Below are 69,245 nucleotides of genomic sequence, written 5' to 3' on the forward strand. Positions count from 1 at the left end.
TTCTTAAATGGGTTAACGATTTTCAAAACCCCTTTACTTTTCGCGGCGTTCCCTCCGGCCCCCTCCTTGAGAGCTGGGACCCCAGGCAGGCTGTCCAGCTGGGCTCCGCCTGCCGCTGCAGTCCCTCTGGTCAGAGAAGAGTTCCTTGGAAGGGAAGTTGTGGGGGGCGCTGGGAGGCCCCCTGACTTTCTCAGACACAAACAGCTCCCACAAATGCTTCTTGCGGGTTCAAATGAATTGTCCCACCTGCAAGGCCGCGCGGTGGCTCTCAAATGGGGCAGCTGTGGCTGTGTGCCCAGCACCACCCAGGCTTAGAGGTGGCGCTGGCAGGACCCAGGGTCCTCCACGGCGCAGGGACACGGGGCTTCTGACCGGCACTGTGGGGGGAGCTGGGACGGACCGCCGGCCTTTCCTCTGGCCTCTGTCTCCCGCTGGCTGGCTGTACTAAACCTTTGGACTCCAACAGGGGCACCCCTGGGACTTCAGCCTGCTCCTGGGGGTGGCTCGAGACAGCCCCCTCATTCTATGGGGAGGAAAGCCGAGGTCCAAGTGAAATGATTCTCTAAAAGGCCTCCCTTGTAGAGAACGAATTTCTAGGCTTTCGTCCGTGAGCAGGATGGGCTCAGAACTGGAAACATTATGAAAACATGAATTTCCTCCTCTGGGGCAGGAGGGCGGCAGTGAGCGCTGAGTGAGCTCCTGGTGGAGAAACGGAGTCGCCAGCAGAGCTGAGGCCCCTTTCTGTCCAGTGCCCCGTGCCCTGCGCCCCGCGCCCCGCGCCCCAGCGGGTTCTGGGCTGATGCTGATTAACTTCAGCCGCGCTCGCGCTGTCCCCACAGCTCCCGACCCGACGGAGTCAGTGCTAGCCACGTGACCTCTGCAGAGAGGCAGCGCTGTGTCCCCTCGGAGGTCCCCGAAATCGTAAATCACTCGAGGGCCCGAGAGAGCTGAGGCCACGCGGGGAGGCAGACAAAGGACAAAGAAGACACGATAGATCTAACTTCCAGAGGCCTGGCGTTCTGTTCTTTCTTGCACTGATTTTTTTGGTAATGTAATTATGATCCAATAATACAAATATCAACATCTGGAATTCTGCAGTTTAAATCCCTGCCTGCTCTGCTTCGCAATGGAATGCTAATCAGGCACATTGCTTTCCTGTTCTCAGGCAGATAGCGGGGCCTCCGGGGAGGCTGCTGGAGGAGGCCGCGGGTAGTTGCGCCGTCTGTGAGAGCGCTGAGAGGAAAGGGCCGGCGGTCAGGCCCCTGCCCCTGCCCCTGCGCCCCACGGCCCAAGGACACAGCATTCAAAACCCCAACCAACGCGGGCCTGGAAAATACTCTCAAACCAACCTGGCTTGGAAAATACCAAGGAAGCAGCCAGACTTGGTCAAATATTTGTGCTTGGCCTTTGCACGGACGTCCTCAGCTGTGAGTAGGGAGTCTAGGCCAGGAGCTGGCGATTTGCTCCCTCCTCTGACATGGAAGTCCAGGAAGAAGACACTCAGCCCACAGGAGGCGGAGACGCCTGTGACGGGCCAGGTGTCTGTCCTAGAGCCTCCCCCCAACCCTCTTTTCTGGGGGTTGAGGGCCTTTTTCATTCTGAACTTTTAAAACCCTTTCCAGGCCATCGAAGAGGAGGGGGTAAAAACCTAACCCCCTTTTCCTACACCCAAGTCCCAGCTCCGGAAAAATCCAAAGTCTGTTGTTTTCTTTAGTTGATGAACAAAGAAAAATTGAACTCGAAAAAGACCAAAGTGGAAAGTCTAAAAATACCTCGCAATAACCTTCTTGAACACTTTAGGGGAAATGACTGGGGCATCTTCTTCCAGCGCTATCAGAAAGCCAAGCCCCTCTCCCGGGAGAAAGAAAACGGCTTTCGAGCCCTCCACGAGGTGATTCAGCCCTGGTAGTTATTAATTTTTAACTTTTCATAGTTTTTATTACCCAAACATGTCCTTTCTACCTCCCAGGCCCCACGATGGGAAAGGTGGGTCACAGCCTGCCGTTACTTGAAAAGCGCAATGAGTCGTAGGCCCCGGGTTCTGGCTGTGCTCGTCTCGTCCCCACACACAGGGTAACGAAAAAGCGCCAGGTGGCCGAAAAGTGCTGACAAACCACAAGTATCAGGACTGACTGGAGACCGAGGACCATGTTGTCTTAATGGCCAGATGTCTCTCCAGTCAGCATTCCCCTAGACGTGCATTTTACACGACGCTGGTCAGAACATAAATGTCGTTAAAACCCTAACCCATCACGGAGATGAGCCATCAGGCAGTTTGTAAATCCGCAGGACTTTAGGCCCCGGGATAGCGCAGCTTTATGTTTCTGGGGCTATCATAAATTGGATGGCATCATAAATAGTGGAAAACAAAATGGCTGGGATTTCTCGTCGCCCTCCCCAATGCAGGGGGTCTTGGGCTGTCGATCTAGAACCCAGCTTGCCAGGTGGCAGTGGCGGGAGCAGGGGGCATCCCCGAGGGTCCCCACAGGCCAGGTGGGGGGCATGTCTGCTCTGGGCAGGCATCTTTTCTTTCCTGCCTGCTTCTCGGCTGACGCCTCTAAGGAGGCCCCGACCACCCCAAACCCAGCGACTGTTTTTGGGGCTCTTGCATTTGCGCAGGAGCTACTACATTTTCCGTTTTCTAGCTGGGAATGGAATGTTGATACTGTGTGATTGTTTTATTTATTTTATACGTTTTCCTTGGAATGTCTACGGTGGCCGCTGCCCTGGCTTCTTGGCGGCCTCTTGATTTACGGTAGTTATAAACATTCCAAAGTAGACATGTCAGTTACATGATACAATAACATTATACAGTTACAATTCTGCTATAAATGTGTCCACCACGGCTCCCCCAATCCATTCTGGCACCCCCACCCTCATTCCTTCCTGCTACCTATGCAGTGATGACTTTGGAAGCCACCGATTCCATGGAAAGAGGGCAGCAGATCTAAGGTTTAGTCACAAAGAGGCCTCACCAGCCCCCAGTCCTGTCTTCTGGAAAATATTTCTAAGAAACCTCAGTATCTGTGTCCAGAAGCAACATGGTCATCTGAAGAACACATTTGAATGTTCTTTCCACTGCAGATCACATGCATTCACGGAGCCAGCGTGTCCCCAGGAGAGACGGCGCTCCAAGATGGCGGCCAGAGCAGGCGGAGGGGGTGGCTGGTCTCTCCCTGCTCCGGCCCCTGTCCCAATCCCTGCCAGAAGGAGCAGTCGGTTCTTCCTGAAAAATGATAAAAGAAGGAAGGAAGAAAACCTCCTCATGGACACGGCAGTTTGAAGGCTTAATGTTGACTCAGCAGACCCTCTGGTCTCCCTCCCCAGGGGCCATCACATTTTTTCTGTCGTATAATCTTCTCACAGAAAACCCTGGAAACAACACACCGACGGCTCCGACTGCCCATTTCCTGATGGCTTTGATGTGTACAAATCTGACACCTGGTAATGGAGGTAAAATGTGCACCTAAAGAATTTTCATTCCCCGTCCTAGACCAGAGGTCGACAAATGGTAGCCCACAGGCCCAGCCCGCCCAGGCCTGGTTCGAGAAGTTCTGTTTCTTTTTAAAGATTTTTATTTATTTATGCATATAAGAGCTGGGACACAGGCCAGAGATGCGGAGGGCGAGAAGATTCACCAGAGACAGAGAGGGGAACAGAACAGGCAGACTGACCGAAGTACACTGCTCAGGGAAGCGGTGGGCGAGCCAGGAGAGGTCTGCTGCGCCATGTGGGCTGCTCCCCGGCCGGCCAGGAATTGAACCCACACTACAGAGATTGTGGACTGCCCCACAGTGCGATGCTCAACCCCTTGCGCCACCAGGGACACCCTGGTTTGAGAAGTTTTATTGGACACCGCCATGCCCATCTGTCTGTGTCTGACCCACGGCTGCTTCCACGACACAACGGCAGAGTCGCCTCCATGCAACAGGTCCCTGAAAATATCTGCTACCTGGCCCTCTGCAGGAAGGTACCACTCCTGTCCCAGGACAACCCAGAAGGCAGGATCGCTCAGCATGATTCCTCACAGGACAGAGGGGCCCTGTGCCCACAGACCCACGTCCCCACGCTCACCAGCACGTGGCAGGCGAAGCTCAAGCTTCCTCCCCAGCAGAGACCCGTCTGGAGTGACTAAGAGGAGGAGGATGGGATACAGATCACAAGCTGCCAGCCAGGGGCTGCAGGGCCTCAGAGAGCCGTGTCTCTGGGTCTCTCCATCCCACCCGGGAGGCAGGGCGGTGTGAACCCCTTGTTGCCCGCAAGGTCGCCGTGGCGCCGGGAGGCCCCTGCCCGCTCAGGACCCTGCCCGCCGTGGACGTGCCAGGCTCTCCAGGCTCTTCCATCCCACGTCCGGGATGCACTGTGGGCCTGGCCTCCCACCCGCCCGGGCTTCGGGAGTCCTTGCAAACCGCCGCAGTGCTTGCTCCTGCGGGAAGAAGGACCTGGCGCTGCCCGCGAGGGCTCCCTGTCCCCGCCCAGAGCGTGCGTCCTGGGGCTGGCCGGCCGGCCTCGCCTGCTCCCGTCATGAACCTGTTTTCATGACCATGGACTTCTATTTTAAGAAACAAGCACTCGGTCTGTCCGGGCGGGCACGAGGGGCGTGAGAACTCGGCCAGAGGCCCAAACGGAAAACAGGCTCATCTGTCTCCCCTGCCCGTCATAGCCAGTCCCTCGGAGTCGCCCTTGAAACAATTCTCAAGGTGGGCTGGCCCCCCACCTCCCTGAGGCCGGCCGGGCTGGCCCCTCCGAATTCATGGTCTTGTGACCCTTCATCCCGCTAACTCTGTGGCTGGGCAGGGCCCTGCTGTCTGGAGCCCGTTAATTCTGTGAACCTGAGGTCACACACACACACCGTGAACTTGCTGTGCCCATGTGGCAAGCTTAGGGGTGCAGCTCATGGGTGGAGGGCAAAGCTGGGGCACCCAACAGACTCACCCTGCTCTGGAGCAAGCCCCCCAGGCACCCACAGGGCAGGGAAGGGTGCCCGGTCTCTATTCTGTCCTCAGAGGTGCAGGAAATCCCTCAGGCAGACAAGGGAGCTGGGGTCGCTGGCCTCAGCTTGTCACTCACCCCGGCCATCCTTGGACCACACCTGGCCTGTAGTGGGGAGGCCCCTGGACAGCTGTGCTGGCTCCCGGAGAGCAGGCCTGAGCTGGGCCCATGTCCCGACATGATTTAAAACCCTGCTTGTTTGTGCCCTGGACTTGCTTTGGAAATGGCCCAGTGGGTTCTGGGAAAGGGATGTAGTGTGATTTCTGGGAGCCCAGGTGATGGGTGGGGGGGGGTTCCCTGGGACAGCTCCCCTGTGGAGCACCCAGTCTTGGGGAGAATCCCAGACCACATATGACTTGCTCAATACCTCTGCGCCGAGCATCCTCTATGGGTCAGGCCGCACAAGGGGTCCAGGCAGGAAGGGGAATGCTGAGGCTTGATGAGGCAACACTTTAAAAGCTGGGTGGTGTCGTCAGAGTTGGGGACAAGCAACAGGAACTGGTAATAACGGGGCACTTTCTCACACTGGGCCTGACATGGAGGGGGTAGGGCTGGGACCGCAACCTAGAGAGGCGGCCCGTGGGGGCCGCGTGGCAGGAGCTGTGGCCTGTAGCAAAAGGACCGAGAGCCTGGCTACCTGACCTCCCTCAGGAGCTTCAGGGACCAGCTCTCATAGCATCATGGTGCCTGGCTAGGGACCCAAAGGGGCCAGGGAGGTCCAGCCAACAAGGGGAGCCACAGAGGTGTGGAGATAAGGGAAGAGTGGAGACCGTGGCCTCTTGATGGCTCATGCCAGGGGGAAAGTGGCCGAGGTGGCCAGATCTTCCAGTTTGGAGTAGAAACTGGAAATTGGAGTTTTTAATGAGCCATTTCTTGATTTTAAATTTTATCAGTGGAGTAAAATTTTTTAAAAGAAAGTATTTCGCTGGCAGTGCGTGAACTCTGGACGGGCTGCCTCTCCCCAGTTGCTGGGCAGAGACCTCTGGGCGGTGGGGGATGGGGGAGTGGGGGAGAGGTTGCTGCTGGGCTAGGGACTGGGCATTTGTGCTTCCCACCTGCCCCCCCATTCTCCATCTCTGCCCTTCATCCGCTGAGGAAGCCACTCACCCCCCAAGTCACAGCAAGTGCATGAAAAATAACTTTTTGCTTCAATTCCATCCAGATTAATTCAATGAGAGTTTATTACACATCTTTCATCATGGTGAGACGGGGCCTATAAAACCCGCTCCTGCCCTCAGGGGGCTTCAGCACACCTAATCTTATAAACCACCCAGATGGAAAGCTGGCGTGAGGATTCGGAGGCCTGGGCCCCTGTCCTGTCCCCGCGGAGCCCCCCGAGGTCTGCCACGGAGATATTTTCCAGGCAGAATTAATCACGGCTTCGTCGCGCTCCGAGCCAGGCCCTCCTTAATGCCTTCTATAAAAAGCCTTATTACACGGGAACGTTGTATATTATATTCTTCGCTGCACACTGGTCTGCGTAGGCTCTCCCTACGTCCCTGGGCCAATAAATTAGATTTAGATTACAAGAGAGGAAAGCAGCCAGTGCGTGAACTCCTGACGGCGCTGCAGACTGAGATGTCTTGATTTAGACAGCTAAATGGCCCAGCGAGAGGCCGGAGGGCGCAGCTTGGCACATAACAGCCTCGTAACCTTCGTAAGCAGACCACCTCCTTGAGCAAGCAGGCCTGCCGGCAGCGGCCAGGGCTACGGGCTAATTGACAGCTCTGATCCAAAGTCACGCTCATTTCCCGAACCCAAATCATTCCCAGCTACAGGTTATCGATCCCTGCTGGGCAACGTGGTCTGGCTGGAGGCCAGGGCCCCTCGTCTGGCTCAAAAGTTTTCCAACTTGGGGCATTAATTTTTTTTAAGTACCTCTGTGGGCCCAGCAGCCAGGAACGCCGACGTGAGCCTGTGTCTCCGGGGCCCGTGTGGTGGAGGAGCAGGCCTGGGGTCTTGTTTGGAGCCTGGCAATGGGAGACAGGACCTCAGAAGTGGCAGGTGCCTCAGGGAGGAGCCTGGGGACTGTGGTGCTGACGGCAGTGCCCCCCAAACCCTCCAGAGTAGAGGACACTCCTCTCGAGCACCCCACCAGGGAGATGCTGACTCAGCAGATCTGGGCCAGGCCCTGGACTGGGGGCCTTTAACCAGCCTTCCAAGTAATTGTGGGTGTCCACAACTTGGGTCTCCCCAGGCTTTTCTAGAATCTTCTCCCCAGAGGATAGAATGGTAGATATCCCCACCACAGCACATCAGCCTCAGCAAGAAATGGCCTGTTTGGGGGTGCGGGCTGGTATCCCCCTAGACTGGGAGTTCTTGGGGGCTAGGTTTGAGCACTTTGGCCTGGGAGCCCCCGGAGTAAGCCTCAGCGAGGGTGGGGTGGTGACGGTGGGGCCGTGGCTCAGCTGTTGACCATGTCCTAAAGGGAGGGTAAAAGGGAAGGCTGGAAGAGTTCCCGAGAAAGAACCCTAAAGGCACCCAGGCATGTCCAGGACCTCAGAAGCGGCAGGTGCCGCGGGGTGGGGTGGGGTGGGGGTGGTCCTTTCCATCCAGGCGGTGCTTTCCCTGCGTGCTTCCAGGTTTCGCGCGCTCCCCCGCGGGCCGTCTGCGCGGCTCAGCGCTGGGCTGACAGCTGTCCATCGCCCGCTCTTCCTGCGGGCACTACGCCGAGGACACAGAGCAGCCAGGTGACACAGGCGCCTACTCAGGGGTTTACAAGCGTCACACGTTTGTCCCCATCAAGGTAATGGCGTGTGTGGTCCCGGTGACAGGCAGAGACAGGGTTTTCCCTCATCCGTGTCCTCATCAGGTGGTACCAAAACTCATAGTCTCTGTCAGTCTCATGGCTGCAAAGGGCTATACCTTGTCATTTTAATTGGTATTTTCATAGATCGAAAGCACTATGTGTCAGCCAGGGAAGAAGGAAGCAATGAACCTTCCAGAACAGCCGCTGCAGCAAGGGCATGAGCGTGAGTAGCTGGTGCTCCCTGTCTCACATGTGCTGTGCACCGGAGAGGCTGGGGCTGTGGAGAGCCGCGCATCTGTCTGGGGTCAGAGCAGGCCCAGCTCACTTTCCTAGGTGTGTCCAGCCCTCCAGTGTTGAAGAAGGAAAGGCTCACGGGCGCTGGGGGAGGACAAGGGTGCAAGGTACAAGGTCAGCTTGGGAGCTAGACGCTGGCGTCACCTGCCCAGCTGTGTGGCCTGGGGTTCTGGCCTCACTCTGAGCCTCAGGCCTCACCTGTAAAGGAGGCAAAGAAGACTCTCCTGCAGGCTTGTTATGAGGATCGCGCAAGGTGAGCTCTGTCACAGCTGGGCAGGAGGCTGGCACAGGTGTGAGTTGTCCTGTGCTTCCTGTGGTCTCCAGTTGGGCCTGGGAGAAGCTGGGATTGGGAGAAAGTGTGGAAGTCAGGAGTCAGGGGGCTCCAAAGGTCACGGGGCTTGCTTAGTGGAAGTGGGGGAAGGAGATGAGCTTGGTAGACGAGGAGGCTGTGGAGAGACAGAGGGAGAGACAGAGAGGAAGCTCAGTTGGCCACAGGTGGAGAAACCCAGGGTCCAGTGAGCAGACACGGGAGCAAGAGGTGGGAGAGAGAGAAGAGGAGGCTCACTGGCCAAAGACCAAGGAGTCAACAGGCCTGGGCTTGGAATCAGGGACCCACAGGGCCACTTAGGTAAAACCAATTGACAGTGGGACCAGGATGGTGAAGCTTCCAAACTGTAGATGCAGCAGGTGTGTTTAGCCAGGTGGATTTTATGTACAAGGAGATGGAGCCCAACTCAAATAGGTGCAAGGTAGAAAAAGGGACATTGTTAGCTGCTTTACCAGAAAAGTGCAGGAGTAGTCAGCTGCAGGAGTGGCTGGATCCAGGTGCTCAAATGATGTCACTAGGATCCTTTCTCACCATGTCTCTGTCCTGCTTTCCTCCAGAGGCTGCAAAGCAGCTCCATGCCCACATTCCCCCAGTTCAGCAGTCACAGTGGAAGAGAGGATCTCTTTCCCTTGGAAAGTTCCAGGGTTGACTCTGATGGGCCATCTTGGGTCACATCTAGAGTCAGAGGTCAGGAGATGAGTCTATTTCAATAGGTGTTCTGGAAGGGGGTGAAGGTGGTAAACTGAGGTGTTTTGAAGAAGGGGGCCTGTTTTGGGCACAATGGCACCTCCACGGGGCAGCCCAGGGGCCCGTAGGTAATACCAACGAGGCGGTGGGGGCCGGGGGGAGGCTTGTGCCAGAGGCCCTGTGGCCCTGTGTGGAGTCAGGCAGCTGGGAGGACAGAGGAGCAGGCTAGAAAGGGTTGAGAAGGTGCAGCCAGTCAACCTAGTTGCTCTGAAGATCAGCAAGTTTCCCGGAGTCACTGAGAGAGAGGTGGGACCATGCAACTGTTTTCCTTTTTGCCTCAGCTGCCAGGACGCAGGGAGCCTGGCTGGAACATCGAGTCTGTCACCATTTCCCTTGGCCTGCGTCTGTGGGAGATTTTCTGCTCCCTCCTCCTGCGAGGTGTTCTTGATTTTTCTCTTTCTTTCCATTTTACGTGTCGTTTATCGTAAACCACCTCAAATCCTTTTTGGAAGCAGGCAGGGTATAAATTATAAATAGATTTAATTTAAAAAACTCAATAGGGCAGTTTCTCTGTAGGGCTCCCAGCAATTGCTTCTGCTGACATTTCCCTCATTACCCCGTGGAGGGGGAGGGGCAGGTGACAGCTGCTGGGAAGGGACTTAACCCTTAGGGTGCTGGGGCTCTGGGCTTTGTGCAGGTAGACACTCTTGGGTTGGGGGGTCGAGCTGCTGCAGAAAGTGGGAGTGACCATGTGTGTCTGAACCCCTCTCCCCTCCTGGGAGCTGTTCTTTCCTGCAGCTGCACCCCCACCCGTATGTGCCGGGCTGGCTCCCCCCCCACACCCCCCGTTTTTCTCTTCCCTCAGGCCTCACACCTCCGCTGAGCAACAGATGCCGTCCGCAAGCCAGGTCATAAAATCCTGAGAAATAGCGCTGGAGCGGTGGCCCGGCGTGTTGGGGAGCTCTAGGGGCTGCTTGCCTTTCACGGGTCCCCAGAGCCCCGTGAAGTATCTTACTCCTGGTCCCTGAGCCCCCGATGTGGGCCTCGAGCAGCTGAGCCAGGATCACAGGGGGGCAAGGCCAAGGTGCCCGCAGCGGGTGCGGGTGGGCCCATCCTGGGAGGCGAGCCAAGGAGTGGCATCCACACCGTGTGCCCTCCAGCGAGCACCCACCCTCGCTGAGCCCCGGCTTCCTTACCTGTCATGTCCGGGTAGGAGCGTATTTCGGAGGTTGTGCGTGAGACTGGGGTTACCGAACCATCTACAGTGTTCGGGGCGGCGCCTAGGACAGCGTGAGAACGGAACTCAGTCTTGGCTGTGGTTCTGGGCTCTGGATTTTGGGGAGCACACACATGTATGCACACATGCCTGTGCTTGCATGCACGTTGATCTCGATCATTTTTATGATTTTTATTCCCCTGTCCTTGGTCATCCCCAAGAATCCTACAACCGTTGATGGCGGTGAGGTCACATGGAACCCGAGGTGGTATGCCCCTCCCCCCTCCCTCCCCCTCTCCCGCGCTCTTCTCCCCTCCCTGCCTCCCTCCCTCCCTCCATCATCTCAAGTGTTTGCTGAGCTCTTACTCTGTTCTTGGCATGGAGGGGTGCAGGAGGGGTGCAGCGGGGACCAAAGACAGAGGCAGCCTTTTCCTCCTGGAGGCCACCTCTCAGGTGGTACTTGAAACAACCAGACAGAAAGAATTTCAAAAAATGAAAATGCTCTGAAGAAAATAAAAGCGCGTAGGGGTCTAGGTTGTGAGAGGCGGTATTGCTGGGCAGGACCCCTGAAAGGAGGGCCTGGGTGACAAGGAGCCAGAAACAAAACCCACGGCAGGGCTTTCAGGCAGAAGGGGTGGCAGGTGCAAAGGCCCTGGGACCAGAAGGGCTTGGCTGGCGGGCAGGAGAGAAGGCAGGGGCTGTGGGGCATCGAAGGGTGGGGGAGGGCTGGGGAGACACGCAGGCAAGGTTACATCCTGCAGGGCCTGGGGGCTGGGGTCTTAGTCTCGAGGTCAGAGCAGAGCAAGAAGACCCCAGGGGCTTCTCTGGTTCCCCAGGCCCTAGCCCCCCAGGCCAGCGGCATAGCGATGGACGTCTGGTGGTCAGGCCCTCAGCGGCCTCACCTCCACAACCTGAGGCTGATCTTGGCCGTGCTGGGCCGTGGGCCGGAGCCTCCGCGCGCAGAGCTGACGAATGGCCGGCGGATCTGTTTGCGTCATTGGTTTGTGCTCTATCCCCAGAAAGTTTGTTCTGTATTAAATATGCATACGCGCTCGGTTTCCGATGGGAGAACCTCATTTCCCACCCGCCCCAAGCCAGCCACAGAGCTCTGCGGCTTAGAGAAACTCTGAATTGATTCACTTGCTTCTCAGTTAGATTTGTTTTGTTTCTGCTCCTTGGGGAAGCAGGCCTGGAGGGCAGGGGAAGAGGGAAGAGGTCATCAGCTCCCCCCAAAGGAGCCGGGGGAGCGAGTGGTGCGGTTAGCATAAGCAGAGGCACTGAGCTAACGGAGGCGTGAAGCGTGGGCTGGCGGCTGTGTGTCCGTGGGCCATAATATTCCTTCTGGAAATGGCTGAGGCGCGGGTAGGAGACAGGCATCTGTTCTGAGCCTGGATCCAGCGCGGTCAGACGTCACCTGCAGGGTCTGCGCGGCCTGAACATGCCCGCCCCCTCTCAGAGCCTCTCCCCGCCGCCCCAGGCTCCTGCAGGCCTGCTCTCTGCCCTGGGGCTCCCAGAGCCCACTTCCCCCAGTGCTGACCCTCCCCACCCTGGGGCGACCCTTGACCAGCCACTGGAGATAGGGTGTGGGTGTCAATCCGGCCTCCCTGGCTCTGCGGGGCCCACGCTGTCTCCAGGACCCGCGGCAGCACCGTCAGCCTGTGTGGGACGGCGCCCTCGCTGGCCCTCCCCTCCTTCCCAGGCTCCCTGCCTCTCTGCCCTTCCAGAAGGGCAAGGAACAAGGAGAGGTGGTGTTCAGCTCCCCACAAAGCAGGGGGACACTCTCCCCCTCTCCCCTGTCTGTTCCCATGTCTCATTCAGAAGGTCGAGAAACATACATGAGAGAGGGACTCACCTATCGAGCCTCCCTTTGCCGGCCCCGGCTGGGACAGCCGCCAGCGCCCCCGCCTCGGCCCTTCTCCCCTGCACGTGCGTGTGCTCATGCTGAGGGAGCCGCAGGGCTGGGTGAGGTCCGGGTGGCTGCCCCAGTGGCATCAGCAGCACTGGAAGCTCCACGGAGCAGGGATCCGTCTGCCTGGAACAAGGGTATCTGTGGGACAAATGGACGGAGGACACATGGGCAGAGGCCCTGGGACAAACCCCTCTCTGCCACGTCTCCTTGGAGGGCACCGCATGGAGGCAGGGACCTCTCTGCCAGTAACCCTGGGAGAGAAATAAAGCAAGAAGGGTGCAAGCTTGGGACAGAAAAGGGTGATCCTTTTCGCAAAGAGATGCCAGGTGAGGCTATGAGGCCGGAGAGTAGGTTTCTGGGGCAGCCGGCAGCGGGGAATCTGTTCTGCCCGGGTTGCTAGACTGAGGGCTGTGGGCAGAATCGATTGGCCTTTGGGGCCTGCGGCATTCATGCGGCTGGAGGTGGCAGAAGGGGCCTGCTGAGCTGCCCTCAGCGTCTGTGGGACTCAGGGCCCAGCTGGGGTGGAGGGGAGACTCAGAGCAGGCCTGGGGTGGCATCGGGGGTGCCACTGGGCTGGCAACGTCCTGGGGGCCTCAGTGCCCCAGCGGCTATAGTTGCTATGACCGGAAGGATGCTGGTCTCCCTGGGCGGGGATGCCCGGATGCCCACGTTCAGAGGCCCTTTGGAGACTGTAGATGCCACAGCCTCTTCCCCCGTCCCTCCAGTAGCTGCTGCCTAAAGTGTCGACCCATCATCTGCCCAGCGCTGGCACACAGTCGGCTTGCGCGGACTATGGAGGGGATGAAAGAGCAAAGGGTGGATGAATGAAATAGGGTGGTGCCCTTTCGCAAGGCCTCTGGCACCCGCTTCCAGCAAGGTGCCTGGGAACGAGCCGCCACCCTGTCAGGCCACGGCGCTGATTTTCTGATGAACCTGCTTGTGGGTTAAACTTGTCCCTTTGGCCCTGGTTTCACAGAGAGACCAGGGGCCTGGGGGTCGAGGGCCCCGCTCCATCTTTTCACAGCCTTTTGACTTTGAGGACAAAGTCACCCACTGCCATACACCCCCCACCCCCGTGCGGGTTTTGGGGGTGAGTCTGGCCCCCCAGCTCATCAGGAGGTCAGTTTCGCCTTGTTTCCCAGCCCCGGCTCATGGGCAGCACCTTCCCAACGTCTGCAACAGACAAGGCGCAGGTGTACTGGCAGCTTAGCTTGGTGCCCCCGAGCAGGCTCTTGGCAGCCCAGGCCTGACCGCGCAGAGACCACCCAGGCTCCCCTTTCCACAGAGACTTTCCCCTCCCTCCTCCCAGTTCTCTCCCCGAGCTGCATCATGGCTGCCTCGATGGTTACACTTCCTGGTAGACTTTTAAGCGATCTGCCCCTTCATTATTTTCAAAACGCATCTTTGGCAGCTGGGCCTCGGGCGTGGGGGAGCTGCTGTCTTCCCCGGTCCCCGCCAAGCCTGGTGGGAGCAGGCGGCGCTCGGCTTCACCTGTGCCCCAGAGGCACCTGGCCCAGACCCCTGTGTGGCTGGACGTGTGATGGGGGGGGGCCGAGGAGGACGGTGGGGGCAGGGGCTCAGGCGTGGCAAGGGACTGGGCGCATGGAGGGCGCCGAGCACTGGCCCTTTGTGCAGCTCAGGTTCTCGTGGGGGGGGCTCTCCAGGGCCTGGCCTGGTTTCTAAGCGAGGCCAGGGATTTCTCCGCGGCAGAACTTGGTGTCTTCGTGGCGCCCCCTGCTCTCTGCTCCCAAAGGAGTGTGGGTGAGGAGGGTTTCTCCAACATGTCAAGCTTGGGGCCCGTGCTTCAGGATGGGGTTCAGGGAGCAGTGGGGGAGCTCTTCCCGTGGGAGCACACTGAGGAGGAAGGGCCCCCTCTGGCCCGCAGGAGGAGCTGCAGCTGGCTCAGAGGCCCGGGCCAAGCACCGGCTGCTGCGCGGTCCCACCCGGCAGGTCCAGCTTGGTCCTGGGTGCCAACCGAGGCCAGGCCAGTGTCCGCGGCAGTGGGGAGTTCACTGTTGCCCGTCCGCGGCAGCCCGGGAGCCTTCTGGCTTGCGTTCTCCTTGTCTTTTGCACCCACTGGGTCCCTGCCATGGGCCCCGCATCCTCCCCAGAAAGTGCTTGTGGAGGGTTAATCCGTAAGGTCACTTGAGAACGCAGCCATTATTCCCTTCTTAAAGGTTAATGTGTTTTTTCCAGGAGTGTGTGAGTGGAAATTTCAAGTATTCCACATTCTTCATTTAGCTGGGTAATGTCCTGAGCGCTCCAGAAAAATGAGCCCTTGAACCACAAGAGTGGGTGCCCAGGCAGGAGATGCGGGGACAGTGAGGGTGGTGGCTCCCCCAGGAGGTGTCGCAGTCCGCAGTGGGGGGAGCAGCCACTCACCTGAGCCCCAAGGAGGGAGAACGAAGGCCCATGGGGCACACCTGAGGGGAGGGGCCTCTGGGAGAGGAGAGGAATGGGAGGAGCCCTGGAGGGGGCTCCCAGGAGCTGGTGCAGGCCCTCTGGGGAGTCCTGGGTCCCCTGGCACTTGGCGCTCTCTGCAGTCAGCCTCCTCTGCCTCTGCGGCACTCATCTGTGTGTCCCCAACCTGAGGTGGAGCAGAGAGGCTGTGTCACAGTGCCCGAGGCGCCTTGGGTCAGTCAATCCCCAGTGCTGGGGTCCCGTGCGCCCATGCTCTGCTGCCATGAGAGGCAGTGGTTTCGAGAAAGTATGACGGGGCAGGAGAGCACCCCCAAAATGGGTCCACACAGACCTGGCATCAGGTCTTCTGGCACCTTCTCCTGCCTGGTTGACCACGCACCCACACGGTCATTCTGCAAAGGGCTGCTGGTCTCCATCTCCACCCACGTGACATGTATTTTCTGTTTTAGATAGGACGTTAGCACACCAAGGCCCAGGGCAGAGCTGGCTTGCACCTACTTCTGCAAATAAAGTTTTATTGGCACACAACCACTGCTGTTAATTTACATATTTTCTATGTCTACTATAGTAGAGTATTTTTGACAGAGACCTCCCAGCCCACAAAGCCAGAAATATTGGCTACCTGGCTTTTGGCAGAACATGTTGGCTAATTCCTACTTGTCCTACCGTCTGCCGCTTGCTTCACTCACAGGAGGCCTCTGTAAACACCAGGCACAGTGGTTCTTGTTATTACTGTGATTAGCCAAGAAGGTCTTCATTCAACTGACTGCTGATCAATCAAATGATTGCCTCTGTAGCTCAGGCACGTGCCGAGCTCTGGGGATGAAACAGGTGCCAGATAAGGGCCCTGCCAGTACAGAGCTCTCTACCTTGAGAGCAGCGTGTGCTTTCTTCTAAAAACCGACCAGAGCACTCAGGCCTGGGTGTTTAGTGCCTGGGAGGAAGATCAGGGGTTAGGGGTAATGGTTGGCTACACCCTAAAGAAGAGATGGGATCTCTGCCTCAGGAAACAGTCTGCTAAGAAGGCTAGGACAGAGTTGACAGAAGGGTGGGCCAGAGATGCGGTTGACCAGTTGGCCAATGGATAATCAATCCCAGATGTCTGCCTGGAGGAGGTGAATTTTGCAGACTACCTTGAGTTCAGAGGGCTATCAGCCCTCTCTTCCAGGAATGCAGAAGTAATGGCAGGAATCTGAGCAGCCATTTTGTATCTTGAGAGGGAAGCTCCCTATGTGAGATACAGAGAAATGAGGTCAAAGGGATTGGGTCTGTGATGACTGGAGCTGCCCCACTAACTTTGGCTTGTGACCCTAGACCTTGGTAGGAGAGAGATGAATTTCTGTGTTGTCCAAGACGCTATTATTTTGGGCCCCTCTGTTATAGCGGCATAATACAAGTCACCCCGGGGCACTCCGGGGTGAACGCACAATGTGAATAAGCTCTGAAACTGCCTTCACGTGACGAGTCTAGGGCTCCGTGGCTGCTCTGCTCTCTCCTCTGTGTATTCTGGACAGAGGATTTGGAAGGTAATGCATGGGGCTCAGCCAGCTAGGGCCGAGGGAGACGCTGGGTCCTCAACAGCCCCCTGACCTTCACTTTGCCTCCCCCGCCCCTGCCCCCCACCCTGCGAGGAGGGGAAGCCTGCAAGGAACCCGGGTCAGCTGCGCAGAGGGCCGCTGGGAGCAGGAGATTGTGAGGGATTGCAGCTGGGTCTGCCACGAGGTCAGAATGAAAATTCAAATCCCCGTTCATCTGGCCTCTGCCGGGCGGGGCTGCTTTTCTCGGTGATCTCAGCCTTCCCCATCCCAGCCCGTTCCCATAAAATCATAGGAGCGCTGCCAGTCAGGGGCCGCCAGCGAGGCCCCGCTGCATGTAATCAGCCGTAATAACTTAATAGCCTGGAGTCCGGGAGGCTCTTTTGAAGCTTAGAATCTTCACCCCCAGTAGCCCAGCTAGTCTGGAGAAGGCTCCGTCTTGCCCTGACAGTACCAATTATCCTCGGCGTTCCCGCTCCCATGGCCCAGTTCGGAGCCTGGCTCCTGTTTCACTGACAGGTCGTGCCTGCTTCAGGCTCCTGCCTCTCATGGCAGCTGCCGTCCATGCGGGGCCCTGGGAGAAAGTGAGGTGCAGGCCCAGGAGGCTCGGCCGCAGCCAGGCACATCCCACACAGCAGAGCAACCAGAGCGTGCCCACCGGGTCCAGAGGTCACCGGAGAGTGAAAGACCATCATCAGGGAGAAAATCTAATATGCAATACTTCATGTTGGATTAAGTGTACCGTGCAGCTGGAAAACGAGGCTGCAGACAGAAAACAAATGTCCCAGCGTCTGTGGGTGAGCTCCAAGTTTCCACCGGCTCTAATCCTTCTGTCATAATTCAAGCTCGTTGGCCTGGACTTGATGGCTTGGCCGGTGCAGCTCCAGATCCCTCAGCAGGTCTCCAAGATCCCCTCTGCGGACCCCAGCTCGCTGACATGGCTCTCTAGCAGGATGGAAGCCCAGGTTTCCATTTGGCTGGGCAGAAACCCACTTCTGAGCTCATGCTCCCATGAGCCGTCTGTGCGGGCAGGGGGAGGGCGGGCTGTGGAACGAGGCCTGCTGGGGGGGGGTCTTTTAAATGACCTTGGTGGGACGGCCGTTGCCCCATCAGCAGTGGACCATCCACTGCCTGTAGTTCTACCTATTCATCCCCCCAGTTGCTCATTCGTTCATTCATTCATTCCTTTTGCAGCTGCGTCTCCCCCGTCAGCCAAGCGATCCTATTACTCCCTCGGAAGCACCTAGAAGTGACGTTATCTTAAATGAAAGCTTTTCTCACCCCAGGGGCAGGCGGGGTCTACAGTGGTTCCCCACGGCCCTGGGGTTCGCACGCTGTGTCTCCTTCCCTTGGGGGGACCTCGTGACTCTGCTCAGGAATTGAAAGCGACAAGCATGACGGGAGGTCACGGCCCAGATGAGGTCGCGAACAACCATCCTGCCCTCCTTCGTGCGCTGTCTCATGCCCCTGGTCAGCTGCTCTGTGGAGAGGCCTGCTGGGGCGCTGGTGTTGTGGCCTCGTGAGAGGGGCCCTCACACGGCCTCCCCACGGGAGCCTGCAGCTGAGCACTGCCCAGCCAACACCAGCCCAGCCCCCCACCCCAGAGATGTATTCATCGGCTCTGCTGAGTTTGGGGGTGATTTTGTTATGCAGCAGCAGATAACGAATACACCCAGTTTCCCTGCGTCCGTGAACAGCACTGTCTGCCAGCTGCTGGGCCCCAGGCCTCTCCACAGCCGGCAGCTCCTGCTCCGAAACAGATCGCTGGTCCACTCTCTGCTTCGGCAGCGCCGCTGTGGCTCGGCCAGCCTCCTCGCTCCGCACACCTGCTCAGGCAGGCCTCTGGGAACAGCCTCCCTATGTCTGAGTGGCAGACTCACCAGTTTTCAACACCGCACCCCCTTTTCAGTTTCTCTAGCACATCACTCAGCTCTGCCGCCTCGCTAGTGCCTGTCTGTCTGGCTGTCATCCCTCTCCATCCGTCCATCCGCCATTCGTCCACCATCTGTCCCCCTTCAGCCATCGCCCACCCACCCAGCTCTCTCTCCCCCTTCCCTGCACCCCTGCCCTTCTCTCTTCTTGTCCATCTGCCCCACGAGAGCATAGCCCTATAAAGTCACGGCCCTTTTTCATCTCGTATATTACTTTTCTGTCGATGCTGTAACAAATTGGGTGTCTTGAAATAACAGAAATGTATTCTTCCACAGTCCCGGAGGCTAGAAGCCTGACCAGGTGTTGGCAGGGGACTGGGTTTGCTCCAAAGGCTCTCAGGAAGGGTCCGTCCTCTCCCGGCTTCTGGGGCTCAGTTTTCCCCGGCTGCAGCCACATCCCCCCGCCGCTGCCTCCGTCTTCCGTGGTCTCTGTGTCTTCTCTTTCGTCTCGCTTTGTTGTTAAAAATGGCGATTGCACAAGAGCGCCTCTACTTGCTGCTCAGCTTTTCTGTAAGCTTAAAGCTGAGCTTAAAATGTTAAGTCTGTTCATAAAAAATAGAAAGGTACGCTTCCATGGTGATCAAACGTCTTTTGGAAGTAAAAAACAGAAACAAAATAAAGCAAAACCAAAACACACCCCACCGGGCCGGCGCCCCCTCCCTCCACCTCCCCCGACCCTCTTCTCAGCTCTGCGGCCCGTGCCCACCGCTTGATTTGTATTTCGCTTTGTTGGTTTATTCACTTTCTTATGTTCCTCAAATATGTGAAATCATCCATGATTTGCCTTTCTCTTGCTGGCTCACCTCGCTTCACGCCACCCCCTCAGTTCCGTTCATTACGCCGCGTGTCGCTGGCCGCGTGGCCCCGGGAGGCTGAGTCAGGCCCGTCCCGACCCCTGCTCCGTCGGGCCTGCAGCTGGGTGCTCCCCCGGCCAGCGTCGTAGCTCTCGCGGGGAGATACTCTCTGGAGCTGGGGATGTCCCGTCCTGTGGAGAGATCCAGGATGGCTGGTTTGAATGGTTCTCCAATTTTCAGTTGCTAAAGCAAGGCTTTCCGAAATGCCCGCCCTGATTTACATCCCCACCGACAGGGCACAGGGACCTCGTCACACACATCCTCGCCAACGCTTGTCTGGCATTGTTTTGACGGAAGCCATCCCCATAGGTGTGAGATGATGGCTTCAGGCAGCCCCCATCGTGCTGCCCTGCTTGGGGTGCTGCTGAGCGTGTTTTCATACGTCTGGGGACCATCTGTCTGTCCCCCCCTATGAAAGTGTCTATTCAGATCTTCTGCCCGTTCTTTAATTGGGCAGAATTTTTCAGTTGGGCGTGTACTTTGCATACCTTGGACATTGATCCCTTGTTGGTTGTGTGATGTGTAAGTATGTATTGAGAAGATTGAGAATATTTTGAACCTAATATTCCCTCGTGCTGTGTAAAATCGCCTTCATTTAATTGTCTATTTTTGCTTTCATTTCTCTTGCCAGTGGGGTCGGTTCCCAAAGATGTCTCTTATCACTGACATCAGGAAACCTGTCACCTGCGTTTTCTTCTATGCATCTTGTGGTTTCAGGTCTTGCATCCAAGTCTTACATCCATTTAGAATTTATTTTTGTGTCTGGAGTTAGTGATCCAACTTCATGATTTCACATGGGGCTGTCAGGTTTACCCAGCACCATTTATTGAAGAGATTGTTCCTTTCTCCATGGCTCCCTTATAAATTATCGGTCCATGTGTGGATTTAGTTCTGGGCTTCTGGTTTTGTTCCACTGATTTGTGTGTACATTTTTATTCAAATACCATGCTTTTTAAATTACCATTGCTTTGTAATGTTGTTTAAAATCAGGTAACATGCCTTTGCTGTTCTTTTTTCTCAGTTGCTGTAGCTATTTAGGGTCTTTTATGGTTCCATATAAATTGTGCTTTTCTTGTTCTATTTCCTTGAAGAATAACATTAGAATTTTAATGGCAGTTGCATCGTCTGTCTCTTTTAAGGACACCTATAGCTGAGTAACCCAAGATGATACTCTTAAGATCCTGAACTTCATTATGTCTTCAAAGACCCTTTTTCCAAATAAAGTCACAATCACAGCTTTGGGGGACTGTCTTTGTTCACCTGTGTATTTGATCCTGGGCTTCCAGCAATTCCAGGTGTATTTGGAGGCACCAGATTTGTTGATTGGGTGAATTAACAAGCTTGCCCATCAGTGGACTTAGTTCTGAGCCAGCAGGTGTGGGAGAAGGCCTGAGAGCTTGCATTGCTCATAAGTTTCCTTGGAATGCTGCTGGGGAATACAGTTTTCACACCCCACTTTAGGGAATCTGTTCTTCCTTTCAGCCATTAACAGGAAACTGAGTTGTAATTAAGATTTCATTTTCCCTCAAAGAGCCTAACAGCTGCCAGCATCTCCCAGCTGTCCCCCGTCCTTCCTTGTCAAGGAGGAAAAATGATCAGATCCCCTAATTCTTCCCCGAAGAGCCCGTCACCGTATGTCCTCCCCGGGGGTAATGGCAGTTCGAACGGCTCTTCGGGGAGGTGGAAAGAACCCAAAGGGGGGCTTGGGCCACGATGGATCATTGCCAGGTACAGAAGGTGGGGTCTTTCTGGACGTTCTCCGTTCACACCCACACCACGTGAGGGCTATGGCCAAGTCCACAGGCGAGTCTATTTAAAATGTATCATCCAATAGTTTTTGGTATATTCAGTAAATTTAAAAACATTTTCATCACCTCGAAAAGAAAGCACATCATTAACCTTCAGCTGTCAGCCCCCTATCCCCTGACCCCCCCATACCCAGCCCTAAATAGCCACCAACCTGGTGTTTCTCTCTATAGATTTCCCTGCTCTGGATTTCCCTGTGTGTGGACCCACATGCTGCCCGTCCGTGTGGCTGGCTTCTTTCACTTAGCCCTGTGGTTTTTGAGATTCATTCATGCTCTGTCTGTGTCAGCACTGGATTCTTTTTCACAGCGGACCTGTTATATGCCGCTGTCTAGATAAACCACATTTTTTAATCCACTCATCAGCTGATGGAAATGTGGGTTGCTTTTGATTATTGTGAATAATGCAGCTGTAGCCATCCACATGCTCGCTTCTGTGTCGACACAAGCTTCGTTTCTGCGGGACTAGGCACTGCGGGGCCACACTCATCACTGGAGAAACAGCCATAGTGATTGCAAAGCACCTGAACCATTCTGAAGTCCCAGCAGCAGGCGAGGCCTCCAGCTGACCCACGTCCTCCCCAACACCTGCTGTTGTTGGACTTTCCGGTGCTGTTGCCCGAGCGGGCGTGAGCAAGCGGCTCCTTGCTGAGTGCGGGCTCGTTTTCGTGGCCACGCGTCCATCTCCCTTAGAGAAATGCATATCCGTGTTCTTTACCCATTTCCATTTCATTTTATTATTATTTTTTATCGCAATCTGGTTCCAAAATTACATTTTCTTCCCAGGCCTGCCTCCGAGTGTCCAGTCGCTATCCACTGCCCACCAGTGGGCCCCGCACCCCCTCTAGTAACCATCCTTCTGTGCTTCGAGTCTAGCGGTTTCTTCCTGTTTTCCTCACACCCCACAAACAGTGAAATCCCATGGTGTCTGATTTACCTCATTAGCACAATCCCCTCCAGTTCCTTCTGTGTTGTCACAAATATCTTTGCCCTTTTTGAAAACCTGGGTTATTTGTCTTTTCATTATTGTGTTGTAAGCATTGATTTTATGTTCTGGACACAAGTTTCTCACCATATATGTGACTGGCAAACATTTTCTCCCATCCTCTGTTATCTTTGCACTTTCAAGACGTGGTATCCTTTAAGACACAAAAGCTTTTAATTCTGAAAAAGTCCAATTTTTTTTTTTTTTTTTTGATGCTCATCCGTTTCGTGCCATGTCTAAGAACTCTTTGCCAAACCGAGGTTCTGAATGTTGCAACCTGTATTTTCTTCTGGAGTTTGATCATTTGGGTGCTTCCATTTAGATCTTTGATCCACTGGAAATTTAATTTTTGTAGGTGGAGGTCGGGCCCAGGGTCATTCTATTCCATGTGTCTCTCCCGTTGTCCCAGCATCCTTTGTCCAAAAGACTATTCTTTACCCGTTGAGTGATGTTGGCATCCTTGTCAAATGGGAGGGGATTTTTTCCCCCTATGTTTTAAAACTGAGCTGAGTAGTCAGTGAATTCTTAATCTAACTGCAATTATTTTACAAATTGCCATGTAAAATAGGCTGTAGTAGTAAACAAAACTACATTTTTTCCTTCTAAGAGGATTTACTTGGAAATCAAGTTTAAAAACGTAGGTTTCTGACTATTGATTCTTGGTGTGATTCTTGAGAGACCCCCAAAGTGTCAAATAGCAACTTCCGAGCTTTCTAAGGGTGGGGGGTGATGAGGTAACTGAAAAGTCACTGAACTGACAAGGGAAGGTTCCACCCTTCTCTCCCTCTTGCTCTCACTCCCTCTCTCTGAGCAATATTTTCCCCCGATTTTATCATAAAACACGGTTCAGCGAGTAATTGCGCGGGCTCCGGTTTACGTACGTGCAAGTACTTCTGTGGAAAAAAGTTTTAGCATTGCTAATTCCAGAAGTAAATTATGAATTTGTCATTCTTGCAGCTGTCACCCCTCCGCCCCCTTAGGGACGGTGCCAAGTTTCAGTCCCGCCGGCCACGGGCGAGGGAGAACGCCAGCTTTTCCGATCAACGCAGCGGATGATGGAACCTGGTTTTTTTAAATCCATCCAACAGGTAAAAACAAACAAGCCGACGTCATTTTAATCTGTGTTCCTCTACTGTGAGTGCGAGTGCACGTCTCGCCGTATGTTTAGGACCCATTTATCCAGGTCCTCTTCAGTGAGCTGTCCCTTTCTTTTATCAATTTTAATCGCTCCCCTCACTTGTGGAAACACTTTAGATATTAGGGATATGAGGTCTTTGTCTACAATATAAGTCTCCTAATGTCGACGTGAGTGTGTCGCTTGGCTTTTGATCAGACTCACAGCCTTTTTGTTTGCGAGTTTCTGGCTCGCTTTGGTCACGCAGAAGTTCTGATTACACGGTTGGGCTCCTCAGCCTTGGGGTGGCACAGACACGGTCCCCAAGGCCATTGTCTATTTTCTTCTGAGGGGGTCATTTCTGAGGTCAAGTCCATCGAGGCATAATCTACTTCAAGCTCACCCCCTCCAGGTGTGCATTTCCAGGAATTGTGACGCTCTTGTCCCATTACCGCAATCAGGGCGGGGGACCCCAGAGAAGACCCCCGGAAACACCGGGGCTGTCTTCTGCCCTTTCCAGCATGTCACATCCACGGAGCCACACCAGCCATTGCAGTCCAGCTTCTTTCTCAGAACGCGCCTCGCACTCCTCGCGCTCGGCCCGCACAGCAGTGGTTCCTTTTATCCAGGAGCAGGGCTCTGCTGGAGGGACAGGCCTGGTCTTTTGAGGAACATTTTGGTTGTTTCCAGATTCGGCGATTACAGATAGAGCCACTATAAATGTTCATGTGCAGGGTTTTGGGTGCGAACACGAGTTTTCATTTCTCTTGGGGAATTACCTTCAGTGGGATTCCTGGGTCATGTGATAAATACGTGCTGCCATTGGTAGGAAACTGCCAAACTGTTTGCAAGGCGCCTGCACCATTGTGCACCCCCAGCTGCAATACACGTGGGTCCTGGTGTTCTCCGACTCGTCCCCAGTCGGTGTCATGAGACTCTCTTCGCGGGCCCACCTGCAGGTGAACCGCGGCGTGACTTGAACCACCAGCCATGTTTAGTATCTTCTCACGCATTTATCGGCTGCTCAGATGCTCTTTGTAAAATGCCTGTTCAAACCTTTTGCCCGTCTTCCTACAGCTGTTTGTCTTTCATCCCTGGGCCGAGATCGTTCTTGCTGCGTTCCGCAGCCACGGGTTCTCAGTTATGTGCCTGGCAACTGTTTTTTCCCAATGTGTAGTTTTTTGTATAGGTTTTCTCTTGTGCGTGACAAATTGCCCCCAAGCTTCGTGATTAAAACGTAAAGCTTCTTCTCCCCCGCAGTTTGGGGGTCGTGAATTTGGGCGCGGCTCAGCAGGTGGTTCTGGCCTAGGGCCTCGCATGGGGCAGCTGCCCAGTCCGCCGGGGGTCCGCCGGGGGTCCGCCGGGCCTGGAGGAGTGGCCTTTGTGGTGCCCCTCACGCAGCTGCTCGGGCGCTCCCTGCCTGGCGGCAGAGAGGACAGCGCCTGTGACTGGCCTCAGAAGCCACACAAATCCCTACTCAGGCCAGTCTGGTGGACACAGGAGGTCCTATTTGGGGATGAATGAATAGCGAGAGGCGAGCACCTTTGGGGCCCTCCTTGGTGACTGGCGACCACATATGCATTTTTATTTTCTTGGCAGCCTGGGGACTATATTCTCCTTTGTGAGCCTCAGTTGCCTTATCTGAAAATGGGGATAATGGTGCTCCCACTTTGTGGGCTGATGCAGACCCAGCGGGGTCACGAGCCCCTGTCACCTGCTCACGGGTGAGCCACGTCCCATATGCCGCCCCCCTCCGTGCAAGCAGCCTGCAGAGGAGACGCTTAATCAGATTCTTTCTAAACCTTGGGCTTCTCTGAAACGATACAGCCAGAGGGCCACTGGGTGCTGGGCGCCTGTGTCTTCTCCTTCCCAGAAACAGGCCCAATCCCCGAGGCAGGAATGCCGCTCTGTGCCCGGTGCCACAGAAGCATCTGTGCAGGGGCTCCGGGCTCCCCTCTCTGCCTCAGCCCCCACCCCCGGGCCATCTGGCTGCTGTGGGCGGCGGGAAACCCCCGGGGGCAGGGTGGGCTGCTTCCTGCCCTCACAGGCCAGGTGTTTGAGTCTGGGCCCAGATGGCTTGGCCGCCCTGGGCCCTGAGCCCTGCCCGGGAGTCCGGCAGCCTCTGGGCCTCTCCCCCCAGGAGGCCCTCTAGCAGCGAGCCCTCTCCAGGCTCAGTCTCCCACCCTGTGTAGCTGGGGAAGCACCCATGGTGCTGCTGGAGCAGCGCTTCTTGGCAACAGGGTCCTCACCTGAGCCCTGCGCTGCTGCTGAGAGCTGCCCCCGCCAGCGGAGTGGTGCCCGCACGCTCACCCGGCTGCGTCTCCCAGGGTGTCTGCTGGGTGAGGTCTACTCTTCAGGCACCCAGACCGCAGAGGGCAAGGACACTCCCAGGGATGGTCCCTGGGGGGCAGGAAGCCCTCACCCATGCCCCAGACCCACATGGGGATGCGGCATCAGTCTGTCCTGGGTTCAGGTCCCTACTCCCTTCCAAGCCGGCTCTGTGGCCTTGGGCAAAGCAAACACCTTCTCTGATCCTCACCATTCCCGTGGCAAGCAGGGGTGTCAAAGTCCCTCCCAGGACTGCTGTGGTTGCTGGAAAGGAAACAACCCAGAAGGGAACTTGGTCTCCTAGGACTGGCTGCGGGGGGTGGCGTTGACATCATCCTTCATCTGGGATGGCCTGCTCTCCCCCAGGCCCTCCAGGCCCTTCTCTCTGATGACCTGGGACGACTGAAGAACAAATCACATCCTCTGTCTTCTCTCGCCTTATTCCCTCCTGCCTGAGGGCCTTTGCACGTGCTGTTTCTGCCACTTCCACAGCCATTCTCTCCCCCGGGTGCACTGTCCCCTCTCTTAACCCGGGGCGGCACCCTCTGCCCAGCCTCCCTTGAACTTGTCAGATTTGCCACCTGACACCTGGACTAGTCTGGACTGGAGCTCCTGCCCAAGAGCTCCAAGAGGGTGAGGACATGTCTTCTTTAGCTTGGGGGATCTCCAGCTCCCCTCATAGCCCACAGGTCACGGGTGGAGGGAGGGTGGGTTGGAAGGAGAAGGCTCAAGAACCCCATGCTCTGCCCTACATTCTGCGTCTGCTCCCTTTCATAGATACCGGAGACCCCAAGGCAGCAGGAGGAAGGCCTGTGGCTACGTGGGTCTGGAGATTTTGCTTGAGGTGTTCTCTGTGGCTTCTCTGAGACATGCCAAAGCAGACTTGCTCCCAGCTTCTGTCCCCCTGGCCCCTCCCTGCAGACATGCTGGGGCCCCAGGTGGGGGTGTGCAGGCCACTCAGCTATCAGCTTGTTCCTGCCCCTGGACATACCCTGCTCCAGACCCCCTTCCCGGGGACACCAGCCTATTGCTGGGAGCCAGAGGGAAAGCCAGAGGGCAAAGGCTGGCCCAGGTCTGCAGCGAGCCCCGGAACTCTCCCTGCTGACTCCCACATTCCAAATGAAGATGCCCGGCCACACACCGATTGCAATTCTCTCTCCCACTGGTGGGTCTGGGAGCTCCAGAGCATTAACAGGGCATTACTTTCCCAGAACCTAGAGACAGAAGAAGGGCTCCGAGGACAAGGATGTGCTCACATTCAGCCAACACGATAGGGGAGAGCGTTGCTAAGTCTCCAGCTGTAGTTCCTGTCGCTGTGACTCACAGCATTCATCAGATTCCTCTGGGTGCTCAGTGGGCAGTTGCTTGGTGTTTCTCTCTCCTGGGTGGTGTTTCTGTGACTTCCGTGGTCCCTTCTGTCTTTGGAGGCTCTTTTGAGTTCTGTAAGCACAAGTAGTGGGGAGCCAGCCCAAGGTTCCAATCTGGCTGAACGACACAGTCGTTTCATTAAGGGGATAAAGAGACCTGGTGGTTTATACATCAGCCTCCTGAGAATTTGGTTGATGTGAGTCTATCCCAAGAAACTGATCGAATTCAGGCACCTGTGAGAGCTTGATTTCTGTGTCTGAAAAAGTACTGTCATCCCTTGGGAACTCTTTTTGGGTATCTAAACTCCTCTCTTTCGTAACTTTGGGGACCAAGTTCTGGGCTTTATTGCAAAGAGACTTCCACAGTTTTCATTGTAAATAATAGTTGCATCATGCTAAAAATTTGTTATGTGATTTTGTGGTGCTCATCTTTGTGCCCTAGAAACATTTTTGTATTACAAAGCATTTTATTTTATTTTTTCTTTATCAAAAGATAATTTATTTAAATTTCCTTTTGTAAGAAGTGAAATTAAGAAAAATATTAAGTGAAGTCTTTTTTCGATTTATTTATTTATACCAGCACTGGGTACAGTCAGAAGCGCGGGAGGGTGAGAGAATTCACCAGAGCCAGAGCGGGGAGCAGAGCAGGCAGAAGGACCGAAGGACACTGCTGAGGGGAGCAGCGGGCGGCAGGAGAGGTCTGCGCGCCATATGAGACCCTCACCGGCAGCCGGGGATCCAACTAGCACTACAGAGGCTGTGGGCAGCTTCGCAGCCCAGCGCTCAACCGCTGCGCCACCAGGGAGGCCCTAAGTGAAGTCATTTTTAACTTGTTTTTTTAATATGCAAAAGCCTATAATTCTCTACGATTTCCTGCTGTGAAATATGAAGGCATTAGCAGTTTTGTATGTGCCAGTTTTGCCTCTTAATTCTTGATTTTTATTGTTTATTTTTTACAAGGCATCTTGTTTTAAACTATAGGAAATGGTAATATTTGACTTTCTTGATCTGATAAAACTGTGATTTCCTATGGTTCACCCAATACTAGCATTTCCAGAGCACTGACAGCAGAGGCAGGACCTCCTCAGGGCATCACCCAGCATGGTAGCTGCCATCATCCTGTGAGTATCAGAGAGGTTAACTGTCTCACTTGACGTCCCGCAGCAGCAGCTCCAAGTGTCTGCATCTGGGCCTGGGGCCGGGAGGTTCTAAGGAAGCCCCAGGAGCACTAGCTGGCACTGCCGTCAGCCCCTTTTCTGTCTGCAGTCCTATTGCTCCCTGACCAGCTACCTTTGTCCCTGTCCTGTTGAATCTCCATGGCTTCCCAGTCGGCCCTGGTCCTTTGGTGGTGTCTCTGCTGTGTGCTCACAAGGCCCTACCTCCTCGCCCGATGCTCCCTACACTCGGGCGCTTTGAACTCCCAGTTCTACAGTGGGACTATCTTGCTCAGCCACACACACACCGACACTAATCCATTCATTCAACGGGAGACAACTGGGCACCTCTTAGTTGCAGACCCCAGCTCTAGTGACAGGCAGGTCAGCAAAGTCCCTGTCCTCCCAGAGCAGAAATCAGCCGGTGCCCAGATACCATCAAGAAGTGTCAGGTGGCACCACATGAGGGGACAGAGGCCAAGCACAGCGAGGGGCAGACAAGTTGCTCAGAGGAGCCACTTTGGGGAGGGGACTCCGGAATGGAAGGGCATGCCAGGAGGTGGAACAGCAAGTGTAGGAGGTGTGCACAGTGCATTTGAGGAGTGGCGTGGGGACGCGGGCGGCCCGAGCAAGGAAGGGAGGCAACAGGGAGGTGAGGCCTGGGAAGTTACGAGCGGTGAGCTGCACGCCAGACACTGTCTTGGGCACAGAAGAAACGCTCGGATGGGACTACTGCCCTGGGACTGTGCCCATTGTCCTGGGGAAACTTCCGGGGGTGCAGGCTGGCCCAGCCAGGGTCAGTGAGAGTTTGGCCTGATTCCCTGTCAGTCTGCCCGTCCATTCCGTCACTTGCTCGTGGCCCATGCACGCCCCCACTGCAGCCTGGCCGAGCAGGGGTGAGCTGGCCTTCTGGCACTTCCTGCCCCCTTGCCTTGCCCCGTTCCAGCTGAAGGAAGCCTGGCCACACCTGGCACTGGGGTCGCACGTGTGGGCCCGGGGTGGCGGGGTCACCGTCGGATGCTCTGCCGGCCCTGGCTGGCTTCCTGTCTGGGAGGCCCGGGGCCACACAATGCCCCATTGTTCCCAGCCTCGAGGAGGAGCTTCCTCAGGAAGTGGGGGCCTAGACCGGAGGTGCCAGCTATTTTGGGTGGCGGGTGAAGGCCTGGATTTGCTTGCTGGGAGCTTTTTTCTTGGGAGAAAGGTCAGTGGGCCCAGTCTGGGAGGTAATCCAACCCCACTGGCTCAATTTCCCACGGTGTTCCCGACTTCCTCTCTGCAGGGGGGGCCTATGCAGGAGAGGTCCCCGTCCCTGGGGGGCCACCCCTGGGGCTGCTGCTGGTCCCGGAAATGCCGTCACCTCTGTGGCGCCACTGCAATGAGAGGGACCCCAACTGCGGACCCCTTGAAAATCCAGAACCCCAGATGGAAAGTTCCCGGGCTAAAGGCACGACCCCAGCACCCAGCATCAGGTACCGGGGCTCCCAGCATCCCAAATCCTGCCTCCCCACTGGGAGTCAGCTGCTTTTCCCAAAGCCCAACCCTTGTCACCCGCTCCTGCCCGTGGTCTGAGATGTAAAGTGAACCCCCTGCAGGAAGAGGCACCTGCAGAAGCACGCAGGTGTCATGGGGACGGCAGCAGAGGAAGGGGTGACTTTGTCACCCCGAGGGCCAGCTGGGTGGGACACTGCTTCTAGGGGGTGACCTGGTGGTCCAGAGGACCACCTCGAGTCATGCCGCGCCCCTGCCTGTGTGCCCTCGGGGGCCGCTCTAGTGGGCCTCTCCTGCCGCCCGCTCCCGCCTCCTTCCCACGTGAGCAGACGCCTGGCCTGGAGCTGAGCCGCGAAGCAGCTGGAACTGGCCTTCCTCAGCCTCCCAAGCCCAGGCCAGGCACTGTCCTTGGCTGTCTTCACCGTGGACACTGAGGCGCAGCAGGGCGAGAGGCCCATGGGCGCCGGGTCCAAGCGGCAGGACTGGTTCCCAGCCACGTGGGGACTGTGTCCTTTCCCAGAACTTCCCGCGTCTTTGCTTGAAATATCAGGAGGCTCCCCAGGAACTCACCCCGACCCGCACCCATCTCCTCGCTGCGGCCATCCCTTCACCCCAGCCTCAGGCGTCCTCCTGCTTTCCCTCCCCGCTCTGGGGAGTAGAAGCCTCAGTGCTGCACCTCACACCTCCAGGGCTGGCGCCCCCGCCCCAGGCCACGAGCCCTCTCAGGGGCGGGTACCGCACCATCCCGCAAGTCCAAGGCCTGGCCAAAACCCGCCCGAGCGGGCCCTAAGGCTGGAGGTGGCCAGAGACCCCCCCAGAGCCCCCTGCGTCGCTAGCGGGTGCTGCCCTCCTGCAGGGGGCCCGCGGGGCCGGCGCCTTGACTCTGGCAGCCCCTGAATAGACTTTCTGCAGAGACGCCACGTTCCCGGCTTCCTCCGGGAGGGCATCTTGTCTTTTGTCAGCCGCTCGTCGTGCCCGTAACGCAGGCTCTTTCCTCGGGCTGCCTGCCAAGGTAAATGTTTGTGTTGTTTTAAAAACTTACATGATCTCACTGTGGGAACGCGAGGGACAGAAGCATCTCTCCCTCTCGCGGAGGGCGCGAGGCGGAGGTGGAAGCTCTTTTCACTTTTCCTCTATTGCCTGAACACGGGACACCGTGTGGGTGGCGCTGGCTTCCCGCGGCCCCAGAGATGAAGTCAGGTTGACGACATCCAGGGCCGCCGCCCCTCCCCACCTCCGAGGAGCGGTCACCGGTCGTGGCCTAGAAGAAAAGGGAAAAGGAAAGAGGAAGAGAGGGACAAAGGGAAAGGTAGGGGGGCGCTTCCTGGAGGGAGACCCCACTGTTCTCAGGAGAAGGTTTGAAACACGCAGTCAGGAAAGAACAGGGGGCGAGTCTTGCAGCGAGATCCGCCCGGGTCGGTCCGAGCCCGTCGGCCCTCCGAAGGGCATGGGGTGCGCTTAACAGGAGGGACAAGATGCGCACCTGGTCTTGGGTGTGTGGGAGCCGATGGGCTTGTGCCCTGGCATGGTGGACCTCCTGCCACCAGGACCCCTGATTAGAAGGGCACCCCCACGCCTGGCACAGGGACTGGGAAGCCCTCAGCCCACAGCTGAGACCCCCGGGGTTTGTGCTCCCACAAATGCTCTGATGAAGGGGTGAGGAGGGATGTCCAAGCCTCCGCCTGCTGGGGCTGGACACTGCACTGGCCTGAGTCACAGAGTTTGCTGGGCAATAGAGGCAGAGAATGGGCCTGGGCTCCACACCCCCTCCTCCAGGGAGCACTCCTTGATTGACTCTGTGGACCTCGGCACTGCCTTGTTGGCATGAGGGGAAACCTCCTGTCCTTCCACGAGGACTCCCCAAGTGTTGGGTGTTGGACCCCGGAGCGCACGGTCTCGTGGGGACATGGGAACCTGGTGCTATGTGCAGTGTGCCTTAGGGGGAGCAAAGAACCGGGGCCTAAGACCACCTAGCGGGACAGGGTGGCCTCTGGAGCTGATACAAGGAGGAGCAGGTGCTTCTTCTCCCCAAAGGTAGAGAGGCCTGTGCACGACAGAGACAGAGATGACACCGGGAGCAGCTCTGGTAGCCGAGCTGACTTGGGAGGGGGAGGAGGGCCTTTCCTGAGTCCCCAAAGCCACTCCATGTCCATAACCCCACACACCAGAGCATGTGAGCCCTGGGCCTGGGACAGGGCCTGATCGCTGAAGCTATGAGGTGGCAGCTCCCGCGCGGAAGGTGGGGGGGTCTCCCCTGGGCTGCGGGGTCATCGTCAAGCCTGCCTCTCTTCAAAGGCCCCCACCTGGCTCCTCTGCCGTGCTGGGGCTGGCCTGAGTCATCTGCCGAGAGCTGCTCCCCTTGGAAGTCACCTTCTCCCCGCACGCTTGCCCCCCTCGCCCCCTTGCTCCTGGCCATGCGCCCTCTGACCCCCTGCCACATGCGCCATGGGCGGGCACGCAGACCTCCGCCAGGTGAGGCCCTGGCTGTGCCCCCAAGAGCAGTGGGGACACGATCGAACGTTTGGTCAATGTGCCCTGCACCCCTGGGACCGTTTACTGCCCCCAGGGCAGAGGTGGGCAGACTCCCCTGCTCCGGGGGGTGGGAGACCCTCTCAGCGCCAGGCTCTGCGCCAGCAGCGGGGTGGGCCTTTCTGACCCGGCAGTGCCCGCTGCTCCTGCGGCTCAGCTGTGCGTCCTTGCGTGGGTGACGCCACCTTTCTGAGCCTCAGTTTTCTTGCCCGTCGGAGGCGATGCTGGCAACGCTAGCCTTGCGGGGTCCTGGGCGCCGGGGGTGAGTCCCTGCTCCTGGCACCAGCAGCCCATCACTTTTAGGGTACCACCTCCCCCTCTAGTGAATGAATGAAGTGCCCCCTCCTTCCCTGCATCCAGAGCCCCTGCTGAGTGGGTTTGAGAGGAATTTCTGAGTCTCCTCCCTGTTCATCACCCATCACCAGGTGTCTGCTGAGCACCTGTTGGATCTGGCCCTGCTCTGACTGGGCGTTGAGGCCTCCGGTGACAATCGGGGCCCGCCTGGGGAGGCCGAGCGTTCCATGAGAGAGTTTTGTGGGAAAAGAGAAGGGGGAAGAGGCCCCACGCCTTTCCTTCTTCATCTAGTAACTTTCCTGAGTGCCGGCTGCGGGCTGGGCATTCTGCTCCTGAGCCAGAGGCCCGTGGTGGTCAGGGGGACCCGGTGGCGTGAGCTTCTCTGGACATTTGATGGGGTCCCTCCAGCTGTGTGCACGGCCCCTAAGTTGCAGAACAGCTTGTGTCTACACAGATTTCATGCAAATCACGATGTGGAGAACAGCTGACATTTTGACCGACCGGGCACCGCAGCAGCCAGCGGCACCCTGGTAAATATTAATCACAGCAGCCGCAGCGCGGCCGCTCATGGCCCCTGCACACATATGGAAAAACCCCCTTCGGGGCAGTCAGGGCTGCCCAAGCGGCACCGAGCTCTGTAGTATGTTAAAATCTGGACAGTTTCCCACTTGGTAATAGAAGCTTCTGTGCTGTGGAGACACCAGGGCGTCGGAGAAGCCGCTCCCTGGTGAAGGTCCAGTTTTATTTGCGCGGGCATCCAGAGTCCCTGCAACAATGACTTTGTCCAGGCTTCCCTCCAGTTTGCAGCTGGAGGACAGAGCTTTGGGGGACAGCGTCGGCAGCTGGGACGTTGGGGGTCTGGGCCGAGCACATCCCCCGCTGAGGTCCCCCCGGAATCCTGCCAAGCCTAAGCTTTCCGTAAAGTCTCACTCGGATCCTTGGGCTCCACCCTGGAGGGCTGGAGCTCACGGCCAGAGTCAACCCAGACCCACCTGCCCCCCTGCAGGGCATTCCCAGAGCAGGGACACGGGAGGCTCCTAAAGGCCACAGTCCAGGGCAGGCGCGGGGGCGGGCTGGGGCCAGCGGGCCCCTGGGCAGAACAGCTTTGGAAACCGCTCTCCCACCCCCGACTCCAGCCTCCGCACCCCACAACTCAGGCTCCACCTCCTCAGAAGCCCCATCACCATCTGAGAACCTGTCCCACCACTGAGGCACTCAGTGTTCCCCTCAAACCTGCTCGTGCCCCCTTGTGCTCAAGAACATCACCCCCAAGCTCAAGGCCCCGTCCTTTGCACTTCTGCCCTCCAGAGGCGCGAGAGAGCACGTCCGTGGGTCCCCAGCTAGTGTGGTTTAAGGCAGGCCGAGGAATCCAGCCCCTTGCAAGATGCAGTAGGCCACTCCAGAGAACCCCAGCAACTACCCCAGCAACTACCACAGGCCCCACCTTGAAATCTGGTCTCTAAGTGGGGTGCAGGTTGTCCCTGTCTCCTGTCCCTGGCACCACCCCCCTACTCACAAGTCCAGCCCATCTCCCGCAATCCAGCCGCCTCTCTCCCCTCTGTGGTCCTATATTTTTTCTTGAGTAACTTTTTTTGGATACGAAACACCCACTACTGTTCACAAAACCCCCTTCTCCCCTGTCCCACCCTCTTCACCCCCCGTAACCTCCTTTTGGATTTCAATACCCACTCGCTTTCATTTTGTTATGTCCATTTCTCTCCTTAGTCTCCTTGTATGTCACACTTCAGTGAAATCATCCAGCATCTGTCCTTATCTCTCTGATTAATTTTGTTTTGCATAGCCCCCCTGAGTTCCCTTTATTTTGCTGCAAATGGCAAACTTTCATCTTTCCTTATGGCTGAAGAGTCTCTGTTGCGCTTCCACTCACTGTCAGTGGGCACCGGGGCTGCTCCCCTCTCCCGCCTGCTGTGAGTGATGCTGCATTGAACACGGAGGCGCCTGTGAGTCTGGCGTCGACGGCCTCATACCTGGACAGGTGCCCAAGGGCGTGAGTGCAGGGTCAGGCAGCATTCTCTTTTCAGCTTTGCAAGGGAGGTCCGGACCACTTTCCAAAATGCCTGCACCCCCACCCACAGTGCATGAGGGCCCCTGCTCCCCCACACCCTAGCCAGCGCTGGTTGTGAGCTGTCTTTTCGACGTCAGCTCTTCTCACGGGTATGCAACAACATCCGCTGTGGTTCTGAGCGTGTTTCCCTAATGAGACATGCCGATACAGGTGCAAACTCTTCCCTGCGTCTCCCATGTGTCTGTGGGCTCCGTGCAGCCTCCCTAGCCAGTGTCTATTCAGCTCTGCTGCCCATTTTCTAATTCTGTTGTTGCGGGTTTTTTGTTAAATTGAATGGTGTTTGCGTGCCTCGGGTGTCCCCCATGTCACCTGTGACTTGCTAGGCTTCCTTACTCTGCTGGTACCTTCTCTCACGGAGCAAAAAGCTTTGCACTGTGATGGAGTCACAAGTGCTTGCTCTTGCTTTCGTTTCCCTTGCCATTAGGGTCAAATCCCCAAAGGCACCTCTGTCTTCCGCATCGGGGAGGGTGTCACCCGCACACTCCTCCATACGTTTAATAGTTGGGTATAGCCCATCCAGAGCCCACCTTTGTGCCGCTCGAGAGTGGCCCAGCTCGCCCAGCGCGGCTGGTCAGGGCTCCGCTCCGCTCCACCGTGTTAATAAAAGCAAGTGGATATTGAAATCCAAAAACATGGTCCCCGTCATAAACCACGCGGCTCCACCCGGGCCCTCGACTCTGCCCCCAGCCCCCAGGCCACTTTCCCTCCTGGCCGCTCTGTCCTCGTCACTGTCACCTTGCAGCGTGGGCTAGCACTGGCAAGGTGACGTCTCGGCAGCACTTGCACCAATCTCTACGTTCTTCTCGGTGGGACGGTCATTTTCTTAACTTTCCCATCCGTGAACACCCATCTCCTCTGCCCTGTCTTAGTCTTCTAGGGGTGTCTTCCAGCTTCCGGGGCACCGGTCTCCCGCCCGCCCTGCCAAATCCACTCCTAGGCTTTCGGCTCTTTCCGATGTGATCAGCAGCGGGCCCGTCCCCCAGTTCCCCTTCTCACTTGCTATCTGCATGTGAAAATGCAGCAGGCCCCTGAGGATGATGCCCACCCTCCGCTTCCCCGGCCTCTCGCGGTTTCTCGTAGCCCTTGGGGTGGGGGGGCCTTTGGGACTCTGTGCCATCACAGCACCTGCAAATAAAATTTCATTCCTTTCCCAACCTTGATTCCCTTCACTTCCGTTGTCTGATTGCTCTGGCCAAGACCTGGAATACCAAATTAAAGTGGTGGTGCAGACACCCTTGCCTCGTCCCCAGTCCTGAAGGAACAGCCTCCAGTTCTTCACCGTTGAGCCTGCTATTGGCTGCGGGCTTGCAACACGTGGCTGCGTTATGTCAAGTTCCTGGAAGAGTTTTTAGCATAAAGGGACACTGCATCTTGTCAAACGCCCCCCCATCTACCAACGCCATCACATGGTCTTCGCCCTTTCTCTTGACACTATAGGACACCACATCCTGGATCCGGGCACGTTAAAACACCCCTGCGTCCTGGCAACAAACCCCAAGGTCACGGTGCATGACCTTTTGATGTGTGGTGAATGACATCCTAGAGTCTTGCCAACAATTTTGCCCCCACGGTCCTCTGCGCTGTTGGTCTGCAGGCCTCCCTCTGCGTGGGGTCCTGGTCTGGTCTCGCGGGAGGGAATGCTGGTCTCGCAGGTGTGCCAGGAAGCCCCGCTCCTCTTCAACTCCTTGAAAAAGCCGCAGGGAAACAGGTGCAAACTCTTCCCTGAAGACTCGGTAGAATTCACCTGTACCTGATCCTGAGCGTTTTTTGGGGGGGCACTTTTAGATCACCATTTCAATTTCCATATTCGTCATCAGTCTCTTCAAATGTTCCCTCCCGGGTTTGGTCTTGATAAACTGTAGTGTTCTGAGAATGTGTCCATTTCCTCAAGGTGATCAGACCACGACTCTTATGCTCCTTTGTGTTTGTTGTCATTTCTCCTGTTTCTTGTCTAATTCTATTTATGAAGGTTCTGTCTCTTCTTTTGTAAGCCTCGCTAACGGTTGGCCAGTTTTGTTTATCTTTTCAAAGAACCGACTCTTATTTTCACAAATCTTTCATATTGCCTTTTGGGTTACTATTTCTGCTCTAATTTTTATTATTTCCTTCTAATTGTTTGCTCTTCTTTTTCAAGTTGTTTTAGGGGCAAGTTTAAATGGCTTATTTTGTTTTTTCTTGTTTCTTAATGTGGGCTTGCATTGTGATTAACTCCCCTCTTGTTACCATTTTGCTGCATTCCGCATGTTCAGATAGCTTGTATCTTTGTTTTTGTTTGTTAACAGAAATGTTTTAAATTTCTGCTTTAATTTCCTTGTCAACCTGTATGTGGTGCTTTAAAGGCCAGGCTTCCGCTGCCGAGGAAGATGGGCATTCTGACACCTGGCGTCTACCCCCTCTGGTAATGGTACCTTGACTTTTCTTGGTGGGGACTACCCTCCCCTTATCCTACCCATGAGGTCTGCGTGGAGCCCCTGACCTGGGCCCCATACCAACCCAAAGCTCATCGCATGGACTTTAATCCAAGGAGCAGACGTGGATAGCCTCCACGGCTTCTAGATGAGATGTGAGGGACAGAGCTTTGGAGCAACTTCGTCACACATGTGGGTGTGTGGAGGCCCTGGGCTAGGACGGCCTCGTTCCAAGGTTTAATCAGGAAGGAAAGGTTAGAAGGAAGGACAGTGAGGCACAAAAGGCTGTGTGTGTGTGTGCACGCACGTGTGTGCATGTGGTGGGGTATATAAATGAGCGTGCCCAAGTCTGTGTGACTGTGGGAGTGTGGCTGTGTACAGGTGTGTGCAGGAATGTGTACGGGTGGACATGTTTGTGTGTGTGCTTGTGTGCCTGTGTGTGTGCTGTCCTCCTGTGCACTCTGCAAGCTTGCCCACTAGCCACGTGCACTTGTCATCCTGGAGCCTCACCGCGTGTGTGAGGGCACCGAGCTGCACCAGCTGAGCCGACTCAGCCTGCAACCAGGCGACTCACTTTCCCTCTGCGTTGCGGAAATGGACGCGACGCTGAACCCCCATTGTCAAGCTGAGCCCTGCCAGTTCTCCCACCCCATGCCTATGCCCGCTGTCCTGGGGAAAATGCCGCTCCTTGAGGGGGTGGGCCGGAGATGGGCTCATAGAGGGCAGTCTCGCCAGCCAGGACAAGAGGTCAGAGGCCAAACGGAAGCTTCTCCAGACCACCCAGCTCAGAAGCATCATGGGTGATTCCCAGACGACCACAGGGCAGGGGGTGGGGACAGACCACAGACAGACAGACAGACAGGCAGGCAGAGGCACTGCCTCCGTGCCTCTAGTTGAGGTCATCACCCACATCCATAGGCGCTGAGCTCACACCCTATCCAGCCGGGCAACGCTACCCTGTCCGCACCGCCACTTTGATGCCCGCCCCACCCTGATGCCTGCCTCACCCTGGTCCCCCCAAGATGGGAGGAAGAGGCACAAGGACCCTGGAGTGAGCTTAGTCCACCAACCACGTACCAACACCCAGCTTTGCAGGAAGCAATGCAATCAGCCATTTTCCCAATGCATTTGACTTGGGGGGACCGCAGGAGATATTTGTAGCACTTTTAAAACCTTTTATAGATCAGTTTGTTGCCGCTGAGGACAGACAAAGAGATGATGCCATTAGCGCAGGGACCACCCGCGGCTTTAAAAGGCTTGGGTATTGGTGATTTCTGATCTCTGCTCCCGGCTGGGAGCTCAGGCCCCTGTTGCTGGCCGGGCCCCCTGCGGACACCAGGGGGGCCTGACCCGGTGGCCAAGCGCCCTGCCCTCTGCCTGGCTCTGCCCTTGCCCCAAAGCTCTGGGGGACTTTCTCATCTGAGCGGGCTGGGGCCTCCAGGCACCCGGCTCGAGGATGGCTCAGGCTTGGGGTAAGATGTGAATTTCTTGGTTGAAGCGTCTAGAATGGGCCCAAATTGCTAGAGGTTGTCCAGACTCCCTTGCACTGTCGTTCTGGCTCCCCCCGGTCCTTACTTCCCTCTTCCCCTGCGCCCCCTTCCTGCTGCTGCTCTTCCTCCTCGTCAGCCCCCACCGCTTCCACTTTGGCCTGCTCTGATTCCTGGAGCACCTCACTGTCCCGCCCTGGGCGCGTGTTCTGAGGAGAAAAACAGTGGCCAGCACCTTGGGGCGGGGGGAGGGGGGAGCGGGGGGCCGGGGTGCCGACGCCACTGCCCTGGTGTGCCGCTCGCCCAGGCCGGCACCGCAGGAAACTTTGTGGATTTCGTTCTTGTTGCAAACCCATTTTACAGGCGAGGGGGCTGAATGGCCTGCCCACAGTGAGGGGTGCAGGGGAGACCTGGGCCTGGCTGGGGCAGCCTGCCCCCGACTCCTACCTGGAATTGCTCCCCTCTGATGCCTGGAGCCTTGGGGACAGCTGGGGGAGGGGCCTCCCCCATTTACATCAGCGACAAGAATTCATCTTCACATGTTGGATTTGTCATGAAGGATTCAAGTCGGTTAGGATTGAAGGGGGTGAGAGAGAGGGAGAGAGGGAGGAGGGGCATGTGGCTACCTCGGGGGCCCAGCACCCTTCTTTTGGGCCTCTTGGGTTCCGGAAGCCCCTCCCCGGCTATGACATCACCAGCCAGAAGACAGCCTGGGGTTCATCACCTGCCATCTGCTTTCTCCCTGCTGGGAACCGCCGGCCCAGCAGCCCCCTGGGCTGGGCAGCTGCACCCTGACCGGCGACACCCTGACAGGAGAGGCGGACCCTTCTGTTTTGTTTGCTTTTGGAGATTCCACTTGTCCCCAAGTCTGCAGAGAGCAGCGCCTCGCCGCCCCCGGCTAAGCGGGCAGATACCCTCGCGCCCAGAGCTGCAGCCTGGACGCCGAGTGCAGATAGTGACACGATTTAATGAGATAAAGCCTTGGGCATCCACGAACCAATTTACGGCCCTAGCGGTGATGCCATGGCTGTTTTTTTAATAGATACTCCAGCCGGACACCATCCAGAGCTCCCAGGCCTTCAGAGAAACTTCTCGGCCTCTTGGAATTTTGGGCAACACCCAAACACATGTCAACCTTATCACAACCATGGACATGGCGTGTCTTTGTGATATTATGGGGGACCCCCTCGCCAAGGGAGAGCTTCCCCAGCTGCTTCAGGGCTCCAAGCCAGAGTCCTCACTCTGCCTCCACAGCAGGCAAACACTAAATTGCAATTCCACTTTCCAGAGAGATTTCAGATGGCTGGCTTGTTGTGAAGAGGCCTGAGCAGCTGCAAGGAGAATGAATATCAAGCTTTCCCTGCACCTCGGTCCCTGGAGTTGCTGGTCTCTGCACACCCCAGTGTGGGCGGCCGGCGAGGGCAGCCCAGGATGGGATGTGCCCCTGGAAACAAAACCGCTCCCCCATCTCCCAGCACTGTGGCTTCCCCAGACAACGACCCCTTCAGACCACAGCCGGCCCCCACAGCCACCCCTGGTGTCTGTTGTTCTTCCTGGTGTGGAAAAACAGCCATGTGCCCCGAGTTCCTAAAACATTTATCAGCCGGGAGATTGGCTGGGTAATTAATCACGGCCTGCCTGGAGTGCCTCGCCCATTGTTGTATTGAACGGCTGTTTAACCCTTATCAGCGGTGATGTTTGCCATATCTTGTCTTTGTAACGAGATGTGGGCTTACAGAGGGCCAGGCAGACGTCACCCGTTTCTCCCCCGCCAGTGGGGCGGTGCCCCCCACGCCACAGACGTGGTCCTCGTGGGTGCCCAGTAAAGAGCCATGAGTAATGGCCATGCATTAGCCATGCATTAGCATGCATTAGCCATGTGTCAGTCACGTATTGGCAGCCAGGCGTTAGCCATGTGTTAACCCAGCATTGGCTGTGTGTTACCCGTGCATTAGCCACGTGCCCGCCATGTATTAGACGTGTGTTGGCCATATATTATCAGTCATGTATTAGTCATGTATCAGCCATGTGTCAGCCATGTATCGGCCATGTGTTGGCCACATACCAGTCATGTGCTGGCCACGTATCAGCCACATGTCGGCGGCGTTTGGGCAGCTGAGTTGGGGAGGCTACGTAAATGTTCATCAAGTGTCTTCGGTGCGGCAGGCCTTGTGCTGGCCCCTTGAGACTCCCTGGAAGCGGTGCCAGGGATGTTCCCGAGGCGGCTGGAATCCAGTGGGGCTCTCCAGGCTGCTCCCTGAGGGCGGGGACCGCTTATCTCCTTGGTGAGACGTTGTCTTTCCTCAAAGGCCCTCAGCCGGGTGTCGAGGACCCTTCAGGTCTGGCCCAAGTTGGTTGTTTTGGTCTCGAGAGCCTGTGTGGCTTTTGAAGGAGAGTGGGAATACGGCAGGGGCTAATGTCACCCCCGAAGCAGGGAGAGCCAGGAGGGCGGAGGGACACCAGGGCACATATCAGGGTGCATGGCGTCCTCGCGCGGGAGGTGGGCGGGTGGGAGAGAGTCAGCGGCAAGTGTGTATTGAAAGCCGTGGCCTCCTTGCTGTCAGTTGTGATCGCCTCCTCGTCTAGTCTCTGCCGGACACACGCCGCCTCTGCCTGTCTCCACCTGTCCCTCCCCTGGGTGTGGGAGGGGGGTTGGGGGGATTTCGTCTTTCTCTGTCTTTTTTTTTTTTACTGAATTCACATTGGTTTGCATCATTATTTGCTTCAGAGGCTCCCCCCGCCCCATATTATTACTGTACCCCACCCAGATTTTTAAAAGCGCCTCTGGTTCTGGGTAGAGAACATTTGGGCATATGAGGGGGTCCTGGGAGCCCAGCGAGGGGGCTATCGTCACTGTCACGTACCAGAGAGGTGCTGGGGGCCATGCAGGGGAGGTAGAGAGAAGCTGGCAGAACGTCCCAGACTTCCAGAACTCCCCACACTTGCTTCCTTGCCCCTTCCTGATGCCCTCCACACCCCTTACCCCACCCTCCTCGCTCTGCGTGGGTCTTGGGTGAGCGGGGGCTCCACCGGGGCGGAGGCGGGCAGGCAGCAGGCAGACAGGGCATCACGACTCTTTCTTGGTTCAGTTCTTCAGAGTAATTGGTCTGCAGGCGTCGCCAGCGCAACCAGCCAGGCCGAGCAGGGCCTTATCTCCCGGCCTCTGTGTTATTCCATCCAAATCCCGGCGTCTGAAACCATGTTTCATTCCTGCCTGGGGTTTATGATTCTCCTGGGGTCCATTCTGCAGCCCACTTCCCAGCCAAAGCAGGATTTGGGGACAGCTGAGACCAGGCCCCAGGCCCCAGCAGGAAAAAGACCTATGTCTCCCCAGAGGCCCCTGGCTCCGTGGACATTCACTCCCCTGTCAGCCGTGGTAACCCCTGCACAAACCTGACTCCAGCATGCCTTTCAAGAAACAAAACAAACACCCCTCCAAAAAAACAAAATAAAAATAGATGATGATGATGATGATGATGATGGTGATGATGATGGACTCCAAGGCGCCTGATCTCCCTCTGGCCCCTAAAGCAATGCAGGCCCTTCCTGCTGCCTCTGGACAGTCTCACTGGGGGAGCCTCACACGGGGGGAGCAGAGCCTGGAGCTGCAATCCCTGCTGGGGTGATGCGCATGGGGCTCTCTTGCTCCTAGTGGTGTGTCTCCTTCGGGGTGTCTGGCTCTGAGGTGCCTGGGGTACCCAGGGACAACCTCTCACAGCCATCTGCTACCCTAAAGACTCTGGATGGACTAGTGTTCCCCAAATTTCACATCCACCTGGAGCCTCAACGACCTTGTTTGGAACTAGGATCTTTTCAGAGGGACTTAATGTAGGATCTTGAGATGAGACCATCCTGGATTTAGGGTACACCCTAAACCCCACGGAGAGGAGAGGACATACACAGAGAAGGAGCGGGCCGTGGGGATGACGGCGGCCACAAGCCAAGAGCAGCTGGGCCTCCCTGCCTGCGCCTCTGAGCTGGCAGGCCCTGTGGACAGCTGGACCCACAGACTGCCCTCCTGAACCGTGAGAGCTTAAATTCCTGTGGCTCTGGCTGCCATTTTGTGGTGCTTCCTTAGAGCAGCTCTGGGAAACTGACATGACCCCCGGACACGAAACTTGAGCCTGGGTGGGTGGGGCCGCAGAGCTGACCACTCTGGACACCAGGTCTGTGCTTTGCCTCTCAGGGTCTTTGTATTGTGTGTGGGTCTTTGTATTCGAACGCCAAGGGACCCCAGAAGAGGGCATCATGATGCCTGTCACCCCACCGACCCCCAGGACTGGGGGTGGTACGTCTGGCTGGTCAGCGGGTGACCCCTGTCTCCCTGGGCTTTGCACCAAACACCTTCCCGGGGAGGACAGCCCGGAGCGCTGTGTCCAGCAGGATGCCGCAGCGCCGCGCGGTGATGGATGGACAGGGTCTGCGGGGAGCGCGGGAGGGAGCGCGGGGCAGGCCAGCCGGGCCTGGCCATCCTTCATAACAGAGGCCGCGCCTCCTCCCAAAGCTCCATTCATTTTCTAGGTCTTAAGCCACTGGCACAGACATGATAGATGTCAAAAATATTTGTTATTTGATCGATAGTTTATTTAGCGCTCATTTTATAGCCCAGCGGCCGGGTGGGGAGCGGGGGCTGCGGGAGAATCCGGGTCGCCCGTGGAGACCGTGCTGAAGACAGATGTCCGTCTTCTCGCCAAGCTGGGCGCTGCGCGGCATTCACTCTCGGCTGCCCAGTGCCCCCGAGGTGCCTGGCACTGCCCTGACAGTGGGGGAGCCCCGGCCCCCACTTTGGAGCAACTTTCCTCTCTGATTGCTCGAGCTTTCGGCGCAGACCTCCCCCAGAGCCCAGGCCCTCGCCCCTCGCGACGGAGGGGCACAAGGGGATCTGGCTTTGCTGGGCGAGCAGCCGAGTGAAAGCAGCTCCAGCAGGCAGGAGAAAGGCCCTGTGTGAGGGGGCCTTGCCGGGGAGTCCAGGGCTTAAATTCTCTTCTTGAGAAAAGGAAAATACCGTGTAGACCCACACCCGCAAGTGCATAAACGAGGGAGTGATTTATGAGCCACATGTCAGCCTGTGTTTTCTCTCAGCAACTGTGAAATCTTTCCTCCTCTCTGACCAAGACAGCAACAGTATGGTCCCTGTATATGTTTTTACACTTTTTCCAGAGCCAGAACCAGGAAAACCTTTTTGAAATGAACATGTAAGGAAAGTAAAGGTCAAGCCGTCCCCACCACAGTGTGGGGAGCGAGGAGGGGCGCCCGCTCAAAGGGCCCTGCCCCCAGCCTGGCCTTCCTGGGGGCCCCCGGGTATGGACTGACCGATGTGCTCGGAACCCGCGGAGGCCCCCCGCCTCCACCGGCACTCCCAGGCCCCTGCGACGTGGAGCACAGGCCTGGGGCCTCGAAGGCTTCTTGGGGTCCCAGCTGCCTTCCTGGGCATTCAGAGCCAGCGGCAGCCCCTGCCCAAGGCCAAGAGGGGGCTCCTGCAAGGTGGCCACATTTGGGGGAGAGGAGCTTCCATGACTCCCTGTGGGCCCCTCGCATCAGCCCTTGTGTCCCCCACAACCTTTCTGGAGCCCCAGACAGTTCCCAGACTGGGGACACCACCAGGGCCTCAGCATGTGAACAGCACATGTCTCTCTGGGCTTTGCCCCGAGGAACTCCTGGCAGTGTCTGGACACCACTTGTGGGGAGATGGACACTTGAGTCTCCGACAGAGAACCCAGGGCACCCCCACTCAGACCTGCTACCCACAGTGCAGGGCTCTCTCCTGCCCCCCCCCTCCCCTTTGGGGCCCTCACTGCTTCCACAGCTCCCGCCTGTGTCTCAGTTCCCTCCTGCAGGCCAGGGCGATGTGCCTGGCCTGTTGGAGGAGGCAGCAATTTGAAGAATCAGGGACAGGCCTCCCCCAAACCCTGGCGGGAGCCCAGGCCCCTTCCCTCCGCACTCTCTGTCCTACTCTGCGAGTGGACTGGTCTCCAGTCGCACCTTTAAAAGTAAAAGCCAAGGAGAGAGCGCCAGAGAGTTCAGCTCCTTTCCTGGCGGAGTGGGGAGAGAGCAGGGCCAACTGGAGAGTCCAGGGTGCGGGAGACCCAAAACCAGAAGGGAAGAGAATGTTCTCCCGCTGGTCTCCCGGGAGGCAAGAGAATGCTCCACCCGCCTCCGAGCCTGTCACCTGGAGGCCTTCTGTGGAAAGTTCTGGAGAAAGGCCTCGAAGTACTCCCTTCCAGGTGGTGGTGAGGGCAGGCGACCGCAGGGCTGGCCGGCGAGACCACCCAGTTGGTGGGAGCCTGCCAGACGCCACATTCAAAGGCAGTGCTGACCCAGAACCTTCTCCAGGGTTGGAGCCTAGAAGGCTCCAGCCGGGAGGTGCTGCTGCTCTGGGGGACAGCAACCCCGAGGGCGCAGGGTGTCTCGGAACCAGAGAGGGAGCCCTGGAGTGTCGCCCACATCCGGACTCCAGGAACTGGCCGAGTCCTTCTGCAGCCTCATTGGCTCTGCACGCTCTGGCCCCTGCTGCCCCAGCCACGTTGCCGCCTCCATACTGTACCCCTGGACATACAGGACATTCCTCTACCCTGAGCCTCTCCCTGCTGTCCTCCACCCTGCAGCGCTCTCCCCACCACAGTTCTCTGCCCCAGTGTCACCTCCTCCTAGAGGCCTTCCCTGACCACCCTTCACATCAGTCTACTGCCTGCCGGGAAGCTGAGACCTGGTGTCTTGCTGGCCATGGCCTCCCCCACAGTCAGCGCCAAGCCTGCTCTGTTGATATCTGCTGAAGATGGGGGTGGGGTCATAATTCTGTTCCTGGGGGCTCTGCTGGTCGTTTTTGGAGGACTTGGTTATGAGTTACTGTCAGCTGAGTGGGCTTAAGTAAGGTCATCATGGGTGATGCTCGTAGATACCCTCACAGTGGCCCATGTGATGAGGGACAGGCTGTGGTGCTGGAGCCAGCTGGACCTGAGTTCCATCTTGGCTCTGCCTCTCTGTGAGTTGACTTCAGGTCAGTCACATGAAACTGCTTCTTTGTCTCTAAAACGGGAGGCTGGGGGGCCTGGGCCCAGGGCTATTTGGAAAGTGTAAGGCACAATGTACCCCAGGTGCTGAGCGCGGGTGTAGCAACAGCACCCCTCTCCACAAGGGGAAACCTGGGCAGGCAGAGTTTCTTGAAGAAATGGGGTGCTTTACCCCTGGGCCCTTTGAGGGCCTCCAAACTGTTCCATCTCCATGTGCTTCTCATTTTAAAAGACCATGGAGCCGTGAGAAAGCTGCTCCCTGAACATGGGAAACTCAGTCACGGGGTTTGCAGGCAAAGCACCCCTAAGCAGCCTGGCTTAGCTTTCGGACATGCACGACCCTGTTCCATCTCCCTATGCCAAATGCTAAAAGATGGCCTGTCAGAGCTTCCTCGCTGAAAACAAAAGACTTGATAGGTTCCAGCCCCGCTGACCTATGTCCAGCATTGCTGTCAAGGGCCGGAGGGCCTGCACTGGCCAGGCTGGCCTCGGGGAGGCTGTCCACTGCCCTTGTCTCTCCAGGTTGTCACCCCCACCCCGGCAGCCCACCCCAACACAGGAGAACGCCTGTCAGTGCTCCCCTGTGTGCCAGCACACCTGAAGGAGCAGGGAAAGCTCATGCCCGGGGCTCACCGCTACCGTTCAGGTCCGTCTGTTGCCTCTGACGCTCCCCCTCAGCCAAGGCCTTAGCAGAGTGGCCCTCAGTCCACAACAGGCCGCACCCTCAGCCCACTAGCCGTCCAGCAACGCAGCCGACCAAGCCGCTTCGAGTCCAGGCACCTCTGGCCAGGGTGCTGCTCAGCCACTGTGGCCTCTGAGTGCCAGGTGGCCCGGGTGCCCCAGATTGCCTGGCAGGTCAGTCCCACCCCCATGTGGGGCCAGGGACGCTGCCCCAAACCCACCTCGGGTCTCTGCTTTATTCCCATGGTGAGGACTGCCTTTGGCTCCAGGGGGTTTCATTCATTCATTTGCTATTCGTTTATTCTTTCATTCACCCAACAAATATTGACAAAGCCCTCACTCTGTGTGAACCCAATCCAGAAGTGAATTAGGTGTACACAGCCTCAGCACTCTAGGCAGTGTTGGAAGGAGGTAAGTAAATCGGGGATTGGGCCTGGGAGGCTCACTCTGCTTTTTTGCCTGCCCACCATCTAGTTTCCTTCTGTGACAACACCCCAATTTTCCTTGGGAAAAATCACCTCCCTTTGTCTGTGTGGTTGTCAGGAGCAGGCAAAGCAGTCTGGGTACTATAGAGCCTCCCTCCCCTAGTGAGAGTGACTGGTTGGAGGAATGGGCATAGGACCCAAAGCCAGCAGCCAGACTGAGTTCTGGAACCAGCACTGGAATTGCCAATGCATCCAGAAACCCTGGTCAAGGCCAAAGAATCCATTCATTGTTCTGTCAATCTAGGAAGGCTTCCTGAAGGTGGTCCTTCCAGTCTTGAAATGATGGGAGAGAAGTGAGTGCAGCCGGCCTCCAGCCTGCGGTCGGCCACATGCTGACCCATCTACCTAGCATGAGTTGAAGACTTACTCTCCACCAGGTGAGTCCAAGAAAAACCGGCTGTGTTCCCAGCTGATGGGTGGCTTGGAAAAAGGGTCAAATCTTTTCACTAGAGTCTAAGTTGGTCCCTGCTACCAATGCCCTCTGACCTGCACACCCCGCCCCACCTGGGGGTTGTGAATTAATCATAACCTAAGAGAGTTCATCTCCAAAGCAAGAAATGACACCAGTTGTCCCAGAGAGCTGCGCACAGACGAGGCCGGGCTCTGCAGGGGCCCCCAGGGGCATCCTGATCTTCTTTGAGGGGCTCAGTCATTTGCTAAGGGGCTGGTCTGGATTCAAGGTCAAACCATGGCACCAGGCAGCTGTGTGACCTTGGCTTCCCTCCCTGGCCTGCAGGGCCTCTAGGCGTTTCTCCAATAAATTACTTCTTTCTAAATCAATTAGATAGAAATGCTGAGGCCAGGAGACTTGGAGCAGGAGCCAGAGACATGGACCGGCCCGAGACCGCTTGGGAAGACCGTGGTCATCTGTGGAACACTGAGGGGTTCTCCCTCTACCGGACTCCAGAAGCTTGCTGGGGCTCACCACTACTCAAGCCAACACCCCACCACCCTTTCTCCACTTTCGTTTTTCTTCTGTTCTAGGCAGAACAGGGTAGGAAATGCTGTCGAATAAAGACAGAAGTGCATGATGTCGCTAGTGGCATCCAGGGAAATGGAGCAAAAACACACATGGATTCAGCCTTATGACCTTTTCTCAGGGCCCTGGAAGGAAGGCCGCAGTGGGAGGAAGCGATTTCCTTGGACAAGTGGAGCTCCGGAGAGCCGCGCAGGGCCAGCCCTACATGCACAGATGTAGCCTGCAAAGGTCTTCCGGCCTACCCCAGGCAATACACCACACACACACATCACACACACACCACCACACGGACACATACACACCACACAGCTCATACCACACATGCACACACACACACCATGCACACACCAACTCCCACCCTGGAAGAGGCCCCTCACCAGAACACATGGCGCGGCACCGTGACCGCTGGCTCCCCACCCCTGGAAGTGAGCACTCACTTGCTGTTGTTGATTAGCCACTCAGCTGTGCTATTTTGTTACCGCAGCACAACTGAGCCACCAAGTCAACACATCCCAAAGTCACCATACGGACTAGGTCACATGAGTGCTGACCGCAGGGGTAAGTGGGTGGCCTGGGATAAAGCGTGAGCTCGCCCTTGGCACCGCACTCTGTGGTCCAGCCTTGCCCGCTGCCAGCTGCCTCCTCAAGCCCACCTCCCTCCCAACTGCCTCACAGATCTGCGCACACCCAGGTTGGTCGGGCTGTGCCCCCGTGCAGAGCTCTGCTCCCCTTCCAGCCACTCGTTCAAGGTGCAAACTTGCAGCGATGGCTCCTTTTGGCGCCACTTGGCACCCACGCTGGGTCAAGGACCTCTCCTGTGTTCCCCTCCTGGATTCCTTCCTGGAAACAATCACGATTCCAAGTTCCTTGCATCTCTTGCCAGGGATCGTCCAATCGCTTACACTAGGCAGGTATGTTTCTGGATCTTGCATTTTTCCTCTTAATGCTGTTTATTGGAGATTTTCCAAGTCACTATATATTAAGCTGCTTCATTCTTTTTAACTGCTGCATGGTGTTCCATGTGAATGGATCATCATTTATTTAATGGCTTGCTTTTTGTTGGAAATTCACATTGTTTCCAGTGTTGCACTCTGATAGACAACACTGCTGTGAACATCTTTGTGTGTCCTATATCATGCTTCTGTCCCTCCTACCTGGCCAACATCCAGCCCTCTGCAAGAGTCCCTCCAAGAAGCCCACCTAAATCGCCACCCAGGTAGGCGGGCGGCCCCTCTTTGGCACGCCCCACCCCATCACACTGTAATACATCCACACATCTAATTTACCTTGAGTCTCACTCATCCCCAAGTCTCCGGCACAATCCAAAGTGTCTGGCGCACAGTAGGTATCAGTCAATATACATGCTCTGCCCTAGTTTATTTCTCCATCCTCACCTTCCACGACGCCTCATTGCCTGCCCAGCCTCGGCCAGCGACCGCCCTACCCCGGCTTCTTCAACTTTGCTCCGGCTGTTTTACGCTCCCCGAATGCCCTCCCTTTCTGAAGCCCTTTGCATCCTTCAAGGTGCAGGTCTTCCTCTAACACCTTCACGAAGGAAGCTTTTGCTGAAATATCAATCTCTCTCTTTTTTGAACTGCTGCTGCCTTTGTAGTCACTTCGGCATTTTTTTCAAGCTCCATTGCCCACTAATTGTTTCCCGTCTGTTGGTTTTGTGTCCCCAGCTAGACTGTGAGTTCTTTGAGAGCAGAGTGTCTTATATGGCTCTGGCTTCTCCCACAATGTGGGCTCGTGTCACTGTTCAGTACTTATGTATTGGGAAAGCGATCGGCCCCTTCACTGACTGAGTCATGACCTAATACTGATGACTGGAAACTGTCCTCGGGGCACCCAGGAGGAGCTAAGCCTTGTGGCCTGATCACCTGGGGAATAAGAGCCAGATCCATGCAGGAGCCTTTGGGAGCCTGACTCTTCCCTCTACCCACGCTCTCTTGGGTCCTGCAAGACGGACTCCCTTTGGCCAAGTTCAAGGGCTCTGGGTCCCCTGCAAGGCCCTCTCCTTCAAAGTCATGCATATCCCACCTCCTGCTTGCACCCAGAGAATGGGCTGAACTTCACCCGGACCCCACGCCTGGCCATATTTCCAGAGATAATTTGACACAAGTTGGACTCAGCCAGCCTTGACTTCCACCAGGAAGACTTGAAGAAGCTGCGGGCCCAGGGTGGAGGAGTTGTCACGTCTAACAGAGCTGAGAAACACTGACTGGGTCTACCAGGAAATTTTGCAAGGGAAAGAAGAGGAAGAGAGTAAAAGAGACATAGGCTCACCACCGACAAGGCTACCTTCAGGCTCAAATTGATTTCGCCTGCGGCCGAGGGTGAGCTGCCTACAAAAGCAGGAGGCGCCAAGCAATGGCAACGTGAAGCAGCTGCACTGGTCTCCCTGTCCTTGGTTTATACAGCCGCCTTCTCATCAGCCCGAACACTCCCCAGGCACTTGGGCTCATGGATGGCTCCTAATTCGAGACCCTAAAGACCTCTGCCTGGGCCCAGCCCAGCTCCACAGACATTCCCCCCCTGACCCCAGGGCTGGGCGGAAGGTGAGGCTCCATCTTCCCTCCGGGATCTGCCGTCAGGTGTTTCCCGCCCGTTGGATCCTGCAGGCCCCACCTCACTTCCTGCCTCCCCTCCAGGATGCACAGGGGCAGGCTCTGGAGACGCGGGGAGGGAGGGAGCAACCCTGTGCGGCGAGGAGATGGGTGTGAAGGCAGGTGAGCACAGCACAGGTGGCATCTTCGAGGCTGCGAGCATGTGCTGGGTGCTCCGAGAAGCAAATGTGACCAATGGGGGACGAGGAAGGGTGGACAGGTAGCACCTGCACTTGACCTTGCCTGAGAGTCTTCCAGGAGAAGGGGTGGCAAGGAGGAAAGTGTCCAGGGCAGAGCATCTCAGGTGTCAGAAGGGGCAGGGATGGTGAGCGTGGAGCGGGCAGAGAATGTCCACTAGGACCTGTGGAGGGTGTGGCTAAAGAGGCCACTGCCCCTTCAGGCTTCAGAGGGAAAGTGAAGGAGGTAAGCAAGCATTCGAGGAGTTCGGTGAGTCTCAGGGTGTGGAGGCCAAAGTCAGGAGTGAAGGGTTCTTTGCGGCCAGCAGCAGCAGAGCGACAGAGCAGGTGTCGGGTGCGTAGCGGAACGGGAGCAGATGGACCTTCTCAGAAAGGTGATGGCCCAGAGACGTGCCTGCCCCGGGGCCAGCATCAGAGGCATCGCAGACCCGCCGAGGCTTCGACGGTGCAGGCACGAGAGGCCAAGGTGGTGGCGGTTGGCGCGGCAAGGGCAGGCTCCGCGGGCTTCTAGCAGCTTCCTTGCCCTGGCTGTGGATGGGATGGTGGCCGGGCAGAGGTGCTAGCGTGGAGGGCGGGTGTGCCCCAGGCTCTTTGTTGGGGGCTCTGAGAAAGATCAGGAGTGGAGGGCCCGCACCGAGCCGGGAAGCCAGTGCCTCTCCGTGACGCAGGCCTCTGCAAGCAGCTCTGTGCAGCTGGGCTGGAAATCCCCATGGAGCCTGGAGCAAGCCACAGGCAGGCACCAGCTGAAACCACCCGTAGGGGAAGGGCCAGACCAAAAAAGCAGGAACAGAATGGTAGGGGTGAATCCACATTTGGGGACGGGGCCACAGAGAGATCGCAAAGGGAGAGAACCAGCCACACCTGCCTGAAGCTGGAGAAGGCCAAGCTGTGTTTCGGGCAGAGGCCATGGCCATAGGAAGGGCACAGAGTAAGGATGGACATGGGCCTCGGGCCTCGGGCAGGCATCCGTGCATCTCAGCCCCTCAGAGCCCTTGTCTTGGTTCCAGTGCCCGATTTAAAAATCAGGGAGACTTGCAGGCTGTTTTGTTTGCCACCCCCACCTTCCTGGGCTAGCAGTGGTCACATGGCACGGTCCCGACCCATCGAGGGTCACTCCTTGTTGGCCACGGGTTAGGGTGTAGGGATGACGATGGCCTCGGGACAGGCCAGTGAGTCAATTCCAGGACTTTCGTTGAAACTCTTGGAAAGGAGATGTGCTCTGCCCCCGGGGTACTGGGGTGTGAGGTCCCTGGGCGGAGCATCCAGACATCAGCTGGCCCCAGCCTGGGGAGAGCAAGCCCGAGTGTGAAGCGGACACAGGGGAGGAGGAGCCGCAGCCAGAAATTCCTGTTGGTGTTGCTCACCCTCTGGACCCAGCTCTGCCTAGATTTTTTTTAATTTGTATTTTTTTTTATTTTTTAGCTAAGCCAATCTGATCTGGGTTCTGTCACTTGCAAGCACAGAACGCCTGACCCACACAAGGCCGTGTGGCCAGTGGGGAGCTGCTGGCTCCAAGAGAGGCATCTGGAGAAGACTAGAGTCCAGCTCTGAACTCGCACATCACACAGAAGACCACAAACAGGTCAGTGGTCACGGTCATGGGAAAAAAGGCAAGAAGCGGACGAGCTGGCTGTGTCTCAATACCTGTCAGTGCGTTGAAACACAATGATTTCCTTTATATTTTTCAAGGGTTGAGTCATCCAGGTCAGCCCTGGCTTGGCAGACAACTTATTGTTTCTGCCAAGGGAGATGGCTGGATGGGAAGCTTGATTTATTTGAGTACACATGTGTCACCATCATCCTGGAAAAAAATAGAGTGCAGGAGAAATGCTTTGCTGGCATGTGCTGCAAGCAGAGGTCTTTCTCGGCCTCGAAGGCCAAAAGTCACGGGGCTGGATGTCGCTTGCGTCTTGCGGTTGGCGGTGCACCCACACGTGCTCTGCTGGGCGCTGGAAGGAGACGTGGCAAGGCGGGGGCTCCTTGATACTGGGTGGTCAAGAGCAGCAGCCCGGTGAGGGGACACACAAGAGCCGGTGGCTTGAGGAATGGCATCATGGACAGTGTGGCTGAGGCAAGTGATGGGGAGACAGCTCCCCTCTGCCATGTCTCTGCCACCCATCTCAGGTCTTGACCCCCGGGTAGCCTTTGGTGGTTAATACAGTTCATCTCATCTTTCGTTGGTTAATCCTCTCATTCGTCCATCCCACGTGTATCACACCACACAGTAGGTGGCAGTATCTTGAAGGAAGTGTTCACCAGGCAGAAGGCAGAGAACCCCACCATACCCCTGCCCCCAAGCACGTCCAAGAAAGGAAAAAGCTCCCCACGTGGGGAAGGTGTAGGCTGCAGGAAAGGGCCTGGCATGCAGACCCCCACCCCAGCGGATGCTCTGCTATGACGAGGGAACAGGGCAGCAGGGAGTGTTGATACATGAGAAAAATGAATCAAGTGCAGGTTGTTGGGGTAAATCAAATCCAGGCTGATACCATATTCTACCACAGCCGAGTTGGTAGCAGGGACCAAAGGTTTAAGAAAAAGTGAAGGCAGAAACACTTAAAGTGGAGACTATTCCATCAATTAGCTTAATTTTTGTCTGCCACGCAAGAAAAGACCATCATTAGTTAATATTAGTGATGCTGGCTTCCAGAGCTCTGTGTTCCACTGCGCGTTGCCGGTGTGGGCCAGAGGGAGCTGTTTCGGGGCCTCAATCAGGCAGTGACATGATGAGATTTGCGCTTTGGAAAGGTCACCACGGCTGCAGGGTACAGGATAGATGGAGGGGAGAGAGGGCGGCTATTAGAATGCTGGAGACCTGTAATTGGGCAGAGGTGGTGGAGACTGCAAATTCTCCAGAAGAGTCTTGCACTGTTCCATCCCTTTTAGCAGTGCCGAGCAAGAGCTATGCACAGCCACCGGGAGATTTCCAGAAATGCCCATTGGATTAAATTGTATGGCTATAAAAAGCTAATGGAGTATGGACAAAAACCGGTGTCTCACTCAGAGTGTCTCTGCTGGGAGAGGCATCGTGGAAGGGAGCTAAGGGAATGTTCTGACGCTGCAAATACTCCAGGTTTTGAGGGGTGATTTGGGGACACAGAACACACAGCACCTGTTCCCGAAATCTGGCCCGACTCTGCCAGCTCTGGCAGATCTGCGCATCGGAGACTTTCTATAGGCAGGGGAGGTTTGCTGCTCGACCTGATGCAAGGATGACTGTATTTAAATAGGCGCCGGAGAGGCCGAGGGCAAAGGTGTCCCCCGAGGCCGCTGAAGCCCCTCCTCCCAGAGAAAGGACAACGTGGTCACAGCTGGATCCCAGGCCACAGGACACACATCTTGCCAATGTCCCTGGAGAGGAGATTGCCCCTCTCTTCCTCCCAGGGAGAGTGGCACCTGAGGGGGCGTTTTTGCTGCCGTAAGGAAGCACATTGCCCGTTCCTGGAGCACTTAGCATGTGCCAGGGCTGCAGGAGGGGGCCGGGGCCCTCTCTCTGAGCATCTTCACCAAAGGGTGTGTGAGTCTCACTCGGTGGTAACCCATCAGCACCTGAGCCTCGAGGCCCATCCCTGCCGCCCCGGCCTGCCTGCGCTGAGGCCGGCGCCTGACGGCCATCAGCGCTGCTGGAGAGGACAAAGCGACAAGGAGACGCTCGTCTCCAAGTGGCTTCTTGGATCCATTGGCCAAACATTAGAAAGTGGGTATGAACCCAAAAAACAGGACACCCAGGCTCTCTGAGCTTGGGGAGTATCGCAGAGCCCTAGGCCAGGCCAAGAATGAGTCACAATGAAAGCTTTTAAAATATAAAACCATCAACCTAGATTTCTATTCCAAGGAAACACATACTTGGCCATGAGGGAATGCTTAAAAAAAAAATTGGGCTTAACCCACTTGACAGGAAAATAAAACAGCCAAGGAACATTCAAACATAATGATTTACATCCTCCTGCCCTCCCTTCCAATATGGGTCAGGCGTCCTTGGCCCCGATCTTGGCCCACAGCATGTCCTCTCCCCCGCTCCCTTGTTTTCATTTAACACGACTCCACGCACACAGCCCCACGCCCCACATGTGTGTGTGTGTGTGGGGGGGGGGCGGGTGGCAGCCGCCGGCGCTGCCTTTGGGCTGCTGTGCCCATCCCATGGGGTCTTCACGAGGCCTCTGCTCTGTGGCTCTTGGGCTGCTGGGGGGTGGCTGTTTGGGGAATAGGAGGATTTTTTTCCCATTATTTATGTGTGCAAGCACTGTTCATTTCTCTCAAAGAAATGGAAGCTTGATTGATTTCCTAAATGTAAGAACAAGATTGTCCTGCAATAAATATTTAAGACTGACCAGGAAGGGCGACCACCATCTGCTGAAACACAGACCAGGAATTACTTTGTTAAGCTTTCCAAGCGAGGGGAATGAATGAATAACCATCCTCGGTAATATTTGCTCAGCACCTGATGGTTTACAAAGGTTTTCACTTATCTCTTTTGATCTTCACAGTCGCCCCAGCGAGGGAGACAGGGCACGGATTACAAGGATTATTAAAACCCCACATTTTTTTTCTTTCTTAACAGATAAAAGCTTAAAGTCACTTGAGGGAGGCCAGAGAGTTTGGGGACTAAATCGCCCGTCGCTCAGTCGTTCGTGCACATATTTTAAAAACATTTATCCGGAGCCTATTCCAAGCCAGAGAGACGGCAGTGGGTACAAAGATGAAAAAAACACTGTGCCCGCGTCGGGGGAGATCACGTTCCAGCCCCGGGGCGCGCGCGGGGAGGTAAACAAGCCGCCCTGCGAGGTGTGCGCGCTCGGGGAGCAGAGCCCGCGGCCCCGTCTCCAGTCCCCCCTCCTCAGCGCCGCCGCAGGCCACAGCTTCGGTCCTCGAGGGGGGCTCAGCCTGGGGCCACCTCACACTGGGGGTGGGGGGTCGGGCCCTCGTTCTGCCAAAGGCAAAGATTCCCGGGGTGCCGCGCTCAAGCGGGGGGTTCACACACAGGTTCCCCGAATTTCCCTGCGCGAGCTAACTCGGGGCGTCCGCCTTCGGCGGGCTCGGCGCGGGGGTCGTGGGGTCCGCGCGGCCGGTGCCCCCGCGCGCCTCGCCCGGCCGGGCAGCCCTCCACAGCGCCGCCGAGGCGGGCCCGGTCCTGGAGGCGCCCCCAGCCCGCGCCCCGCGCTCTCGGGCCCTTTTCTTCCCTTTTCCTCGCTCGGTGCCCCCCGCCCCGGGACTGCACAGTGATTTTCCCCCGCGGCCCGGACGCGCGGCCCCGGCTCCTTCGAGGAGACGCGGGATCCGGGCCCAGCGCCGCGCCGCGCCGCGCCCTGAGGGGGCCGAGCCCCCCGCACAGCGCGCGCGGGGGGAGCCGCCCCCGACTTGGGGCGCCGCGGCCTGGCTAAGACCCCCCGGGGCCCCGCGGCCTCGACCCGCCCCGGCGGCGCCCCCGGCTCGGGCCTCGGCCTCGCGGCCGGCGGGGACCCGGGTCGGCCGCGCCCCGGGGCGCCCGGGCCTGGAGCCGCGCTCGGGCCGGCGGGAGCCGGCAGGGGGCGCGGGGAGCGCCGCGGCGGCGCGCGGGGGAGCTGGTGTGGGGTGCCGGCGGGGCCGCCGAAGTTTCGGGAACTTCCCCCTCGAGGCCCCACGACCGCGGAGCCCCCCGGGAGGGCGCCCCGGGACCCCATGGCCGGCGCGGCCTGCCGCCCTCGCCTTTTCCCTGCGCCTGCTTGTTTTCGAATCCATTTTTTTTTTTTTTCTTTCCAAGAGGCAAACAAGCGCGGCCGGCCCCAGAGGCGCGCGCCCCAACTTTCCTCCCGGCCCCCCCGCGCCCCGCGGCGCCGCGGGGCCTGCCCTGGCCGCCGCGCAACTTCCACTCTAGCGCGCGCCAAGGCGCCTGGCGCGGCTCCCGGCCCGGGCCCACGCTCCGAGGCGCAGCCCGCCCGCCCGCGCCTTCCCAGGCCCGAGCCCGCGGAGCCCAGGGCCAGGCCGGCGCCCCGCAGCTGCCCCGCGCCCCGCGCCCCGGGGCAACAGGGCAGGGCGCGCCCGCGCCCGGAACGTTGCGAGCGCGGCTTGCGAACGTCGCAGGGGGGCACTCGCGAGGGACGGACAGGAAGAGGGCCGGGGGGACGCCAGAACCCGGGACCGCGGCGCGGAAACGGCCCGGGGCCGAGCTGCGGTCGGATCCGGGGATGGAGGGAGCCGGAGGAGAGGCGTGAGGAGGCCGGGAGGTGGCCCTGCTGCCCTTTGGAGGCCGGCAGCCGGCTGAGGCCGCAGCACCAGGCCGCCCGGCGAGGGAGAGGGTCAGGAGGTCGGGCCCGGGCCTGCACAGGCCCAGGCCAGGCCAGGCGGGGCGCTCCAGGCGCCCTGGCGTGCAGGGCCCAGGCCTGGCCCAGGGTGCCCCCGGGGGGCCCGGAGCAGGCCTCTGGTGGGGAAACTGAGTCAGAAGCCAGCCTCCGGCCGAGGCCTAGTCGTGTGTGAGCCCAGTTAGGGGTAGGGGGGCCAAGACCCTTGGGGGTCTCAGAGACCAAGGGGCAGGGGCTTCAGGGCCTCCCAGTCCAGAGCCGGATTGGCGAGCTAGACGCTTGTAGATCCCGGGTTGGATTGGGGTGGGGTCTCTGGGACGTTGGCTAGCGAGGCAAGGATTGGGGGGATTTAAGTGCTTGGAGATCCAAGTCAGGTCTTGGGTAGGGGGAGTCAGACAATTGGAAAGCCTAGGTGGTTATTTGGGGAGGGGTCTTTGCGCTTGGGCGAAGCGCAAAGCTGCTGCGCCTGTCGGACTCGAGGCCCGAGGCCTTGTCAAGAGAGGCTTCTGTGCAGGGTGGGCCTACTAGGCCAGGCCGAGAGAAAGAAAGTGAACAAATCAGGACTATAAGTGGGCGGGGGGCCCCTGAGAGGGGGGTCACAAAGGGTGAGACATGGCCACCAGGCGTTTAACCGACGCTTTCTTGTTGTTGCGGAATAATTCCATCCAAAACCGGCAGCTGTTAGCCGAGCAAGTGAGTAGTCACACCACCTCCAGCCCTCTGCATTCACGTAGCATTGCTGCGGTGAGTCTCCTGGCGGCCTCTCCGACACACGCACCGTGTGCACAGCGGCTCTGCCTGTCTGTCTGTCTCTGTCTGTCTCTCTGTCTAAAAGAAAAACAAGATGAGAATAATAAGACTCATACGGAACTGCCAGGGCTCTGGGCTGAGGTCTCGGGACAGCCATCACTCTGGATGGGCGAGAAAACCAGTTTTAGGCCCCTGGTCCACGTCTGCCTTGCCCTCTGTCCTCACTTCCGCCACCCTCCCAGCCCCCGCACCCCTCCACCGTGGCCACTGCCGCCTCCAATTTACATGTTTTTAACACGAAGCTTTGGAAGCTTCGGGCCTTTTCTAAAGCCTTTTTGTTTCGTTTTGTTTTAAGCCCCCTCTCTCCTCCCCCTCCCATGCCTGGCCTCCTTAAATGGCCGAGTTGCCTGATCTCAGTCCCAAATACTTGCAAATGAACAGCTCCCTCCCCCAATGAGGAAGGAGGTGTGTGCGTGTGTGTGTGTGTGTGTGTGTGTGTGTGTATTCTTTTTCACCCTTTTTCTTTAATGGCCTCCCGCCGGCTGTGTGGCTGTGTTCCCTAGGAATAATTGCTTCACTGCTTTCCTGGGGGCTCATGTTTGTGAGCTGTAAGGTGCTAGGTCCTTCGTTTTCCATTTCCCACACAGGAAATTAAGCTTTTCCCTCCATTCGAACTTTTTTAAAAACGCATGGTGTGTATGTGAAAATTAATCCCCAAAATAGCACATGGTTGGTTTTTTTCCCCCCCTGACTTAATCAACCCGAACCTTTCTTCAGCCCAGCAATGGACTCTTTCCTAGAGAGGGCATGGAAGAATACTTAGGTTTTTCATGGGGTGACTTTTCCTTTCCGAGCCTCAGTTTCCTGCTCTGTTCAACACGGGGATGGTTCTGGATGAATTCTTCAGGGGATGATTAGCTCTGTGATTAATCTGATAATTGAACAGCGCAGTTATGGAGCTACTTTGTCGTGGGGGCTACTTGTTGTAAATAGAACAGGATTGACTGAAGAAATAAAATCACCCCAAGCCAGTTTATTGGGGATTATACCTGAAATACAGTTTTGGAACCTCACGTTTACTTCACCTCTCAGCTACTGTGTTGCCTTTTCATATTTTTCTTTATGACTTTAAATGCTTCACAAAAATTATGCCATGTGTTTTGATTATTGACACACTGTCTACAAAGACAGTTTTTCCTTTTTGTACATCCTAAGTGGAAAATGTCCTTGGCATTTTTCTGTATTAGCAATACAGAAAAGCTCTTTTAAGTTGTGTGAACAGTTTTAGGAATAAAAATCTCAGGTTATTTTTTAACTCAGGTTAAACACAGTAAACAGTGACTGTGTGTAGGTTTTCATTTACTTAAGAATTTCAAGCGTTTTACATTTGTAAACTGAAAGAAAGGGCATTATTGTGAAGTAAGCGTGGGACGGAAACGGGCTAATTCCAGCGCTTGTTTTGAAAATGATGTTCTGAAATAAGCCAAGAATTAGAGAGTAGAAATTGAATGAGTAAAATTTCTCAATGAAATTTTAGTTTTGTTAAATAAGATGTTAAAAACTGCTTGTTTCTTAAATGGCTTGATTTTATGTTACCTCGTGGGAGGAAAAAACATGAAAACTGGAGTTACCATTTCTATGGTTATCAATTTTAACGGGTTGAAAAAAAACATACTGTCCACTTTAGAATTTTTAATCATGTAAGACTCAAAATACCCTCGACTGATAGGTAGTGTGAGACTTTTAAGATTATTATTGATGGTTAAATTCGACAGTTAAATCATTGGTGTCCGAGACGGGTAGCTTTTTGAAATTACATCTCTCCAAGTCAAGCCGGTTTTGAAAATGATGCTCTAAACAAGGCGATTTGAAAATACATATATATAAGCCAAGTCAAATAATTTAAAATGGAGAACTAAAGTATATAATTCGGAAAAAAAAGGATATTTCAGAAAATGTGCAGATATAGTTCGCTAAAAATGGGTAATTATACAATTTGGAAAAATAGAAATGTCAGAAAATAGAGTTTCATTTAGCCAACTTATACTATTTCTTGAACATAGATTTCTGAAACTAAAAATACATGTCTAAATCAGAACATTAAAAAAATATTTCCTATATGTTACACCCTTTAAAGATGTTATATACTTATATTAGTCTGGCAGCTTAAAATCTTTCTGAGATCACTCTAAACAGTGAGATCATTTAAAATACAATTTTATAGTCAATTCAGATTATTTAAAAGATTTTGTAATTAAAAAGTTTGCTTGACTTAGATAAATTTAGAAAGACAATATATTTTCATTGTGTTCTTTAAAAGCACATGTAACGCATTTCTGAAGTTTTTTAGGGGTGAAGTATTGCTTGCAATTGATTCTGCAGAAGGTATCCCCTGAGCACACCAAAATAGGGGCAACATGTTAGCAAGAAGGCACAATTTTTTCAACTTTTCTGGAAGTTGGAGAAGTGTCATGAACATTTTGGAGAAAAACCATGTCTAACCAAACTTTATTGAATGTTTTTCATTGCATATCCAGCTCGTGAAAATTTTAAAACCACGTTTCTGATACACGTTTTAAAAAACCATGTGGCAAAATCAAACAAAACTTTATCTGTCAAATCTGAATATGAGCTGGATGCTATTAAGAAATTATTAGTTAATTAAAATAATTAAATTTATTTTATTAGAAAGGATTAGCAAAATATCAAAATACCAACTTATATACTTAACCCACCAATAAAGGAAACAAATAAAGCACATTATTATTAATTGTGAAGTCTGCTTATGTATGTGGAGTAGATAGACATTATGCCATTTTACATGCATTTTTGCATGCTTGAAGATCAAGAAATAAAAACCTAACAGATATGTCTCTGTCGTGTTAAAAAATTAATAAAACAATTAAAAGAAGACAGTTTGCAAATATTTATCTAAAACTCAGTTAATTAAAAAGGAAGTGACTAAATCTAGTTTAACTTAAAAAAAAAAAATCATTACCAGAATGTTAAGTTCCTGCTTAGAAGAAAAGGCTGTAGTGCATTTTGGTGTACATTTGGTATATATTTGTTACCTCTCATAACGAAAATTAAGTCACCCTGTTACAACATCTATAATAGATTGTAATAGATTAGGGTGTGGTTTTTGTTTTTTCTTTTTTTGTTTTAAACCTGAATTTCACATCCTCATTTAAGGAAAAAACTGGAAATTGATTGAAAAGTGGTGTGTTTTTGTATTTCACACACCTCAAAACAGGGCACACTGCAGCCGTCTCAGTCACAACGTTTCACCCTGCATTTTGTGTGTCCTGGTCTGTGGACAGACTAGAGGGTGGTCGGGGAGGTGGTGGGCTGTTGTCTGCCCACCAGGTGCCCCACCACAGGTCTGTAGCCTGGAGGCGTGGATATGCACCTGCGACAAGCAAAAAGCCCCGGTGGCAGAAGGACCCAACATCCCCATCCCGTAGCCCTCTGCCTGTTGCCTTCACCATCTTCTGTGGTGTCCCTCGCAAGTCCCAGCCCCTGGACACACGACTCTTGTGCTACCAAAAAGCCTTTGCCCACAGAAGCCCAGCTACGCCTGTACCTGGCATGCTGTGTTCCAGTGCTGAGCCCTGCAGGGTCTCTGACACGGGAAACCTTCCTGCGTGATAAGCCTCTAGTCTTGTTCCTCGTGCTTTTTCCAGGCTCTGCATTCTCGGCTCAGGCAGAGTGGCTAAGTTTCTTGCCTAGGAATGATATCTGGTTTTTCTGTATCCTTTTAAAGCACCCAGATCTAAACAAAATTCTGCCTAATTGCAATCTTGATTGTGTTGGTATTATGAGTGAAACCAATGGTGAAAAACAGACTGTGGGTTTGATTTTTAGACCACCAGCAAAATGCAGTTGTTGCATTTCTCATTCCTTTTATTGTGGTCTCAGTTTTGGGTGTCCCTCTGAGGCCCTGCCTCAGGCAGCATCAAATGAAGGAGCTTCGGACTGTGATGTCTGGGAATTTGGGGCTCAGCCTCACTCTGTGGCACACTCACAGTGCGTCTTTTAGGCAGCTCGCAATCCCTGGAGACACCTGCCTTGTTTGTACATGGAAGGGTTAGGGTTAGGTTACTTCTAGTGACCTATTCGCTTCCCAGTGCTTTCTCAAATTCTAGCATATTCCTCCTGACCTGGGCACACGACAGTGCTGTGCCTGTCAGTCCAGTCAGGGCAAGCAGGACCAGCGCTGTTGAGAAGTGACTTTGGTATTACATCGGCCACATGCAGTTTTGAAGGCAGCACCTCACTCAAGTCGTCATGGGCGGCTTGGCCTTCAGCTGAAATGAATTCACGAAGTTAAATAATCATCCCAGAGGATGTGTAGAGTCCAAGGGATAAGTGAGAAGTCGGTGTGGCGTAGCTGTTCAGATCTGATGAGGTGCCTGTGTGTGACTGATGTGGTTTCCTTTGACCGGGAGTGGGTCTAACAGAACTGGAGCTACTTTGTTGCTGTTTACTGCCTGCTCTGTTCTCTGCTTTAAAATAATGTGGGATCTATAAATGCAAGCCAGGGTTTAATTGGTCTCAGATTAGTTTGTAACTAGCACATTATTTTTAATAAAACACTGTGGGCTTAAAAACAGCCAGCAATTACGCATCAGCTATGGCGGTGAGAGACCCCAGGCCCTGGTTCAGTCTTGACTGGACGGCTGGCTGAGCCGGCAGAGAGCGCACTGTGGCCCTGGCCCTGCGCTGAGTGCTGCGCACATGCAGCCGCCTTCATCCTCCCGAAGCTCTGTCGAGGAGGAGTGCTTGGCCTTCTCAAGACGGAGCGGGGAGAAGCAAGGTGTGGAGGAGTTAGCCTTGCCCGGGGTTGCCCGCCCAGTGCGTGGGGGGGCTGGGGATGGGGGGCTGCCAGACCAGGACCCCCGCTGCAGGTCCCTGGACACGGAAGACCTGTTGTTTGCAAGTTGTCCTGAGATGGGGACAGCATCTTTGTGTAGCTCCCTCGGTAACCGTGTGCAGTCCCTTTTAACTTGCATGTTGAAGGCTCTCACTTGTAGTCCAGGCTGAATCTGTTGGAAAACTAGTCCCCTGTCTTTAGAATCCAAGTGTGAAATCATTGTATATTTCCCTTTAGATCTATTTGCTTTTCTGCTTCTAAAGATTCCATTTGAGCAATGAGGCTTACTTGAGAATAAGGGTACTTTGTTGGATAAAAGTGAAGCAAACTTTTCTTCTGGCAGTAACGGAAATAAAGTAAATATCACTATAGCATAGACCTGTATTTCCAACTCATTTTGCTCGACTTTTCCAGACTTCCTGAGTAAACACAGATGGGTTTCCACTTATTTTTCAGTTTTATGTAGAAAGTTCTTTAGACTATAAATTCCACATGCTACTTGAAGCTTTCAATATTTGCTTGATTGTATGCCATTGGCAGGTCAAAAGCCTAGATTTAGACATTATAAAGATTTAGAAGGTGATGATGTGTAGTAACGTGTTTTCGTTTGGCTGTATTTTGGTTTTTCCTGGTGGTGATTCTAAATGTTTTAATTCACGTCTTGATGAAGGTTTCTGGTCACTTGGTGGCAGGGGGAGTTTTGAAAAGCCTTCTATTTTTAAGTAGCAAAATGAGGGGAGAGGGCTCTGGAAAAATGACTGTTCCGGTTTAATTCCTGGTGTTTGAGGTGGGAGAAGCTATCACAAGTAATTCCTTGAGTTGTTAATGAAACCGGTGGCTGGGAGGTGGGGTGCAGAGGCCTGCATGCCTGGATGTGTCCCCATCTGAGCTGGAACAGGCTGTGTGACTTCAGGAATGGCTTTGTACACCCCAAAGCTTGTCTTTCTTATTTGTGAAGAGTCATATAGAGACCTAGAATCCCAAGTACCTGATTTCACCTCTTATCAGGGAATAATTGTCCAAACCAAAAGATCAGGGTGGATGCCCAGTTATGGCCCTGGGAGGCAGGCTCCTGTGCAGCAGAGATCTTAGCCCCGGGCCACCGCGGTTCCGCGTGAGGGCGACGGCCGAGGAGCCGCTGCAGAAATGGCAGCTGTGCACGACACGCCGCTGGAGTTGAGGCTTCTGCCTGTGGCTTGTATTATTAATAAAGGCACTTCAGCGCTTTCTTTCTGAAAATGTTAAGCTTTAAAAAAAAAAAATAAAAACATTTCCTTTATAAAGTAAAAGATAATTAAATCAGATTTCCATTTGACACTCTCTTCTCTATTAATATCTTCTGGCACTACTATTGCTGCGGGGGTGTGTATACAGAGAGTTCTCCTTTGCTCTCCCAGCAGACTGTGGAAGCGGTGAAGAGGACTTTCAGCTTTCTGTAATGTCAGCTAATTGAATTTTCCACGGAGGAATGTTGCCGGATTACATTTTACTGCTTTCAGTGTTTGATGATATTTTGACCCCATAGGCCAGTTTCATTTGCACTATTAATTTTTAAATAAGGAAGTTTTGTTTTTTATTTTCTAGGTTATTTTTAAGCATAAATTAATCAACACAGTTGATTACTGAAATTCACCACTAATTATTTCAGGGATCAATACTGTAAAAAAAAAAAAAAGGCTAGTTCTTTAGATTATCTATCATTAGTAAATGTCTCTTCAGAAGATTGAGTTCCACATTGATCTAAAAATGAGCCTTTAGTTTTAAATTGAACTTAATCCTCTGGCTGCCGGCGCTTCTTCCTTCCTATTTCCCCCTTCAAAAAAAAAAAAGAAATCTCTCCCTTTGTTGACTTTTTATAATAGCTTATAAATAACTGTGTGTGTTCGAGAGCGTAACAATACACGCCAAGCAGGCAGGGAGACTTTTCCTTTTACCACCTGTGTCTCTCCAGCAGCGTGTGCTTCCTCGGCGGCTCATCCCCCCGATAAAGCCGTGTCTGCGGGTTTCATTTGCGGAGACCTTACCTGTGTGGTCGCTCAGATCTTACCCAGATGCAGCCACGGGCAGTTACTGTGGGGCGCTCATTTTCTAATTGGGTTGCCTTCGCAAGACTGATTTACATGTTCCGATATAGATTTACTTGACGTGGTAAAATACATTTTCCCTTTGCTCTCCTGTTTTATCTTCCTAAGGAAAATTGAGGATACTGTGTGTGACACTTGATATCCATGGACCAGATTAACAAGATAGTGTAGTGAAACCAAAGCAAGCGCGTTTTATTTTTTTCTATTGTATTTTGACTTTCACAGCTACGTATTGTTTGTTTCCTATCTCATTGACCAAAACAACAATCATGGTGAATAAAAATAAAAAAACCTACTGATGTAGCTTTTTTAAAAAAGGGAAGAGTCAGAAGGGGAGGATTTTTGAAATGCCTCGGGTAGTGGATCTTTATTTGTAGTCAACTGTAGAGTTAAAATCTCAAGTGTTTTCGCCACTGACCATACCTTATCTGTCTGTCTGTCCCCTTCCTTCTCTCCTGTTGCTATCCCTAAATGGATGGGAACACCCTGTCTCCTCAGGAGCTGGATGAGGTACTGTGTTTTGAATATTTTTGTATTACACTTGTTTTCTGAAGTCTTTGATCATATTTAAAATGCTGACAGTTTATACATATTCTAGCATTTGTTCTGACTCCTTACAATTGGCTGTATTTGATCATTTTACTGAGGATTTATTTAACATGTTTTTCCACCAGGTGAATTGATGTCGAGGATGGATAAGAGCGCTGTTTCCCCCTCTTGGGAAAGTATCTCAACTTTAGAAGCAGTGAAAAATTTTCGGGCACCTATATAAACTGGGTGGTTAGGATTATGTAGGCAACCCCTTGGTTTCTGAGACAGATGCAGCGAGGTTGCCCGGGCGGGGGCATGAGGGCATGGTGCCTGTCGGGGCCCCCAGCCCAGCCTGCCGCGGCCTCGTCACAGCCCTTCTGTTGGGATTCCAAGCTCCTGGTGACCGGGCCGTTCTGCCCTCTGAGCAGCACGCTTCTGGCCTTCTCATGACTTATTAGCAATTCACCCCAAAGCTGGAGAGAGCGCGCTGGATTCTCGGAGCGCTGTAGGGCTGAGGGAGGGAAGGCCAGCTGTGGTTGTTGACTTGCAGCTCTATTACCCGCTTCGACTGTGAAGGGTAAAAAAAATAAATATATATATATATATATATATATTTTTTTTTTTCCCCTAAAGATGGACCATTTCAAGAATAGTGTGGGGTGTTTTTTGCTTTCGTTTGTGTTAATTCACGAGTGTGAGCAGTGCGGAGGGCTTGTTGACACTCGTACCATTAAGAAGCGAGGCTCATCCGTGAGGCCGTGGAAGGTGCTCCCAGACACTCTCTGGGGGAAGGCACACCTTGGTGTGGGCAGCGAGTCCCACTCTAAAGAAAATAACACATTTAGACTTGTGCCTACTTGGAAGATTTCTGAGAAGAGACACAGAAGCCGTTACCAGTGGGTGCCTTCTAGGAAAAGTCTTCGACAGAAGAGAAACTTCCTTTCTGTTGCTCATCCCTCTCTTGCGGTGGAGCTGTGTTTGAAAGCCATGTGCCTGCGTTACTTTTGTTGTTAAAAAGCGTTTAGAATTTTAAGACCGACCTTAGCTGGTAACTCACTGAAGCAGGTGCCCTGGCTGCCCGGCCTGACTCGGGAGCCCCGGCCAGCTCCGGCTGGAGAGAGGCTGCTTCAGTGCCGGCAGCCCCGGGGCGGGCTCTGGGGTGTGCGGGTGTGCGCGCATGTGCTGACCAGACCGAAAGCCTTGAGGCTCAGGGGTTTGGAAAGCAGCTGCTTTTAGAACAGATGTTAATGAACCGTTTGGAAATAGGGGACGTGGGCCCCCAAAGGGAGGTGTAGAGTGAGGGAAATAGCGAAGAACCCAGCCGCTTAGGTCAGCAGTACCGGCCTCTCCTCGGCGTGGGCCCCGGCTCTGGTCCTGTTTCCCTGGGCTCTGCCGCCCGAGCCCTTCCCGGTCTTCCTGCCTCCTGTTTCAGCCGCCAGTTCCGGACACGGGCTACTGCTGTGGGGACTGGAGACTTGCTTTCCGTCCTCCGGAACCCGAGTGCTAACAGCGCTTCACCTTTGTTCCCGAGACCCTGGGCAGAGAAGCACTTTCTCCACCACACCCTCCCCTGCCCTGTGTCCCCGACTCAGAGTCCAGCCTGCGCATCCTGCCACTCCCTCCAGCCCTGCCTGCGCGCTGTCTCCTTTGTCCAGAGCCATTATGTCTTTCTGAAGTGCTGTTTCCAGAATTGTACAGCATGTTTTTTAATTTACTTCATTTATTTGTTCCATACGTTGCTGACTCATTGGGCTAATTACCCCTGCTAAGTGCCAGGTGCTGGGCTGGGAGCTGGGGGTGGGCTCGGAATGGTGTCTGGGGCCTGGGCACCCCACGGCAGCAGCTGGGCTGCGAACCCATGTCCTCCAGGAATACTGAACGTGACCCCAGCTCCCGGTCCCCCCCCGGTAGGTGAGATCTGACTGTGCGGTGGGGCGGCTCAGAACTGGCCTGCCGTCTGTCCACTTGAGTCTGTCCTGCTCAGACCCGCTTAGAAACCTGTACCTTGCGGGGGCCACTCTTCATTCTTTTTCAGAAATGCCAAGTCGGGGGTCCCCTGAGAAGTGTGTCCCTCTTCTGCTCCCCTCCTATGACAAAGTAATTCCTCAAGTCATTGAGATTTTAACGGTCACCATAGGAAGTTTGAAAAAAATGGCAAGCTGCACGCATCCAGCTTGCAAGCACACGGCCTGGGGAGGCCGGGGATTGGGGGGGGGGGCGCAGGCACTGCCTCACTGTCTGCCTTCATCACGTAGGGAGCAGTCCCCTCGCAAGCTATGCCGTCAGGCCTTGAAAAGGTCAGGTACCTGGCGTTGTTGCTCCCTGTGTGCCTGTTTGAAGGGTTGATCTCAGAGTTGAGAAACAAGGACAATGATTACATCTGAGGACTTTTTATCTCTATATTGTCTGTACATTTAGAAAGTGTCTATTTTGAATTTTTATTAGTTTCATAATCAGAAAAAGTAAACTGCTTTACGGCTGTGGCAGATGTTTCTGGGAAAGGCAGCTCTGACACCCCTGACCGGTGACCCTCATGCTTACCTGTTCCCTCAAGGGACCTGAGGGCTCCTGACTGGCTGTCGGCATCACCTGCCCTTGCCTGGCGAGGTGTGCTGGGGCCTGACCCTCAGACGGCTCCTCCACGGCCGCCTGGGGAAGCCCAGCGGCCATTTTCCATGTCCCTCTGGGCTTCTCAATTGTCCACTGCCACAGACAGCCCAGAATTGTCGGTGTGTTCCTCTTTAGCAGTGCGTCATGGTGGGGTTCCTGCGTGTGACTCTGCAGAGCACATTTGCCATTACCCTAGTTTGAGAGTGCTCTTCGTGTGCCTTCTAGGGAGACTGTATACTTGGAATAGCAACATTTATGGTGGGGGGGGGGGGGGGACGACTCTAAAGAGGCAGGTGCGGGTGCCCTGATGGATGCGAGAGAGCTGGAGCTGAGACCCGCCGGGGGGCCTGTGGGTGTGCCCCTCGCGCCCTGAGGGGGGCCCAGCGCCTGTGAAGTGGGGTCAGTGGCTGTGTGTGAGGGCCATGCACCCCACAGAGCACGGTGGATGGAGGTACAAATAAAAAGGCCAGAATTATTCTCATAAATACAACTTTTATAACTTTTTTCTTATTTTGAAAAAAATGCAGGGTTTTTTTTTTTTTTGTGCTTTAGAAGCACAAGTTCAGCTGAGAAAAAGCTTTATATCCGTTCATGTCCAGTGGGACTGAGTTGAAATGCAGTGAGGATAAATACAGCGGATTAAAATCTGGCAGTTTTTGAAGGTCTGTATTGAATAGGAGGACAACGTGAAAACCCATCAAGTCTGGATCTTAAAAGATAAGAAAACATGATTTCAAATGGGAAATGAGGCTTCTAAAGTTGGAAGTGGAAGGGATGATATTTTACACTTAAAATGTATTTTTCTTATGTTCCTGTTTGTTCACATTTCAGATAATTGACATTTCTCTTCAATTCTGTTTTTCTATTCCTAAAACCTGGGTTCTTGGTGTTTTTTTTCCCATACAGCACACACTGTGGTGCGCGTTCCAGATGCACACACCACAATAAAGGACACGTGTCTTCTGAGTAGGGCGCCTCTCCTTGCCGATGAGGTTTTCCTAGCCCTGCCTGGGGGCGGGCCAGGGAGCGGGCGGCTATAGGAATCACAGAATTTATTATTCCGTACTGGATGTTTGCAGTCCCGAAGAGTCAGCTGTTCTGCTTCCTGAGGAGGTTGTGGTACAGCGCCGGGGGGAGCTAGCTAGCTCCTGGCCCCACCTTGAGGGGTCTCCACATGAGCAGGTCTCCTCAGGACGCGGCAGAGTGTGTTCGCCCCAGTTCTGATGGATGCGCCTTTGTGGGGAACACATCTCTCATGTGAGAGCAAGTACGGCTTAAAAGAGTTGAATCCATTTCAACTAACAAACGTGATTTATAATTTCTCGTTTATTTTCAGATAAATTGACACTAATTACTATGTAGATAAATTTAGGTAAATACCATTTCTGTATCTTTTTTTAGTTTAATGTGTATTTGTACGCAGCACAAAATAAGATCTTGAATTTAAAAACCAAATTAAACAACTTATTATTACTTTATGGAAATAAGGTGTAATAATGAAAGATGGTAGACTCAGCAGTGAGCCGCCACAGTGGAAATTCCCCGAACCAAGAAGAGGCCCCCTGGCAGTTTTAGGTTTGGCTTGGTTTAAGCAGCTGGAGGTTGAAAGTTAAGTTCCATTTAGGAACAAGTCTTTGCCTGGTACCTGCTGTAGTGCTGGCAGATGCTGAGACTGGAGGTGCTGCCTGCCTATTCAGGCACCCTCCAGAAAAGTGGCACACCTCTTGGTGGCCGGAACTGGAGTTTTGAGGAACAAATCCGCCTGTCATCATCCGCACCAACTCTGCGGGGTGAGGTCTGCACCTCAGTGTGCAGGCGATTTTCTGCTGACTCGATGGGCTCATTGGAGCTGTCCCTCAAGGTCTGGTGCAGCCGATGGGGAGCGGAGGGGGCTGTCGTTGGTCTAACCTCAAGGTTTATTGTCCTGGTTTGTTTTCTTAGCAAACTGCGGTTGTGTTTCATGGGCCTGCCAAAGTGATGGGCAGTTTGTGGAGTGGATGAAACTTCTGGAATCAGCCTACACAGGTTTTGATCTGTGACGTGATAGCTTTGTGACCTTGGGCAAGCTACTTAGCTTTTCTGAGTTTAAATTTCCTAATTTATACCTAGCTCCCCTTGATTTTTCTGGTGAGGGTTAAAATAATAAAAAGAGGATAAAATTCCTATTAGTGAACTCTTAAAAACAAACAAGGTGGTGGTGCTT

The 69,245-nt window shown here is 55.0% G+C and overlaps 1 protein-coding gene and 3 long non-coding RNA genes across 8 annotated transcripts in view; 1 reads left to right on the forward strand and 3 right to left on the reverse strand.

Annotated features, from left to right (window-relative positions):
- Positions 1–8,102: 8,102 nt before the first annotated feature.
- Positions 8,103–8,883, reverse strand: LOC129146592 (uncharacterized). The gene is made up of 3 exons (XR_008553489.1): positions 8,816–8,883; positions 8,234–8,375; positions 8,103–8,119 (listed from the first exon to the last, which is right to left on the reverse strand). It is a non-coding gene; the product is annotated as an uncharacterized LOC129146592 (long non-coding RNA).
- Positions 8,884–8,994: 111 nt separating this feature from the next.
- LOC129146591 (uncharacterized) lies at positions 8,995–10,663 on the reverse strand. Its single transcript, XR_008553488.1, has 3 exons — positions 10,633–10,663; positions 10,247–10,330; positions 8,995–9,038 (listed from the first exon to the last, which is right to left on the reverse strand). It is a non-coding gene; the product is annotated as an uncharacterized LOC129146591 (long non-coding RNA).
- A 5,130-nt stretch (positions 10,664–15,793) lies between these two features.
- Positions 15,794–38,620, reverse strand: LOC119236888 (uncharacterized). 2 transcript variants are annotated; one of them, XR_008553061.1, is made up of 4 exons: positions 38,409–38,620; positions 30,200–30,418; positions 26,405–26,588; positions 15,794–15,824 (listed from the first exon to the last, which is right to left on the reverse strand). It is a non-coding gene; the product is annotated as an uncharacterized LOC119236888 (long non-coding RNA). The 2 variants fall into 2 exon arrangements; XR_005123158.2 differs by lacking the exon at positions 15,794–15,824 and adding an exon at positions 18,729–19,047.
- Positions 38,621–48,802: 10,182 nt separating this feature from the next.
- The window catches only part of STX16 (syntaxin 16), a 29,430-nt gene continuing 8,987 nt past the window's right edge, over positions 48,803–69,245 (forward strand). The window contains exons 1-2 of one of the 4 annotated variants that reach the window (XM_054698469.1): positions 48,803–49,674; positions 51,342–51,501. Coding sequence is in view for 3 of the 4 variants with exons in the window: in XM_037500842.2 (XP_037356739.1) it covers positions 56,807–56,938 (132 nt within the window). In the remaining variant the exon portion in view is untranslated. Of the gene's footprint in view, positions 49,675–51,341; positions 51,502–56,263; positions 56,939–69,245 lie in introns of those variants that run through there. The other 3 variants (XM_037500842.2, XM_054698467.1, XM_037500856.2) reach the window with 3 other exon arrangements.

This window comes from Talpa occidentalis, unplaced genomic scaffold (genome assembly GCF_014898055.3).
Source record: "Talpa occidentalis isolate TD23 unplaced genomic scaffold, MPIMG_talOcc4v2.1 talOcc4.10, whole genome shotgun sequence".
Lineage (NCBI taxonomy): Eukaryota > Metazoa > Chordata > Mammalia > Eulipotyphla > Talpidae > Talpa > Talpa occidentalis.